A 72,089-nucleotide genomic window follows, 5' to 3' on the forward strand; every position below is an offset into this window, starting at 1 on the left:
AGCTTGTAGGAGTGCGTGTAGTTGATGTTGGAGTCATGAAGGAAACACTGAATCAAGGCGCTGTCGGTGCAGCTGAAATTTAAGCTGTTTGTATCTGTATTCTGTAGCACAATGTTCCAGCATGGCAGTGATGTTGCCTAGTTTAATTCAGACGCCTAGCATGGCAGTGATGTTGCCTAGTTTAATTCAGATGCCTAGCATGGCAGTGATGTTGCCTAGTTTAATTTAGAGGTGGAGCATGATAAGTCGAACTGTGATGTTGCCTAGTTTACCTGTAGTTGTAACTGTAATCTGGGATGCTGTGGATCTGCTGTTTTAGTTGCTTGCAGAAGACACTTTGAATATTATTATGATCCCTGTACTCTTGTAGCAATAAGGGGATTGGGGATTACCTTTCACGGTGGAGGGATTTGACACTTTGACCTGTACGATCTGGTCATTGGGCGGTCAGGATGCGTCTCCGCCCTGCGCCAAGGCAGACAGAGGCGCTGCTAGTGCAGGTCCCGTCCAGCCCGCTGCCGGGTACCGAAGGCTCGATCGCTCATCCGATGCGCTCTTCTGCTGCTCCTCGCCCACGGCCAGCCACAGCCGCCGCTATGCGCTGCGCTCACGATCATCTATTCCCTGCCTGCGTCGCTGCCCTCGCACGACCATCTATCTTTATCTTCTCACCGGTGTGGAGGAGGCCAGCTGGTTTCGTCCAACACATGTCTGTCTGACTGGCGAATTCTTTCTTGGCGTACAAGGAGATGAGTGCCGAACACAGCAGAAAAAACAACACCAATTTGAACCCGTAAGAGAGTTGCCTAATATGAGCCCGTATACGCCCGCGGACACCCCCGTTGGCAATGCCCATGTTTCGCTGTCTATAACCAAATCCATACAATGCATGCAACCACATAGATCAAATATCTCACTAATCTGAAAGAGGGAGACGCCAACACCCGTTATTTCCACCTCCGTGTGAACAATTCCATCCATCGCCTCAAGCACAACAATGGTTGGGTCACGGAACACACGCAAAAGGAAGAAATTATTCATCGGCACTTCAAGAGCATCGCCACAAGAGGCCCTCCACGCAATATCGATATCAACTGGAACATTTTACCGACCCTGACTGCGACCTTCGGAATTTGGATGAGAATATCACTGAAGAGGATGTGAAGGAGGCTATCTTTGCCATGCCTGGGGACAAGGCCCCGGGTCCTGATGGTTTCACCGGCGCCTTTTTCAAGTCATGTTGGAGCACAATAAAGGGGGGCATTATGATGGCCATTAGACACTTCTCTGATCTTCATGCCTCCCACTTTCACTGGTTAAACTCTGCGGATGTCGCCCTCATCCCAAAGAAAGGTGGTGCTGAGGATATTTCAGACTTATGCCCCATTAGCCTTATACATGCCATTGCGAAGATTATAGCTAAAGTCATGTCCAACCGATTAGCCCCCCACATGAATGATCTTGTTTCTCAAGCCCAAAGTGCCTTCATCAAAAGGAGATGCATTCATGACAACTTCATGTATCTGGCAAGACGTTTCCACCGCAACAGAACGCCCGCTCTGCTATTCAAGCTTGACATTAAAAAGGCCTTCAACTCAGTTAGATGCGATTACCTCCTTGAGCTGCTAAGCCACCTGGGATTCCCTCCACATTTGGGGTTGGGTCTCGACCCTTCTGTTCTCTGCGTCGTCGCGGGTTCTGCTCAACGGTGTTCCTGGTCGCCACATCCCGCTTGGCCAAGGGCTGAGACAGGGAGATCCAATGTCCCCTCTTCTCTTTGTGCTTGCCATCGACCCTCTTCACCATATACTTCGAAAGGCCACTGATCAAGGCAACCTACACCCGCTTGGCGGTAATGCCATGGCGATCCATGCCTCGCTTTATGCGGATGATGCTGCTGTGTTCCTTGCGCCCATTAAAGTTGATGTCAATTTTTTCACGGACTCCCTTGTGTGGTTTGGGGAGGTCACTGGTTTGATCACGAACTGCTCTAAAAGTTTGGCTGCTCCAATTCGGTGTGGAAACTTAGACCTTGATGATATGTTGCATTCCTTTCCGGCTAGCCGCTCATCATTCCCCATGAAATACCTCGGTTTGCCTCTATCGGTTAAAGGCCTGAAGCGCATCATCCACTTCCAGCCGCTCGAAGATAAGATCGCTACCCAGCTCACCCCTTGGCTTGGCAAACTAATGACTGCTCCGGGCAGAGCGGTACTGGTCAAGTCGGTCATCACGGCCATTGCCATTTATTACATGACAGCGCTAAATCTTCCAGTTCAGGTCATGAAAAAGATTGATTCCCTTCGACGAGCTTTCCTATGGGCTGGGTGTGATAAGGTCACTGGTGGCAATTGCAAGATCAATTGGGAGGAGGTGTGCAAGTCCAAGGCTCATGGTGGCCTAGGTATTTTGAATCTGGACAAATTTGCTACAGCTCTTAGAATCCGCTGGCTTTGGGCAGAGTGGGTGGATCCGGTTAAGCCTTGGGTTCATCTGGGAAACCCCTGTGATGAAAATGATAAAGATATCTTCACGGCCGCCACCAAGGTGTTCGTTGGGGATGGCATTCGTGCCTCCTTCTGGGAATCTGCATGGCTAGATGGGATCAGGCCCAAAGACATAGCACCACATATTTTTGAGATATCCAAGAAAAGGGGTTGTTCGGTCCACAAAGCTTTGCAGGACAACTTTTGGATCTCCAAAGTGAATACCGTTGAAATCACCAAGGTCAGTCATCTTACTGAGTTCGTCAACCTTTGGGGAAAGATTTCACATGTTCATCTCCGCTCGGACGTGCCAGATTCTATTTCCTGGAAGCTCTCTAAGGATGGTCTTTATTCGGCGGAGACGGCCTACAAAGCTCAATTCCTTGGTTTGGTTGACACAGCAATGCCCTTGATGGTGTGGAAGAACTGGGCTCCCCCAAAGTGCAAGTTCTTCGCCTGGCTTGTTATCAATAATAGGATTTGGACGGCAGACATGCTACATCGTCGGCGATGGCCAAACTGTCACCTTTGCCCCCTATGTAAGCAAGTTCAAGAGTCGGCGGCACACCTCCTATTCCAATGCCGCTACACCGTCAAAGTTTGGGTGATGATTAAAACTTGGCTTGGCCTTGTTGATGTGCATCCTGCAGATTGGGTGGCTGTAGGTTCCGTCAAGGATTGGTGGCAACTCAATGCCTGTAACATCTCGCAATCTCGAAGGGGGATCATCTCTTTAATGATGCTTATCTCGTGGGAAATTTGGAAGGAGAGAATGCTCGTGTTTTCCGCAACACCCCGGTGCCGGTGGGGGTGATTGTTGCTAAAATCAAAGAAGAGGCTTCCATGTGGTGCCTGGCAGGGGCAAAAATTTTGAGTAATGTAATGCCGCGAGAGTAATGCTTAGTAATTCGGCCTCCGGCCTTTGGCAAAAACCTCTATTTTCTTCTTGTTAATCAATGAAAAATGGCAAATATGTTGCCTTGTTTAAAAAAATTAATATCCAACGATAAATTTAGGGTATAGTTAATCAGTCAGGCTAAATCCAAACTAAAAGACATTGTTCACCGAATTATACTGCAAACAAAATAAACATAAAACGGTGCAGAGAGGGCAAGATCACCACTTCTTGGGGCCCTTGCCCTTGCGGTCACCTCTGAGGTGGTCCGTCTTCTTCATGTACGCATCCGCGGCGGGAGGATCGCCGTTCGAGCTGGTGGTGTCACTCTCCGATGCAGAGGAGATGTAGCCTGACAGTCGGCGGATGGCGCGGCTCTGCTCCCAAGCGTGGCGTGCCGACTTCGCCTTGGCGCTCTCCTTCTCCCTCGTGAGGCGCTCCAAAGCCTCGAGCCCGAGACAGAGCGCCTTTGCATTCTTGCACTAGAGGCGCCTCGCGTCGGTCTCCGCCGTGGTAAGCGAGTGCCACATCACCACGGAGGAGCGCCTCCTTCGGATCCACGGGCATAGAGTGTGCGTGCTGCCAGGGCAGTGCCGCAGCCGGAGGGGAAGGGGAGGGGAGCGCCCTGCTCCGGATCTAGAGCAGGGCAGAGCGAGACGGGCAAGCGCGGGCTGCATTGCTGCGTGGCGCGATCTGGTGGAGGTGACGGCAAACGCCACTGAGCTCGAGCTTTCGTCGGTGTCCGGCCGCAACCGCTCGATGGAGATGCAGAGCGCGAGTTGCTCGTCATTAGGCGCATCGTTGCCCGAGTCCTCCTCCTTCACGAGGCCGTCCCAGTCCATGGGATTGGTCTTGTTGTCGGACTCATCGCTGGACTTGGCCATGGCGGAGGACGCCGAGATATTCGGGTGAGTAATGGAGAAGACGAGAGGGGAGCGAAGAGGGCGAGTGGACTGAGATCGACTAGAGTTCGACCGAGAGAGTGGGGGTTTTGTGGGGACTGTGGTGGGGCGACACGGTCCATAGTGAGTCAGGCCTATGTGGCGGGCGTGCCTGGGCGCGTCCGGGCCTTCCCATATCCGTCCCAGACATTGTCCGGATATGGAGAGTGCCGGTGAGGCTGGGCATTTAGGCCGAATATGGGTAGCCTGGTTGGGCAGGGGCGGATCCACCATGGGGCATGGGTGTACAGATGTACACCCAAATTTTTGTGATGAAAATTCGTATATAGGAATATACATATTATTCTATATGGCAGTATAGGCCCAAATATGCTCAGTTCAGTCTTCAAGCGCAGCCCACTAGCCCGGTAGCAAACCAGCCACTTCTGTCCACGCACGCACGAGACGATAGAAACTCACGCAGCCGCCAGCCTGTTTCCTCGTCCCACTGAGCGCAGGTCCTGGGTTCTAACCCTAGCAGGCTAGCATGCTTCTTCTTTCCACGGGCCAGGCGGCGGCGCGAACCTCTGCCAATGGTGAGCCACGGCCAGGCGAGGGAGCCACCCATGGTTTGCGCGGGGATGCGTGCAGTATCGGGCAGTGCCCGCCGCCGCCGGTGGTGGGGAGGGGGGAGACGCGGATGGGATGCATCGCGGCGACGCCCCCCGCGATGGTCAACGACGAGGAGTGGAGCATACCAGTGTAGAAATGGGCTCCAACAATCCCAATCTGCAAGCCTAAGGTGATCCAATCCTTAAATTGCAATCGTTGATTTGTTAATTCGATTCATTGTGAAATCCCCAATTGAATGTGAAGCCGCTATTCGGATTCAGAGAGAAATAGCTGTAGATGACATTGAGGAGTAAGATTTTGTAGCCGGTTTTGTCGTGAAAATGAAATTGGCTTCTGTATTGGGTTGCAAAAAAATAAAAATTGAACACCCAATATTGAATTCCTGGATCTGCCACTGCGGTTGGGTGTCTCTTTTTGATCCGGACAGTGACCGAGCAGCTCGTCCGGGCCCTCGTTTAGGGCAGACATGGGTCCGGTTGTAACAGTTTCAATTTTCAAGTTTGTGCACCAAGATGGACCCACAACACAAGTTTAAGTAGTGGCGTTTGGTGCGCTAATTTGCAGAGAGTTCACATGTGGTATTTGGTTAGCCCAATTTGCAGATAGCTCACATGCATGTTTGGTGCGCTGCCTGTTGCTAATATTTGTGATAGCTGCAGCGTGTTGGACTCTTGTTTCGCTATGTACATATGATCTTATATGAACGAGTACCCGACATCCATGAGACGGAGTGCAGTGTAGCCCTCTCCCGCACCATATTATTATGATCCCTGTGCGTCGAACTAGTAGTAATTTTGTAGCAACAAGAGGATTGGGGATTTACCTTTGACGGGGGAAGGATTTGACACTTTGAGCCCAGACCCTGCTAGCTAGGATCTGATCATTGGGCGCTCAGGATGCATTGGCCATCCCACTGCTGGCTGCGCGTCTCCGCACTTGTGAGTTGTGACGGCCTGCGCCGGCCTCTGTCTGCCTTGCCACAGTGCAGCCGGCCTGCCGCTCCTCGCCTCGCTCGCTCGCCGAATCAATCAGCTGCATCAAGGACGAAGCAAAACATGAGCACAAGGGAAGGGACGATGTGCAGAAATGAAGCAAAATATATGCCGACTCACCCAAATGACAAGGCAAGTCGGCCGGTGGTAGAAGGAGAGCCGGCCGCCCGCCGCCATGGAGACATGCATCTAGTGCAGTCTGGACTGAGACTGCACTAGAAGCAGCCTGGCGGACGTGCGCCGCCTAGTGCAGCTCGAGCTGCCGGGCACCGCAGGTTCATCCGATGCGATGCGCTCTTGTGCCGGCCGCCGGCCGCGCTGCGCTCACGATCATTGATTCCCCGCGTGCGTCGCTGCCCTCGCTCGCACGACCATCTATCTTCCTTCCCACCGGTGGTGTGGTGTCGAGGAGGCCAGCTGCCGCGTAGGGCGAGAGCAGCGTGTTGCGCAGCGCACGGCACGTGTCCCCACGTGGCATTTCGTCCAACACCTGTCTGTGTATGTCTGGCGAATTCTTGGCGTACAAGGAGATGCGTGCCAACACACCGATAGGATTTCACAAAAGAAGAAGCACACAGCTAGCGGCACTTGTCACCTCCAGGGTGTGATCGATTTTGTACCAATTTGAACCCCGACTAGCAGGTGGTTGCAATTTTCGAGTTTGTGCACCAACATGGACCCACAACACAAGTTTAAGTACCCTAACGTAATTGACTAGATGGTCACAATTTACGAAGATGCTTAAAGATTCCGGAAAACACTTTTTTTTTGGAAATTCTGATTATTTTCACAAGTTCATATAGATGCTACTAGGTAGCTTAGGACGGAGATTTGGCTAACATGGTTCCATGCGCATCCTTTACGAATAGTAAATCCAAAAAATAGTAGAAAAATAAAAAAATCTGAAACTTTTTTTAATGTACATAGTTAACCGGTATACTTGAAGTACGAAGTTTCACGAAGAAATCACACTCGTGGTAATCTGGGCAAAAATGACAAAATCAAAGCTATACTAAAAAACAGAGATAATTACACGATAGTACCACACTTGGGGCGGTGGTGGCGAATTGGTACCATTTTTGGAAATTTTTACGTGTCAGTACCACGTTTGGGTCGAACCGTTGCAAATCAAGCTAACCTTTGTATTTCTACGTATTGACGCTGGAACTGACCACCCGGGCCCACGCGTCAGCTGCCGCGCTGGCGAATCGGCACCCGCCCGCTCGCTTGATACGTGCGGTCCGGCTCGAACCGGACCGGCCTGTGCTCTGTCTCTCCCTCTCCTTTCTTCTCTTCCTCTGTTCGTCGACGAACCCTAGCTCACTCGCACGTCTCTACGGCGATGGCGACAGCGACCTCGGGCGGTGGTGGCGGCGCCGGCAGCGACGGCGCAAACATTCCCCTCTTCGGCAGCGGCGCGGCAGGAGGAATCGAGGGGAGATCTCCAATCGAGGGCGGCGATGGCTACTCGAGCTCTGAGTATTCCAGCGACGACGACGAGTTCATGGAGCCCGCACTGTCCATGGAGCAGCGGGTACGGCTGGCACAACAATGGGTGGCGAACCCTAGCAATAGCCACGAGCTGACCCACGGGCTCGGCGTCCTGTAAGTTTCTGTTTCTGTCTTTTTTTCTTCTTCTCATTTATTTTTGCTAATTAGGGTTATAGTGTACTGATTAGGCAAATTGCATATGAATTGTAGTTTATATGAAGACATATGGAATGTTAGGATCCATTTTGACAATAATGATCTGTTAGAGAGGAAGTTAAGTTGTTCAGATGTGACATATTTGAATATGGTTGCATTGATGGAAACACAAGGCTTTAGTATTGATAATTCACTGCTGTTTTACATAGAGACCCCAGGAGAGCAGGATTTGGAATTGGTTGATAGTAATGTTAAACTACAGTTGATCAAGAGGCAGAATGAGGAGAGTTTGGTGCTTAATTTGCTATTTAGGGCTTGTCCACCAGCTGTCAGTTTAGCACAAAAGGGTTTTCTAGAGAAGCAAAAAAGATGCAATTGTTTATTCTGAGCCTGCGGTTTATGATCTGGCTGATCCTCTTGTGTATGCTGTTGATCAGCAAGGTGTAGCTTATGAAGGTCAGAGTAGCTGCTCTATTGCAGCTGTAGGCCCTGCTGTTTTAACACAAGAGAGCAGGAGTGTTCTAAATCCAAAGTTAAAAGAAGTTGTGGAAGAAGAACAAGATGGCTATGATGGCAGTTATGCATCTTCATCTGAAGGGCAATATGACAGTGACACTAACCCTTATTATATTGGGGATTTAAGGCCCAACTATAATGAGGAAATGAATGATGCTGAAGACATGGAGATGGAAGAGGGAAATAGACAGAGAGAGGAAGAAGTAGAAGAACAACATGAGGAAGAAACAGAGGATGAAGAATCAGAAGAAGAGACAGAGGAGGAAGAACAAATGCATTTTGAGGGTGACACAGAGGTAGATGAATTATTTGATTTGGAGGATGATGACTCTATTGTTCCAAAAGAGGAAGTAAAAATATCTGTGCCAGCAAAGAAGAAGCAGAAGCTGCAAGTAAGGAGGGGACCAACAACAAGGTCACATTCCAGTGTTTTAGAAGAAGTGCAACCTGATTGGAAACCATCATCAGATGAAGAAGATAATAGTTTACTGAAGGACAATGAAGATGATGGGTTTCAGCCACTAGCATTTGTGCTACCTCAAGGAAGTAAGAGCAGGGCAAAGAAGAGGCCACCTAAAGTATGGTACAATGAGGATTTGGAGGAACCACACCAACAACTACAACTGCAAATGTGTTTCATAGATCAACATCAATTCAGAGATGCTTTGTTGAGCTTGCACATCACTCAGTGCAAAGACTTCAAGTATCACAGGAACTCAGATAAGAGGATCATTGTGCATTTCAAGAATTCACAATGCAAGTTCTGCATTGTGGCGGCTGTTATAAAAGGGGAAAACACTTTTGCAATTAAGAAGATGAGATTACAACACACTTGCCCTAGTTCTACTGAAACAACCAGGGTAAGTGCCAAGTGGCTTGCAAAGCAATATGAGCCACTATTCAGATCTGACGTCACTACTAGCATACATACACTTATTGATGCCTGCATGGAAAAGTATGGTGTGGATGTGCCCAAGGCTATGGCATATAGGGCAAAAAACCTAGCTGTTGAGGCTATGTTGGGAGATCATAAGAAGCAATACCCAAGGCTGAGAGACTATGCTCAGACTGTCATGGATACAAACCCTGGGAGCAGAGTTGTAGTCAGCACTGTAACTCCAAGAGCCACTGAAAAAATCCCACATCCAGGACCCGATTCCATGCCATGTTTTACTGCATCAATGGAGCAAGGGAGGGATTTCTACAGGGGTGTAGACCATTCATTGGTTAGTTTATTTTAACTTGTACACTACTTTGATGTTGTTAGTTTCAATAGCTTGCACATATAAATGCATTTAACATGTTATGTTTACTTCCTGTTTTAGGTATTGATGGATGTTTTATCAAGCTAACCACTGGTGCACAAATCCTTGCTGCCACTGGTAGAGATGGCAATAACAACATATACCCACTGGCATTTGGCATTGTTGGACAAGAGGACAAAGCAAACTGGTGCTGGTTTCTACACCAACTGAAAATTTGTCTTGGAGGAGAAGTTGGACAGTATGGTCCATATACTATAATGTCTGACAGACAGAAGGTATGTCTATCCACCTTGCATTGCCTGCTAAATATGTGTTTACATGTGTATTAGACAGTAGCTTAGCTGTTTAAATTGTGTGCACCAGGGGCTACTGTTTGCAGTTGATAGAGTTTTTCCTAACAGTCATCAAAGATTCTGCTTAAGACACATATATGCAAACTTCCAAAATGCTGGCTTTAGGGGGGAAGACCTTAAGAAGTGCATGGATAATGCCAGTTATGCATATAATGAACACAAATTTAATATAGCAATGGATGATCTCAAAGCTGAGAGTGAGGAAGCTTGGCAGTGGCTTAGTGCAATACCCAAGAAAACCCGGGCTAGGCATGCATTTGACACAAATTGGAAGACTGACTTGGTTGTCAACAATTTGTCGGAGGTGTTTAACAAGTACATCCTAGATCATAGGAAAAAACCAATAAGAACTATGTGTGATGGCATAAAGGATAAGTAGATGGTTAGGTGGCACAGAAATAGAGAGAGTGGAAAGGAAGCTAGATGGGAGATCACACCACATTACAGTGAGAAGTTGGAGATTGAGAAGGAAAGGGCCAGGTACTGCAAACCCATTCAAGCAGGTGTTAACTTGTGGCAAGTAACTAGTGGGGAGCAAACACATGCTGTCAATTTGGAACTTGAAACCTGTGGTTGCAGAAAGTGGGACCTCAGTGGAGTCCCATGTAACCATGCCATCTCAGCAATTAACAAGGCAAAAAGGTTTCCAGAGGACTTTGTAAGCAAATTTTTCAAGAAACCATATTACTTGGCAGCATATGAACCAATGATATATCCTGTCCCTGGTGAGCATGACTGGACAAAGACCCCAGGTCCAGACATAGAACCTCCAGCATTTAAAGTCAAGAAAGGAAGAAAGAAAGAGAAGAGGATAAAGGGAAAATTTGAAGTTCCAAAGCCAAAGTCCACCTCAAGAATGGGGACAATAACTTGTAGGAATTGTGGATTACAAGGGCATAAATACACAAGCTGCCTTAAACAGTTGAAACCCGAGTTGGCCTTAAGAAAGAACAAACATATGGTAAGCCCTTTGAACTAGTTCTTCACTTTGATGTTTCTGTACATTACCTTTGTCCCTTGTACATTTCTTACTTGTAGTATTATTAAGTGTGTTTCCTTTGAATTGTTTCCCAAGCCTGCTGCAAGAAATTCACAAGGAAGAGGTGTTGCTCCTACAGCTCCTGCAGCAACACCTAGAGCTGCTTCAGCAACACCTAGAACTGCTTCAGCAACAACAACTAGAGCTCCTGCACCAACACCAACAGCTGGAAGAACTGGAAGTGCTGCTGGTAGAGGTGGTGGAAGTGGTGCTGGCAGAGGTGCTGGAAGAAGGGCTAGTGGTGGAAGAGGATCTGGAAGAGCATCTTCTAGTGCTCAATCTTCTGCTGGGAGAGGTGCTCATTGTTCAAGGCCTTTCTCTGCCCCAAGGCAGTATGGTGCCTCAACTTCTAGTGCTCCTCCTCCACCAACTGATGGCACACACACTAGATGGATGGCCTGGTTCAATGCTAGTAGAGGTGGCAGAAGGTGATGCAAACTTCTTCTGATGCTACAATGTGCACCTACTACAATGTGGAATGCTATATTTTGGTTTGATGTCACTCCAGTAACTACTGCTGATGCTTTATTTTGGTTTGATGCCACTACAGCAACTTGTGCTGATGATACATTGTGCTTTATTTTGCTTTGATGATAGATCAGCAACTTGTATTCATGGTACAATGTGTATTATTTAGAGTTTGATGCCACTACAATGTGTTTTATTTTCACTACTAGGAAAAGGGCTATAGATGATATGGCCACTAATGGCGCACCAGACATGTGGTGCGCCACTACTATATAGTAATAGCGCACCATGAGTTGGTGCGCCATTAGTGTGGTAGACACTAATGGCGCACCAGAACCACGGTGCGCCATTAGTAACAATTTTTTTCCAAAAATACTAATGGCGTACCAGGGAAGAGTACGCCATTACTAGTTTAACTAGTAATGGCGCACCTCCAACACAGTGCGCCACTACTTTTTTTTTTGCAAAACTACTAATGGCGCACCTCAAGCTGGTGCGCCATTAGTAACCAGGGTTACTAATGGCGCATTTGTGGGTGGTGCGCCATTAGTAACCTCGGACCAGCTAGATATTTTGGACAACCACACCTACACACTCACTTTCCCCACTTCATTCTCTCCACCTCCTCCTCCAAGCTTGTGTCGGCTACCTCCTCCTCCTCACCTCATTTGCACCATAGATTCATCAAAATTAAGTGGTTAAATTACCTTTTTTTGATAGGTAAGTAAGGGGAAAGCTATGTTTATGTTGTAGATCTACTTTTTTTCTCCCTCGCTCCAACAACGTGCACATGCACTTTTTATTGCCTTGCTAGATCTATGTATGTTTGTGGTGTTGCATATGTTTGTGGTGTTGCATATGTTTGTGGTGTTGCATATATGTTTGTGTTTGCAGGTACCGGTATTTGAAATGCGATAGTTGCCAATATTTTGCCGGAATGTTGATTCATTTCCGTTTCGGCGAGAACTTTGGCACTATGCATTCTTTTTGGTCCTATTTTTAGGGAAAGTCATGCCAAATTTTTTCTTGGTTCTAAAATATTGTTTTGCTCTACCCAGCAGGTGACCATGGTCCGCACGATGACCGAAGGCATCGTGAATAGGTTTTTGAGCTCCGCGAAGGTTGAGATGCTTCAAAAGAACGAGACGGAGATAAGATGTCCGTGTCTAAGATGCAAGCTGAAGAGCCTTATTGCGGACCCGGATTCCGGGCAGGTGCGGGACCACCTGCTCTTGCGTGGTTTCATGGATGGCTATCGGTGGCAAGGTGATGAAGATGACTATGAAGTCGTCCATGGGGGCCGGGCAAGAAATGAGGAAGGGCAGCAAGACAACCACCACGACGAGGGCGGCCGAGAAGACGAAGAATCTCCAGGACATGATCACGACGGTGATGCTGTACACAGTCATCATGTAGAAGATGCCGGACATGATGATGAGGAAGATCAAGACGAATGGCATGATCATGAAGATGAAGATGCTGGAGCAGACGATGATGGAGGCTGGGTGCAGGACCCTCATATTCAAGAGTTGCTTCTCAAGCAGACGGATAACGCAAGAGCTGCCGCCCGAGAGAAAGCCAAGCTGGATCAACTGGAGATAGACGCGGTTACTCCATTGTATGAAGGATGCAGGCCCGAGGATACCCGCCTGAAAGTAACGCTCATGGCTCTGGAGATGAAGGTAAAACACAAAATGACCGACGCATGCTTCGACGAGAACATGTCATTCTGGCATGAACGTCTTCCCAAGGGGAACAAGTGCCCGACCAGTTTCGAGGAGGCAAAGAAAATCGTGTGTCCTCTGGATTTACCGCACGTGAAATACCATGTGTGCATGAACAATTTCATCATTTATCGGGACGAGCACGCGGAGTCTACCATATGTCCGGTGTGCGGCGTCACTCGATACAAGAAGAGGAAGAAAGCTCCTCGAAAAGTGGTGTGATACTTTCCGATCACTCCTCGTCTGCACGCGGATAGGGAGGGGAAGAAGCGAGAAGATGACAGAAATGATCCAGAGATAAATAAAAAAGACAAGATGCTGAGTCACCCTAAGGATGCTAGCCAGTGGCTAGCGTTGAATTTCGAAGACCCAGAATTTGGGAATGATCCAAGGAACATCGTGCTGAGCGCGAGCACTGATGGAGTCAATCCGTTTGGCAGCCAGAGAAGTACACATAGCACCTGGCCTGTGTTTGTGTGGATGTACAACCTTCCCCCTGGTTGTGCATGAAGAGGAAGTACATTCACATGAGTATGCTAATTGAAGGGCCGAAACAACCAGGGAACGACATCAATCTGTATCTGGGGCTGCTGAAAGAGGAGCTAGACACGCTGTGGAAAACGCCAGCCAATACGTGGGACGCCGCAGAGAAAGAATATTTCCCTATGAGAGCTGCACTGCTCACGACGGTGCACGACTATCTCGGTTACGGATATCTCGCGGGGCAGGTGGTCCACGGATTTTCTGGATGCGTCAGGTGCATGGATGGCACAACGTATCGCCAGCTAGATAGAGATCCCGGGTCTTCGAAAACCGTGTTCATGAGACATCGAAGGTGGCTTTGCGACGATGACCCATGGAGAAAATGCAAGGATCTGTTCGATGGTGAAACCGAACCCCGAAGACGCCCGCGTACGAGGAGCGGCGAGGAAATAGACGAGCTGTTGAAAACTTGGAAAGATTGCCTGTCGGTGTCAAAACCGGCGGATCTCGGGTAGGGGGTCCCGAACTGTGCGTCTAGGCGGATGGTAACAGGAGACGAGGGACACAATGTTTTACCCAGGTTCGGGCCCTCTTGATGGAGGTAAAACCCTACGTCCTGCTTGATTAATATTGATGATATGGGTAGTACAAGAGTAGATCTACCACGAGATCAAGGAGGCTAAACCCTAGAAGCTAGCCTATGGTATGATTGTTGTATGTTGAGATTCTTGTCCTACAGACTAAAACCCTCCGGTTTATATAGACACCGGAGAGGGTTAGGGTTACACAAAGTCGGTTACAAACTTACAATGGTAGGAGATCTGAATATCCGCATCGCCAAGCTTGCCTTCCACGCCAAGGAAAGTCCCATCCGGACACGGGACGAAGTCTTCAATCTTGTATCTTCATAGTCCAGGAGTCCGGCTGAAGGTATATTCCGGCCATCCGGACACCCCCTAATCCAGGACTCCCTCAGTAGCCCCTGAACCAGGCTTCAATGACGACGAGTCCGGCGCGCAGATTGTCTTCGGCATTGCAAGGCAGGTTCCTCCTCCAAATTCTTCATAAAAGTTTGTAAACACTAAGAGTAGTGTCCGGCTCTGCAAAATAAGTTTCCACATATTGCCATAGAGAGAATAAAATTAACACAAATCTAATCTGCTGACGTATTCCATAGCGTGACATCATACTACGGCCAAGCCTTTATTCGAATCATTTTCACTTCTCCACCTCAGCGCGTTTTGCGAGGCGGTTTCCTTGGCACGTCTTGTCAAAGCAGAGATTGTGTCCCCTTTATTTATGGGATTCTCATCAATATGGACGTGGGTAACCCAATCGTGCCCGTTTAGCATGTTTTGTCGATTAAAGGCGAGTCCCAAACGGTCACGGGGAGGGCTCTTGGTATTCAACCTCTTATAAAGAGACCAAGGCCTTACTCCTTTTTTCCAATCTCAAACGAGTTCGCCCGTTGCCTCGAGTTCCAACACCCTAGGCCCCAGATTCCAGGCGCTTTGGACCTTCGACAATGTCCGGTTCCGACCTTCAAGGACGATGGATGCCCTCCTCCGTCACGGAGGAGGACGTGCTAAAGTTGAGAGAGGCTAAGTTCTTGACCGGCGAAATTCCGCATAGGTTGCCTGCTCAAGGGCGAGCGGTTCCCAGTCCCCAGCCCGGTGAGAGCGTGGTGTTCATATCTCACTTCCTTCAGGGGTTAGGCTTCCCAATGGACCCCTTTGTGAGGGGGCTACTGTTCTATTATGGGCTGGAATTTCACGACTTAGCTCCGGAGTCCATCCTCCATATTTCCTCATTCATCGTCGTGTGTGAAGCATTCCTCCGTGTTACCCCTCACTTCGGATTATGGCTCAAGACCTTTAAAGTGGAGCCGAAGATGATCGAGGGACGGCACGCAGAGTGCGGAGGTGCTGTTATAAGTAAGATTGCTGATGCTCCATGGCCCGAGGGCTCTTTTCAAGAGGAGCTCGGCTTATGGCAACGGGAGTGGTTCTATATCGCCGCTCCCAAGGGCACCAAATGGGTAGCGCCGCCTGCCTTTCGCTCGGGTCCCCCACAACAGCTAGGGTCATGGGTCAATAAAGGCCTAGACTGGGGGCCATCCCAGGACGTGCCTTTGTTGCAGGGCCGCATCAGGGATCTCTTGGAAAGAGACCTCAGCATGGTCAAAGTGACACAAGTCATGCTGATCCGCCGAACCCTGACCGGCTGAAAGTGCAACTATCCCTAGGTGGTTTTGGTAATTCATAACAACACATAGCTCATTGAGCTAATGCTATTCCAAGATGATTATTTCAGGAAAGCTCAATGATTGGCATGGCATGGATGGTGAAAGTGGAACCCTCAAAATGCTAAGGACAAAGTATTGGCTCAAGACTCCTCATTTTACATTTTAGTGATCCAAGATCACATTGAGTCCATAGGAAAAGCCAATACTATCAAGGAGGGATGAGGTGTTGCTTAATGAGCTTTTTGCTTCATGTGCTTAATGATATGCTCCAAAATCCTCAGCTACTTTCCCATATCCACAAATGACCTAAACCCTAAGCCAAACTCGGACCTACCGATTCTTTCTATCCGGCGCCACCGAGTTTCACTTGTCATAGCCACTGCCAAACCCTAAGCAAATTGGTTCTACCGATAGGGATCTCGGTCTCATCGAGATGGGATTGCAATTTCTCTGTTTCCCTTTCGTAACTTTTCGGTCTCACCGAAAGAGCGGATCGGTCCCACCGAGATTGCAATGTAAACTCTCTGTTTCCCTTTTGTAACATTTCGGTCTCACCGAAAGAGCAAATCGGTCCCACCAAGTTTACCTGACCAACTCTCTGGTTAGCTAATTACCAAAATCGGTCTCACCGAGTTTGTGTAATCGGTCTCACCGAGATTACGTTATGCCCTAACCCTAACCATATCGGTCCTACCGAGTTGCATGTCAGTCCCACCGAAAATCTCTAACGGTCACTAGGTTTACTATTTCGGTCCGACCGAGCTTGTTGATTTGGTCCCGCCGAGATTGGTAAATTGTGTGTAACGGTTGGATTTTGTGTGGAGGCTATATATACCCCTCCACCTCCTCTTCACTCATGGGAGAGAGCCATCAGAACACATCTACACTTCCAACTCATATGTTGTGAGAGAGAACCACCTACTCATGTGTTGAGACCAAGATATTCCATTCCTACCATATGAATCTTGATCTCTAGCCTTCCCCAAGTTGCTTTCCACTCAAATCTTCTTTCCACCAAATCCAAATCCTGTGAGAGAGAGTTGAGTGTTGGGGAGACTATCATTTGAAGCACAAGAGCAAGGAGTTCATCATCAACACACCATTTGTTACTTCTTGGAGAGTGGTGTCTCCTAGATTGGCTAGGTGTCACTTGGGAGCCTCCGACAAGATTGTGGAGTTGAACCAAGGAGTTTGTAAGGGCAAGGAGATCGCCTACTTCGTGAAGATCTACCGCTAGTGAGGCTAGTCCTTCGTGGGCGATGGCCATGGTGGGATAGACAAGGTTGCTTCTTCGTGGACCCTTCGTGGGTGGAGCCCTCCGTGGACTCGCGCAACCGTTACCCTTCGTGGGTTGAAGTCTCCATCAACGTGGATGTAGGATAGCACCACCTATCTGAACCACGGAAAAAACATCCGTGTCTCCAATTGCGTTTGAATTCTCCAAACCCTTCCCTTTACATTCTTGCAAGTTGCATGCTTTACTTTCCGCTGCCTATATACTCTTTGCATGCTTGCTTGAATTGTGTGATGATTGCTTGACTTGTCCTAAAGTAGCTAAAATCTGCCAAGAACTAAAATTGGGAAAAGGTTAAGTTTTTATTTGGTCAAGTAGTCTAATTAATCACCCCCCTCTAGACATACTTCCGATCCTACAAGTGGTATCAGAGCTTTGGTCTCCATTTGCTTTGATTTCCATAGCTTTTGGTGGTCATAGCCTTGGTTTCACAACCTAGGAGAGTATGGCGTCTAGCGAGGGAAATTATCACCGTAGAGGTCCTTACTTTGATGGTACTAATTTTGCTAGTTGGAAGCATAAAATGAAAATGCATATTCTCGGACATAACCCCGCCGTTTGGGCTATTGTGTGTGTTGGTTTGCAAGGTGACTTCTTCGATGGGAAAGAACAAAACCGTGAAGCTACCGCGGATGAGTTGAAGATGCTGCAATACAACGCTCAAGCTTGTGATATTCTCTTCAATGGATTGTGCCCCGAAGAATTCAACAAAATCAGCCGTCTTGAGAATGCAAAGGAAATTTGGGATACTTTGATTGATATGCACGAAGATACCGACTTCGTCAAGGAATCCAAATTGGATGTGCTTCATAGTCAACTTGACAAGTTCAAAATGAAGGATGGTGAAGGCGTCGCTGAAATGTACTCTAGGCTTGCTCTCATCACAAACGAGATTGCTGGCTTAAGGAGTGAAGAGATGACCGATAGATTCATCATCAAGAAGATTCTAAGAGCCTTGGATGGAAAATATGATACCGTGTGCACATTGATCCAAATGATGCCAAATTACAAAGATCTCAAGCCAACGGAGGTCATTGGAAGAATTGTTGCTCATGAGATGTCACTCAAAGATAAAGAGGAACTTCACAACAAATCAAGTGGTGCCTACAAAGCCTCATGTGAAGCCCCCACATCATCAAGTGAGAAACAAAACTTCAACGAAGAATTGAGCTTAATGGTGAAAAAACTTCAACAAGTTCTATAAGAGTAGAAGCAAAGATAGAAGCTCCAAGTCAAGGTCCTATAATGACAAAAGATCTTCTAGTCGAGAGCGAAACTGCTACAATTGTGGAAGACCCGGACACTATTCCAATGAGTGTACGGCTCCCTACAAAAGAAGAGAAGATTCTCCAAAAAGAAGAAGCAAAAGAGAAGAATCACCACCAAGAGAGAGAAGGAGTAGAGATGATCGTTATGAAAGAAGACACTCACGGAGAAGCAAGGATTCGGAAAGAAAGGAAAAATCATCAAGGAGCTACACAAAACGAAGACATCAAGCTCATGTTGGTGAATGGGTATCCGGCTCCGACTCTGACAACCACTCCGAGAGAAGTTATCACTCCGATTCCGAATATACTCAAGATGAAGATGTTGCCGGTCTAGCACTTGTGTCAACCAACTCCTACGACATATTTGATTCACCAATGAAGGAATTGGAATATGCTTCATGGCCAAAGGTCCTAAGGTAACACACCCCGAGTATGTTGATTTTAATAGTGATGAAGATGACTTGTTAGGTGATGATGATTTACTTGTTGACAACTCTAGTGATGAATACTATGATGAAACGTCAATAAATCATGCTAATCAAGATAAAACGAATGACAATGATAAGGAGAAAATTGAGGCTCTAACTAAAGAACTAAACACTCTTAAGTTAGCTCATGAAACTCTTCGAAGATCATCGAGAACTTTTAAGAGCTCATGAGAAGTTACGCTTTGAAAAGCTCAATCTTGAGCAAGAGCATGAGTTTTTAAAGGCAATCAATGATGATCTCCGCAACAAAAGTTCTTCTTACATTGCCAAGCGTTTACTCTTATCCACTTACATGCCTCAAGTCAAGTCTAGTAACAAGAACAAGAAAGATTCTTCCTCTAGTAGTAACAATGATCATGTTAAATCCAATATTGTTGCTTCTAGTAGTTCTCTTGATTCCACTAATGATTCTCTTAGCCAAGTTACACTTGAGCAAGAAAATAGCTTGTTGAAGGGAATTATAGAGAAAGGAGTGTACAAAAGCCTTGCCGGGAGTAAGCAATTCGAAGAAATTGTACGCAAGCAAGGAAGGCACCGGAAGAATCAAGGTGTTGGTTTTGAACGGAAGTTCAATGCCAATGGAGTTGAGTGGGAAGAAGATCAATACCCCAAGACAAAGTTTGTTCCTCAACAAGAGAAGTATGATCCTACTTCTTTCAAGGGGACACAAGCTCAAGATGATCTTCCACCACAAGACTACAAGCAAAAAGGCAAGGACAAGCTTCAAGAGGAAATTGATGCATTTGAAGAAGCTCCTAAGACCTTAGTCAAGTGGATTCCCAAGACTACTTCAAGTTCCACTTCATCAAGTACGACTACAACTCCAAGGATTCCCATCAAGATGGTGTGGATCCAAAAGAAGAAGAACTAGAGAGTTCTTGAGGGTGACTCCGCCAACATACTTCACTCTTATCATTTTGGCAAGAACAAGTGCAATCAACTTCCACATCTTGCACTAGTTCAAGGAGTCACAAACCCTCTTGTGGTAAGTCAAGGGACAAGGTAACCTAAAAGTTTTCATGGACATCATCTTGTGTGTGCATCACTCTATGTCTATGGGTATCCTTGTTTGTTCCTTGTGGGACTAACCCATGTAGGTATTGAAAGTGCAATTCACTCAAAAGGATAGCTCCAAGTGATCTACATCAACATTAAGCATCCACATCTTCAACATCTACATGAAGTCATCATCGACAAAACCCAAGGTTAGTTCATCCCTCTTAGGGGGGATATCACATCTAGGGGGAGCTTTACTCTAAGACTTGAGCTAAAGCAACTCTAATGATGTGAACACAACAATGCTTTATGTAAAAGTGGTAACCCCACTTGAGCTTAAACGATGAGTATGACCTATGATCAAGTGTTCTCATTTGACTCCTAAGTCAATATACTCATATATAGATGACCTAGTCATCGCCAATTGCTTGATAGATGCTAGAATTGGTTGTGCATGCTTTGTCACATATTTAAATTGCCATTTTATTGTGTGAGCATGTTGGTTGCATATTTCACTCATTCGAGGACATCCACTTGTTGTTTTGATTGATTGGTTTGTTTTCTCTTGCCTAGTGGATGGACAAGAATGCCTAAGAACCTCCTCTAGCTATCTATGCTTTTCTCGTCTCAAACTCTATTCATGCTACATCACAAAATTGATCAAGTCAGATTTGAACCACTCTGTGTGAGGAGCACTCGGAGTCCCCGATTCGTCATAGACTTAAACTTCCAAAACCTCTTTGTGATTCTCGGTCTGACCGATACCCTACTTTCGGTCCTACCGAGATCATTAAGTTGATCTATGTTTTTGATCTCGGTGCAACCGATTTGAACCATTCGGTCACACCGAGTTGCAATAACTGTATAAAGTTTTGCATCTCGGTGCCACCGAGTTGTTCCACTCGGTCACACCGACAGGGTCGGGCTATATATAGACACGGGCAAAAATTTGGAAATTTCTCCGAACCCCTTCGCCCGCGCGATAGCTCGCTCTGCCAACGTGGTCTCCGGATCGTCTCCTCGCCGCCAGCCGCCTCCAGTCGCTGGTCTCCGTCGCCGTCAATGGAATTCAACCCCGCCGTTGCCGCCGTAGCGAGTCTTCGCCGAACTAGGGTATGGACTCGATCTTTGTGCTATTCCCCAATCTGATTCCTCGCACATTGTGATCATATTGATTCTAGCCACGTTTGAAACACTCCAATCCAGTCAAAGCGATTCGTAGAGTAGGTTTGATTCGAAAATTTTAGGGTTAGGTTTCTGCCGAAACCATCTCGGACCCACCGAGTTGAAAAACTCGGTCCCACCGATTTGGCTCATGCCATTGCACAAGTGAGACTCGGTCTGACCGGGAATTACTAATCGGTGTGACCGATTTTGGAACTTTGTGAAACCCTAGCAGTCTCGGTGCCACCGAACTATGACTCGGTCTGACCGAGTTCACTAGTTTAGGTTCCAAAACTGCTTCGGTATCACCGAGTTTAAAAATTGGTAGATCCGAAATGATTTCTGTGGGAAACTAAAACTAAGATTTTGAATCATTCTTTTGCAAAAATCTCTGCATTTTGTGATGCTCATCCACTCTACCTCATCTATAAACTGTTCACAGGGTCAGCAGTCAGCTTGTTCATCATGTCAGATCAGAGTGATAGCCAGAACCTGTCAGAACAACAAGTGCACATGAGTGAGGGCACTAGTCCCTCCAGTTCTTCAGATGAAGGCAGCAGGAGCACTCCCAGTAACTTGCCAAAAGCTGCCACCAGACAAAGGAAGAAAAGAACCTCAGAATCAGAGGATGAGGACTATGTGGCTGAAGAGGAAGCTACTTCCAAAAGAGTTGTGCTCAAGAAGGAGTATGGCTCAGCTGCAGCCATCAAACCAGGAATGCACAAAAAGGCACCTGCTAGGAGAGTTCCAACCTCCAAGCCTAGGAAGGCTGTTCCTGAAGAAACTATAAAGTTCACCATGGAATCTGAAGAGGAAGAAATTGGCCAGGACAAGAAAAAGAAGAGAGCCAGAACTACCACTGCCAGAGTTGTTGGCAAGCCTTCTATGAGGAGAGACTCTTCTGATGATGAAGAAGAAGAGGTTGCTGCACCAGCACCTAAGATGCCAAAGCCGATGGGTGATGCTATAAGATCAGGGGCTACTGCATCCAAGCCCAAGGAAGCACCCAAGGCTGCATCAAAGGCCAAGACAGCTCCAAAGAGGAACACAAGGAGCATACCAGCTGCTGAGAAGAACAAGGCCCCAGTGCCTGACACTGCAGAAGAAGAGGAAGGACAAGTTCTCAGAAAGTTAAAGCCCAAGATCCCAGACCACAATGATGCTCATCCTGTGGCTGAGGACATGAAGATCAGAAGACACTTAGGGCTGAGAAAGTGGAGAGCAGAAGATCCATATGCTACCAGGAGGAGAACTGCTGTTGACTACAGGTTCCACACAAAGGAACAGTAGGACATTTATGAGACAGTCTTGTTGGATAAGAAGCCCATTGTTTGTGATATGAGATGGGTTGACTGGGAGTACATCAAGGACAATGAAGAGCACTATCCTGGAGTGCAAGACAGCTTCAAGGCATGTGGAGTAGCTGACTTTGTGGGGCAGAAGCTCACAAAGTGGAATGAAGAGCTGATCATGCAGTTCTACTCCACAGCACACTTTTATCCAGATGGAAGGATTGTGTGGATGTCAGAAGGGACAAGGTATCAATCAACAGTTGCTGAGTGGGCACAGCTCATCAATGCCCCAGAGGAGCATGAGGATGACCTAGATATATATGCCAAGAAGAAGATGGACCAAAACTCTATGTCCAACATGTACAAGGAGATCCCAAACAAGGCACTTGATACTTTCAAGTTTGGATCAGTACATTATCTTCTGTCAGGGTTGCCAACCATCAATTGGATTCTGAGGCACACTCTGTTGCCCAAGTCAGGTGATCACAAGATGATCAGAGGCCATGCAATCAACTTGCTTCATATCTTTGTTGTGCCACAAAAATTCAAAGTCATGAGCCTCATGGTAGAAACAATCAAGAGGACTGCAGCAGATCAGAAGAGGAGCTGTGGTTATGCCCCTCAGATCCAAGAGCTGATCAACTCCAAGATGGGCACATGCATATACCTTTTGGACAAGGAACATTTGCCCATCCATCTAGATTTTGAAGATAATCAAGTTGTGATGAACAAGGATGAACCATCTTCAGCTCATGCTCAAGCACAGAAGGAGAAGGCAAGGAAGGAGAAAGCTGCCAAGATGCCAACTCAAGAGGAGGCATCTGAGTATTTCTTGAAAACCAAGAAAGAGCAGCTTAGTTACTTGATTGCATCCACACTCAGGATTAAGAAAGGACTGGCCACCCTCACTCAGAATCAGGAGAGCTTAGAGAGGATCGTAGAACAAAAGTTCTATGACATGGATGTCAAAGTAACAGAGATCCAGTCTGCAGTGGAGCAACTTCAAGATGACATGCAGGAGAGGAAAGGGAAGACTACCACTGATGCATTTGTCAAAGTGCCACGAGCTCAGAGGTCGACTGCAGTGCCAGTTCCTGACACCAGAGCCACCACCTCAGCTCCAGCCACAGCACCAGCCCAACCTGCTCCAGCATCTACTTCAACTCCAGCTCCAACCACGTCTACAGAAGCCTTCGTCCTTGGAGTGATCCAGACTCCACCACCACCAGAAGATCAAGCCTGAGTGTCGATCTAGCACTATGCATTTTCTAGGAACTTTTTGGTAACTTGTTGCCAAAGGGGGAGAAAAATGTATAGATCATAGGCTTCGAGAGAGAGTGTTGCTTTTATTCTCTCTTGCTTTATTTGGTGGTTTTTCAAACTTTGTTTGCTTTTGGTTGAGATACTTTGATATGCTTGTGAGACATTGATGATCATGTGCTTGATCATAAGCTACACTTATGCATGCTTGATATATCTTATCTATCTTATGTGATCATTCACTTTTCTTGGTGATGAGTGCATGTATTTCATTCTTATCATTTTGAGCGCTCCACCAAGATGTATGTGACATGGAAGAGTAACCCATGATTCTAACTCTTTGTGCATTTGCAGTCCAAAGCAAATTTTAAACATGCACAAATTTAGGGGGAGCTCTTACTTATCACATACTTCTCAAAGCGACGATATATTTCACTCTTATTATCATTTGTCGAAGCTTTGATCTATATGTTGTCATCAATTACCAAAAAGGGGGAGATTGAAAGTGCAACTATCCCTAGGTGGTTTTGGTAATTCATAACAACATATAGCTCATTGAGCTAATGCTATTCCAAGATGATTATTTCAGGAAAGCTCAATGATTGGCATGGCATGGATGGTGAAAGTGGAACCCTCAAAATGCTAAGGACAAATGATTGGCTCAAGACTCCTCATTTTACATTTTAGTGATCCAAGATCACATTGAGTCCATAGGAAAAGCCAATACTATCAAGGAGGGATGAGGTGTTGCTTAATGAGCTTTTTGCTTCATGTGCTTAATGATATGCTCCAAAATCCTCAGCTACTTTCCCATATCCACAAATGACCTAAACCCTAAGCCAAACTCGGACCTATCGATTCTTTCTATCCGGCGCCACCGAGTTTCACTTGTCATAGCCACTGCCAAACCCTAAGCAAACACTACAAGAAATATGTCAACTTATGACCTTTTGTCAGTGACCCTCGAAGAATTGGTCATAAATTTATGACCATTTTAGACCAATTGGTCAAAATGTGTTCAGGGGGCTCCAAACCCTAAACCATTGCGACCATTTTGGTCCGAAAGGTCGTAATTTCCTTACACGAAATGGTCACAAAGCAAACAGTGCTAGTCCACTGCCTTATTTCTAGTTGTTAATGACCAATATAGATGGTCATAGCCTTGTAGATTGTGGTTGGTTGTGATGACTAGGCGCCATCTCATCAGTTTTGCCTATGTGTCATGTCCATGTGGCAGTTTTTGCCCTAGGTTGTGAAGCAACCTATATTTCTATCATTCCCAAAATTCCCAAAAAAATCTCATAAATTCTTTGGGGCATATATTCATCAAATATGTAAAAATCCTTCCTTGCCTAGTTCAAAACTAATTCAACAATATTCATTTTCCTATTCTGTTCACAACAACACTTTATGAAGGAAGTGCTATTTATATATTCTTGATTGCCCTCAGAATTTTTGGGCACTCTTTCCTATCCAAATCATTACCGCATGACAAAATTCAGCTCCATTTCCCTAGCAAATCTTCCTCGGCAATTTTCCAAAGTTTTTGTCCACCTAGAAGCATTGTGAAGGAAGTACCTTTTTTATATCTCTAAATGACATGAAATTTATACAGTTCCTTCATATGCCCAAATTATCACCCTCCTCCAAATTGCAGCTCAGTCAAATCATCTATGTGAGCCCAGGTTCAATTTATATTTTATGGCCAAATTGGCACGTTGCAAAGCAAGTGTTATATAGACCCCTCCTATTACCCTCAAACTTTTCGGGAACTCTTCCATACCCAAATCATTGCCACATGATAATGTTCAGCTCAATTTTCCTAGTAAATCTTTCTCAGGAAATTTCCAAAGTTTCTACCTCGAGAGAAGCTTTGTGAAGTAAGTACTAGCTAGGCTTACCCAAATGATCTGAAAATTTACTAGCGCATGACCATACCTATGTAACTTACCTACACCAATTTTTAGCTCATTGCATTCATCCAATCTCTCTCACTAGTCTTCCCAAGTTTTTGTCCATAGAAGAGCATTGTGAAGGAAGTACTACTTTGGCATGTCAAAATGATATCAATTTTCTAAAATGCTTTCCTATGCCCAAATAACCATCCTCCACCAAATTTCAGCTCAATCCATTCATTATATTGAGCCCAGCTTCAACATTCATATTTTTGTCCAGTGTGGTACTTTGCAAAGCAAGTACCACCTAGGAGCCTCCTTTTGAGCTAAAAATTTGTGAATACATTCTCCTTAGTAGATGATCATCCTCGGCCAAAACTCACGCCCATTGGCCATGTGCATTTCCCGTACCGCTAATCAAACACTTGGCTGCTTATTCATGTTTGAGTATCGATCGGTCTCCTCGTGAGAATCTTATGTTGTAATTTTCTTCCTAGCACCTACCTGGGGAGTGCCCAACCCACTAGACATGCCTATGCCGCCCAGAACACATGGCAATGCCAGGGTCACGCGGCGGGCATGCGAGTTTACGCGCTCTAGAGTTGGGGCCCTCGGCCACAGCCCAAACCTCGACGTATCGCCACCAAACCATGTATTTATGATTAAATAGGTACTTATGTACCTAGAAATGATTTTTGGAAAAAATAAATAGCAAACTATGAGACAGCTGCAGTTCAAATTTGACCCGCTTCCTGCTGAATCGGCGGAAATTTGTCTTTTTCACGAGAGGTGGATCAAAACTTTTTACACCCAACCATTTTGTCAATTGTGAATTAAATATGGCCTAGTATTTTAAAAAAAATGATTTGTTCTAATTTTGCAACAATTATTTGGGAGGTCCTTCACAAAAAAACCTCCTTTTGGGCACTCGAAAAATGGAAAATGGTTTTTTCGTCCAAAGAAAATGAAAACTTCCTTAGGCAACATTGTTTACCATTCCAATATGCACCCTTGTGCACAATATGAGATCATTTGAATAAACTATGCCATGAATGTGGCCATAAGATTGATCATTTGGCTTGAAAGCCATTGATCTCCACACGTGATAGCTCGTTTCTGAGAACACTTTTTAAAAATAATTGCCGTATTACAAGTTTGTCATTTTTCCTAGGAACATGGCCACATATAATGACACAATGTGAAGGTTTCCCAATTTTTTGAATTTTTTATGCCCGTTTCAAAATGCGGTCAAAACGGCGGGAATGACCGTTCCTAGCTAGTGGTTGAATCTTGGAATTTTATTGGTGTTTCTCTGATTAAATAGGTACTTATGTACCTAGAAATGATTTTTGTAAAAAATAAATAGCAAACTATGATGCAGCTGCAGTTCAAATTTGACCCGCTTCCTCTTGAGTCGACGGAAATTTGTCTTTTTCACGAGAGGAGGATCAAAAATTTTTACACCCAACCATTTTGTCAATTGTGCATTAAATATGGCCTAATATTTTAGAAAAATGATTTGGTCCAATTTTGCAACAATTATTTGGGAGGTCCTTCACAAAAAACCCCTTTTGGGCACTCGAAAAATTGAAAATGGTTTTTCCGTCCAAGGAAAATGAAAACTTCCTTACGCAATATTGTTTGTCATTCCAATATGCACCCTTGTGCACAATATGAGATCATTTGAACAAACTATGCCATGAGTGCGGCCATAAGATTGATCATTTGGCTTGAAAGCCATTGATCTCCACACGTGATAGCTCGTTTCTGAGAACACTTTTTTAAAATAATTGACGTATTACAAGTTTGTTATTTTTCCTAGGAACTTGGCCACATATAATGACACAATGCGAAGGTTTCCCAATTTTTCGATTTTTTTTTGAATTTTTTATGCCCGTTTCAAAATGCGGTCAAAATGACGAGAATGACCGTTCCTAGCTAGTGGTTGAATCTTGGAATTTTTTAGGTTTTTCTATGATTAAATAGGTACTTATGTACCTAGAAATGATTTTTGTAAAAAATAAATAGCAAACTATGATGCAGCTGCAGTTCAAATTTGACCCGCTTCCTACTGAATCGACGGAAATTTGTCTTTTTCACGAGAGGAGGATCAAAACTTTTTTCACCCAACCATTTTGTCAATTGTGCATTAAATATGGCCTAATATTTTAGAAAAATGATTTGGTCCAATTTTGCAACAATTATTTGGGAGGTCCTTCACAAAAAAACCCCTTTTGGGCACTCGAAAAATTGAAAATGGTTTTTCCGTCCAAGGAAAATGAAAACTTCCTTAGGCAATATTGTTTGTCATTCCAATATGCACCCTTGTGCACAATATGAGATCATTTGAACAAACTATGCCATGAGTGTGGCCATAAGATTGATCATTTGGCTTGAAAGCCATTGCTCTCCACACGTGATAGCTCGTTTCTGAGAACACTTTTTTAAAATAATTGCCGTATTACAATTTTGTTATTTTTCCTAGGAACTTGGCCACATATAATGACACAATGCGAAGGTTTCCCAGTTTTTTGATTTTATTTTAATTTTTTATGCCCGTTTCAAAATGCGGTCAAAACGACGAGAATGACCGTTCCTAGCTAGTGGTTGAATCTTGGATTTTTGTTGTTGTTTATCTGATTAAATAGATACTTATGTACCTAGAAATGAGTTTTGGAAAAAATAAAGAGCAAACTATAAGGCAGCTACAGTTCAAATTTGACCCGCTTCCACCTGAATCGACGGAAATTTGTCTTTTTCACCAGAGGAGGATCAAAACTTTTTACACCCAACCATTTGGTCAATTGTGCATTAAATATGGCCTAATATTTTAGAAAAATGATTTGGTCCAATTTTGCAACAATTATTTGGTAGGTTCTTCACAAAAAAACCCTTTTGGACACTCGAAAAATTGAAAATGGTTTTTCCGTCCAAGGAAAATGAAAACTTCCTTAGGCAATATTGTTTGTCATTCCAATATGCACCCTTGTGCACAATATGATATCATTTGAACAAACTATGCCATGAGTGTGGCCATAAGATTGATCATTTGGCTTGAAAGCCATTGATCTCCACACGTGATAGCTCGTTTCTGAGAACACTTTTTTAAAATAATTGCCGTATTACAAGTTTGTTATTTTTCCTAGGAACTTGGCCACATATAATGACACAATGCGAAGGTTTCCCAATTTTTTGATTTTTTTTTGAATTTTTTATGCCCGTTTCAAAATGCGGTCAAAACGACGAGAATGACCGTTCCTAGCTAGTGGTTGAATCTTGGAATTTTTTTGGTGTTTCTCTGATTAAGTAGATACTTATGTTCCTAGAAATGAGTTTTGGAAAAAATAAAGAGCAAACTATAAGGCAGCTACAGTTCAAATTTGACCCGCTTCCACCTGAATCGACGGAAATTTGTCTTTTTCACCAGAGGAGGATCAAAACTTTTTACACCCAACCATTTGGTCAATTGTGCGTTAAATATGGACTAATATTTTAGAAAAATGATTTGGTCCAATTTTGCAACAATTATTTGGTAGGTTCTTCACAAAAAAACCCTTTTGGACACTCGAAAAATTGAAAATGGTTTTTCCGTCCAAGGAAAATGAAAACTTCCTTAGGCAATATTGTTTGTCATTCCAATATGCACCCTTGTGCACAATATGAGATCATTTGAACAAACTATGCCATGAATGTGGCCATAAGATTGATCATTTGGCTTGAAAGCCATTGATCTCCACACGTGATAGCTCATTTCTGAGAACACTTTTTTAAAATAATTGCCGTATTACAAGTTTGTTATTTTTCCTGGAAACTTGGCCACATATAATGACACAATGTGAAGGTTTCCCAATTTTTTGATTTTTTTGAATTTTTTATGCCCGTTTCAAAATGCGGTCAAAACGGCGGGAATGACCGTTCCTAGCTAGTGGTTGAATCTTGGAATTTTTTTGTTGTTTCTATGATTAATTAGATACTTATTTACGTAGAAATGATTTTTGGAAAAAATAAAGAGCAAACTATGAGACAGCTACAGTTCAAATTTGACCCGTTTCCAGCTGAATCGACGACAATTTGTCTTTTTCACCAGAGGTGGATCAAAACTTTTTTCACCCAACCATTTTGTCAATTGTGCATTATATATGTCCTAGTATTTTATAAAATTGATTTGGTCCAATTTTGCAACAATTATTTGGTAGGTCCTTCACAAAAAAACCTCATTTGGGGCACTCGAAAAATGGAAAATGATTTTTTGTGCAAAGAATATAAAAAAGCCCTTTGTCGATACTGTTTACTATTCCAAGATGTAAACTTTTGCAGAGTATAAAGAACTCATTTTGAACAAATATAAAGAATATAAAGAATATCATGTGAACAAATATTTGGTAGGTCTTTTACAAAAAAGAACTCATTTTGAGCACTAAAAATGGAAAATGATTTTTTCGTGACCTATTTAAAAGGTCATAAAGTCTTCAAATTGTTTGTTGCGTTCTGATTGGTCTATAGGCATATCACGCGGATCATGCATCCGACACCGTCAGATGCTCCGGGATCCAACGGCAGACCTCATCCCCTCACCCTCTCACCCACGTAGCCCTCTCACCCCCTCACCCACGCAGCCCACACTCCCCACCGTTCCAACCCTAGCCCCCACGCCCCCACTCTCCCGCACCTGCACCTGCTCGCCAAACCCTAGCCGCCGCCGCCCCCGCACCATGGCCGTCGACGGGGAGGAGCCCGAATCCCCATGCCTCCCAAGCGCCCGAAACTCTAGCCCGCGGCGCAGCCATGGCGACCGAGCTCTGGATCCCATCGACTCCCCCCCATCGCACCCCTCCTCTGCTCACAGCTGCCGCCACCTCCTCCCTCGATCCAGTCCTCTCTCCAGCCTCCTTTCCCTGATCCAGTTCTCTCCCCGCCGCTCCCACCCACCGCCGACCTCGCAGCCCTCCTCACCACCGCCGCCGACCTCGTCCCTCCCCCCTCACCATCTTTCCCTACCCTATGCCCTAGATCGAGTCGAGAAGGTCGGCCGACGCGCTAGGGTTCCGTTTGGTCAGCTCCGCGCCGGCTCTCCGGTTGGCCGCCCGCTCGACGATGGATCTCCCGCCGCTCTCCCACCAGGCGCTCTTCGCGGCCCTCCGATCCGCGGACGCCGAGGCCGTGCGCCGCCTCCTGGCCGACGCCGAGGAGTCCGCGCTCTACGTCCCAGCGGACGCCGAGGCCATGCGCCTCCTCCTCCCGCTCTACGACCTCGAGGCCGCCAAGCTCCGCTCCCGCCTCGACCTCGATGCCTTCCACGTCGCCGCCAAGCAAGGGCACACCGGTGAGCCCCTCTTCTCGCTCGATTAGTAGCTTCCGCTGGGTTTTTTAGAACGAGCCAAGTCCAGTGTGTTGCAGCAAGTTTAACCGATTCTCATTGGGCTCAATTGCAGGGTTTGATGCTCCGAGGAACAGCATGGAGTTTGCCATGGAGGCGCCCCACAGCTACGGCGTCTTCCAAGAGGATGTCCCGGTGAGTAGTACAATCCCCTTCCCTGTTATTTCTCTCTATCTGTCAGACTAATTCACTGCATCATTTTCTTCCCTGGCCCGTGTATGCATGCGTCTAGTAAATTATTTTGTTTCCAGAAAAAGGACCTGGAATTCCTTTTTTCTCCTTTCATTCCAGTCACATACTACTGTCCAATTTTCAGTTAGGTGGGTAGATCTTTCTTGACAGATGATATGCATTGTCCATCCGTCCTTGGCAGCTCTGCTGCTAGGTGTACTCGTACCTGACTGTTGTTGCCTGAGAAGACAGCACGAAACACCTATTAATAATGCTGTCAAACAAACAGTAGACCACCATCTACTGCTGCTGGGCACAATCACGTTGCCCCTTAATTACGTGGCCATTCTCTGCATCATTGCTTACCATCCTTTGCCTACCAATAAGTAGGAGGCCATGTTGAGTTGCTGGCATTGTTCTTCAAACTAGATTAGCACTGCTGCTTTCCTCTGCCCCTCTTCTCCCTCGACGGTGTTCTCATCTGCCACAGCAGCTTACTGACACGGTCATTGGTTCTGTCTTTGTTTTGTTGGCAGCAGGGGAAGAAGGAGGAGGAGGAGTTCAGCACGGGGCCCCTCTCCATTCTCATGCTCAGCGTCAAGAACAACGCCCTGGTTGGTTTGGTTTGGTCGACTTCTTGCCTCTGTTGATTGAGATCTCAGCTTAGCGAGGGCATATTTTCTGTAGTAGTAGTCGACCTGCTTAGCGAGCTCAGCTCACCCCGCTCGTCGTCGACCTGCCCGACGGTGGCTATGGTGGGACCCTCGAGATCGTCGTCTTCCTGACCGGGACCCTTGGTTAGTGACATCATTTGTTTTCCACGACATTCAGACTTTGCTATAGTTTACTGAAACTGTTGTGGTCTGAAGAACAGTTTACTGAAATTGTTCCAAGTCTGAAAAACAGTTGTCTGAATCTGTTGAAATCTGAAACTGTTAGTGTGAGGTGTCTGAAACTGTTCTAATCTTGTAGATAACCCGTGAACAAATTTACTTGTGTTGAATAACCTGTGAACAAATTTAGGACTTTGGAGTTGTCTAAAACTGTTGTAGTCTTGTAGAAAAGTAAAAGTAGTTGGATGGAAATAGATTTCTCAGTCTGTGTAATAGATGGTCTGAAGCTAGTTGCAGATTTCTTTCCATGATTCAGATAAGTCAGTAAGTCCATTTCATAACATCTGCTGCTAGTAGAAATTATGGAAGCTAAAAAGCCAAATCAAGTTCAGTCATCTCATTTCACCTTTGCAAAGAAGATACTAATTTTCTAAACTGTGAATTTGATGTTAACGTCTTATATGTGCGTCTTATATGTCCATTTCATAACATGGTGCGTCTTATATGTGTGTTTGATGTTAACGTCGCTTGTGGTTTTGCAGGGTTCTGAGGCTGCAGCCTGGGCACCATCAGGGTATGTTGTTTCCCTGTCCTGTTTCTTCAGTGCTCAATAGTTGCTTGTGCGACTGCTACTAGTCTTTTATGTAATGCTAAACTAAAATGGGTCTAGTTATACTAATCATTCCATGAAAGTTCAGTCTGATTTGCTGGTACTCTAATAGAATCATTGTTTGCTCATGCTCAGAATCATTGTTTGCTCATGCTCAGAATCATTGTTTTACATATGTTACTTGTGATGTTCTGCCGGCTGAGATGTGCATGATCTGGGTGATGAAGAAAATTGTTCGGATTCCCACTGATTTTCATGATTATTACAACCAGATACTTCTGACGGATCATGCCATCTCTTGGACTACATATGTACTCCCTCCATAAACTAATATAAGAGTGTTTAGAATACTAAACTAGTGATCTAAACACTCTTATATTAGTTTACAGAGGGAGTACTCCTTTATTATTGAGCAAAAACTTTCCTTTGATTTTTTGCAAACCTCTTAGCAGTAATTTTCGTAACCTCTTTTTTGTGTTCTGCTGGCTGATGAGATGTGCATTACCTGGGTGATGAATAAAATCGACGGGTCACGCCATCTCCTGAAGTACATTTGCACATTTTTACTGCTTTAGACTGACTGTACATGCATTCCTTCATTGGTTATGAACCTTATTGCTCATTGTGTTCTGTTGGGTTGAACTGCATGATTCCGGGTGATGAAGAAAATCGTTCGGATTCCCACTGATATTTCATGATTAGTGTAACCAGCTACTTCTGATCCATAGCTTGTACTGCAACTAATGTGTCATGCGTTTTGTGGCAGCAACAGCAGCTAGCAGGAGCAATTCTCTTGCTGGTTTGCATTGAAGATATTGTATTCTGTTGCTATATCATTGTTTAATAAAACCACAGCATGATGCTCACATGAGATATCCACATGTTTCTGTGCTATTTTGCTACAAGCTGTGTGTTGATTTGATAACAGGAGTTTCCTTGTCCTGGTCCTATACTGCATTTTGACTCCTATGTTTATGTGCGCGTGTGTCTAATTGATGTTGTTTCAACTTTGAACTACTTCTGCATATACTGCAATTGAGATTTAAATTTGTGGTTGTTCCTCTTTTACAGATGCTCAAGTGTGAAGCCGGGAAGTGTGAAGCCGTGAAGTATGAAGCAAGTGTGAAGCCGTGAAGTGTGAAGCCGTCAAGTTCTACTTAGTGAAGAGTAGCATATTGTAGCATATATGTGTTGTAAAGATTGTAATAGATTTATTTAGTGGTATATTTGATGATTCTTTTTGATTATTTATATGATCTGAAAACTTGTGAAATGGAAACTTGACCAATGGGCCCACTTATGAAAATAATCTATCAATTTTGTACATTTCTGACACGTGGGACCAATTTGAGAGATGATCATGACAAGTGGGACCCATCTGACTAGTGGGGCCAGCTTGAATATATAATGGCTGAAAATAGAAAAGCAATAAATAATAAAAGGCCACGGGCCAACAATAAAAAAGGCTACAACGTTGGGCTTGGCCCATGAAGCTGACCAGAATTAACAAGGAAAAAAAAATAAAAGGCCGAATTGTTGGGCTAGGCCCATGTAGAAAACTGAATTGGACTGGGCTGAATCTTGTGCCACATCAGCTTGCCACGCTGGATGCCTACGTGGCCTGGAGAGGTTGCTAGTGACCAAAATGCCACAGTGGACATATTTTGGTCATAAACGTTTGCGACCATTCCAGAAGAAAGGTCGCTATAGTCAGTTTACGATGCCCAGCTTTTGACCTTATGTTTTTGGTCACAAAAAGGTCATAAATGGAAATTTGTGACCATTCAGTGACCAATAGTGGTGGTCATAAGTTGACATATTTCTTGTAGTGAAATCGGTTCTACCGATAGGGATCTCGATCTCACCGAGATGGGATTGCAATTTCTCTGTTTCCCTTTCGTAACTTTTCGGTCTCACCGAAACAGCGGATCGGTCCCACCGAGATTGCAATGTAAACTATCTGTTTCCCTTTTGTAACATTTCGGTCTCACCGAAAGAGCAAATCGGTCCCACCGAGTTTACCTGACAAACTCTCTGGTTAGCTAATTACCAAAATCGGTCTCACCGAGTTTGTGTAATAGGTCTCACTGAGATTACGTTATGCCCTAACCCTAACCATATCGGTCCTACCGAGTTGCATGTCAGTCCCACCGAAAATCTCTAACGGTCACTAGGTTTACTATTTCGGTCCGACCGAGCTTGTTGATTCGGTCCCACCGAGATTGGTAAATTGTGTGTAACGGTTGGATTTTGTGTGGAGGCTATATATACCCCTCCACCTCCTCTTCACTCGTGGGAGAGAGCCATCAGAACACATCTACACTTCCAACTCATATGTTCTGAGAGAGAACCACCTACTCATGTGTTGAGACCAAGATATTCCATTCCTACCATATGAATCTTGATCTCTAGCCTTCCCCAAGTTGCTTTCCACTCAAATCTTCTTTCCACCAAATCCAAATCCTGTGAGAGAGAGTTGAGTGTTGGGGAGACTATCATTTGAAGCACAAGAGCAAGGAGTTCATCATCAACACACCATTTGTTACTTCTTGGAGAGTGGTGTCTCCTAGATTGGCTAGGTGTCACTTGGGAGCCTCCGACAAGATTGTGGAGTTGAACCAAGGAGTTTGTAAGGGCAAGGAGATCGCCTACTTCATGAAGATCTACCGCTAGTGAGGCAAGTCCTTCGTGGGCGATGGCCATGGTGGGATAGACAAGGTTGCTTCTTCGTGGACCCTTCGTGGGTGGAGCCCTCCGTGGACTCGCGCAACCGTTACCCTTCGTGGGTTGAAGTCTCCATCAACGTGGATGTAGGATAGCACCACCTATCTGAACCACGGGAAAAACATCCGTGTCTCCAATTGCGTTTGAATTCTCCAAACCCTTCCCTTTACATTCTTGCAAGTTGCATGCTTTACTTTCCGCTGCCTATATACTCTTTGCATGCTTGCTTGAATTGTGTGATGATTGCTTGACTTGTCCTAAAGTAGCTAAAATCTGCCAAGAACTAAAATTGGGAAAAGGTTAAGTTTTTATTTGGTCAAGTAATCTAATTACCCCCTCTAGACATAGTTCTGATCCTACACCGGCAAACGTCACTCCCTTCGCCTGTGGGAGTTTAATCCGGAGGGACCACGAGCTCTCCAGCATTTTATGGGCGCAACGCCCATGGAGATGTATAAACTGTTCTTCGGATCACAATCAATGTGTCCGGTTTTGACCGAGGACGCAGGCCTGAGCTGCAATCGCCCGGATACTCAAGTAAGCAGCCTTTTGCCCGGACTCGTTATCCACATATTTGTCATAAACTTGCCCCTAAAAGAGCTGTCCCTTTAAACATGAGTGGATAGCGAAAGCAAAGCTGATAAGGTGTCCGGCTCCCCTCCCTGAGACCAGGCCGGATTCCGTCTTAGCCAGGATGTTGAAGATTGTGCCTTTGAAGGAAAGTGAGGGAGGGGACAAGGAAGCTACAGTCTCCTCGAAGGAGGCTGTTTGGAGGGAAGGAACCAAAAATTCCTCTCCTCCGGGGATGAAAAGGACTGCCTCTAAAAACCTTGAGGCTGCGGCCTCCAAGCGGGGGAAAAAAATCCTCGTCAGAGGGTCCTACGCCGGGGAATACCTCGGCCGAACTATGCACTCAAGGGGTCCAGCCCTCCAGCGAGCCGTAAGTAGAGAAAGATTATATTTTTTGAGAGAAAGATCCTTGCTTTAAACCTGAGAAGATTAATCGAAATTTTACCTTGTAGTTCGGACCTCAGCCCTTCTCAGCAGAGCTCATCTTTGGGGGACCTTCTTCAGGAGATGATGGAGAGCGGGACGCCTCCCCTTGCCGTACCACCTAGTGAGGCGGGCGACACTGAGGTGTTGTGCGGAGGGTTTCTTCGAATCCGGCAGGGGCGGAAGACTATGAGGCCCCCCAAGGTTCTCCATGTCCGGCCTTTGAAAGAGGCCATAGGACAGGTCCGGCACCGTCTGGTGTTCGACCGGAGGAGCTAAAGAATCTGCAGGGGCGAGCTTCTATCTCGGAGGAGCACCGTGCATAGATGGGCACGGTGATTGAAAGGATTTCATCCATGGAAAGCGGATTGTACGAGGCTGTCAGAAGCTTACTGACGGGTTTTGAGGTACGTTAGATAATGTACACTTTTGTCAGTTGCGCATAAATAAGATGCGCCCTGTGTAGATAGTAGCCCCTGAGACTCTGTGCGTTGTCAGAAGTGACAACGTGCAGAGGATCATAATCCCAGGTCTAAAATGTCGCCTTTAAATGTAGGTGGCGAGGTGTCCGGAATCTAGCCGAACTGATGATTTTGCCGAACTAAAGAGACAACTTGACGTGGCAGATGCCGACATCGCGCTTGTCAACAAACAGCTTGATGAGGCTCAAGGTATGTAATTCCTTGGGCGGCACCTGGTAAGAGGAGCTTTATGCCGATATCTTACAATGTGTGTGCTTGACGCAGATGGTGCGGCCGCCGTGGAGAGTCTTCGGGCGGAACTTGCCCGAGCCAAGGAACAAGCCAGAGAAAGGGATGCAGCTGCCGAGAAGGCCCTTGAAGAGCTGCGAGCCGAACAGGCTGCTCACTGCTGAAGCGAGAAGGAGATGGCCGAGATGGCCGTGAAGTTAAAGAGCGTTGCTGACCGTTGCAAGCTTCTTGAAAAAGAAGACCCGGCGAGGCAGACGGACTTAGAGAAGGCCGTTGCTGATGCCAAGGACGCTCGCTCTGCGATGAGAGCTGCGAAGGAGGAGCTGCGTCAGGCCGGACAGATTGTGGCTGGAAAGCCCTTTATGCCACGGAGGAAGTTTTGCGATCCGAAGTTTGCTCCGTTGGACCGGATGTGGAGTGTGGAGGACACCTATCTGGATTTGGCAGCGAGTGCTGCTGATGCGACCGAACACTTTCGAGATCAAGAAGATCGCGAAGTGGAAAAACTTTTCTGGTCGCAGTTCCACAATCCAGAGCGTCCACTGGCGGTGGACGATCGTCTGGCTCAATGGGCCGAACTGAATAGGTTGTCCGGACTCGCCATGAAGTGCGTCATGGGTCACTTGTGGCCAGGGAGATCGGAGCCGAAGAGTTATTTCAGCTTGGTGCAGCAATTCCTTGATGCGGTGCCACGTATCAATGCAATGAAGAGGTCAACATGCATAGAGGGCGCATGGATGGCTCTTGCCCGTGTCAAGACATACTGCGCGGAGATGGAGACCACCGTTGTTGCATCCCGAGATTCGGACAAAAGCCGAGTACCCTCCGAGCACTATTTTCAGGAAGTCATTGAAGGCGCTCGTGTAATAGAGACGCAGTGCTCGAAGGATGCTATGTTCTGATAGCATATTTAATTATAAAGTAGTATTTTGATGAATTGTAGTGGCCTTTTATACTTGTGCCTTCAAGTATGTTGAACACCTCCTGTGCGGCCGTTTTAAGATATATATATATATATATATATATATATATATATATATATATAATCTGAAAGATGGCAGTCGTTGGTTTCAGCCCCCATGCACATATTGCGGGGGTGCTCGCAGAAGGCGCATTTTCACACTTAATCCAACGTCTTGGTCCTACAAAGGAGATGATGGCGCAACGAGCTAGGCAACCAAACTATAACGCTTTAACACTTTCACTTAGCCATAGGAGCTTGACAGTGGGACTCTTTAGATAGCCCTTGGTGGCGACTGCGCTCGCCCGAATTCGGGGCGCGTATGTGCCTGGCCGGGAAACGGCCCTTCGTTAATGCGGAGGAATCCTATAGATTCCGGAGAGTCATCGAGTGGTTGACCAGTCTCACGCTATATCATGACAGTCGGTTTTCGGCTTTCTCTAGTGAGGTGCTCGCCTGGCCGAACCGGGGCACAATCGCAGTAGTTCTCCTGGTGCCGCCTTAGCCGATAGAGCGGAACATAAGGCGGCTGAACACAGGAGCCGGGCAACCCAACATTTGACCAAAATCATGATTCGGAGCTGATGCATATAAGGACGAACTCACGATGCCGAACACTCCCTAAGGTATTCGGTCTTTATGAGAGCGGGCGAAGTAACGCTCTTAGGTATAAGCCCCTAGTGTCCAGGTACGCGCAGGAATTCTGACGTGGCCACATGCCAAGACGCCAGCCTCCTCCTTGGTTATAGAACCAGGGGATGTGTATCAACAAGAGACAGTAAAAAAGGTTTACGCAGGGTCTTAATCTGAAAAGAATCCTTGGAACGGGTCCCTACTGCACGTCTGCGCCTGTGTCTCCGTTGTGCCATATCCTGGACGGGCGCAGCATGATGTTCATCTGTAAAAGAGAGGAACTAAGTTGAAAAAAGGGCGTGCCGATCAAAAGTTATATTAAATAAAAAAAGTATAAAGTAAAATATGTAAAATTGAGATTTATTGTCTCTTATTTTATATGTGCGGAGCCCCTAGGGCAGGGGTATATGGCCACTGAGCATTTATCAATGATACTTTTGTGCCGGACTCGTCTATCCGTGTCTGTGGTCTTAATGACCTGTTCGGATGTTCTGGCTGGTGAAGCCATTGTATTGTGGGGCTGTTAAAGCGGCCTCATAATCCTCCGCTCGGGGGAGGCGTACTCAATGCTTCCCCTTCAAGGATATGATGCCTCGTGGACCGGGCATCTTAAGCGTAAGAGATGCATAATGCGGTATTGCGTTAAAGCGGGCGAAAGCTTCGCGTCCCAGCGGTGCTTGATAGCGACTTGAGAATGGGACGATGTGGAAAGTCAGCTTTTCACGGCGGAAGTTATCGGTAGAGCCGAATATTACTTTGAGCCGGAGAAAACCCATGCAATGGGTGTCCGGACCAGGCGTTACCCCTTGAAAGGAGGTTTTGATGTGGCGAATTCTTGTTGGGTCTATCCCCATGTGACGGATTGCGTCCTGATATATCAGGTTTAGTCCACTGCCGCCGTCCATGAGGACATTTGAAAACTGGATTCCGCCAATTATTGGATCGAGTACCAAGGCAGTCCAGCCTGCGTTCCTGATACTTCTAGAATAATCCAGATGATCGAAGATGATTGGTTTTGACAACCAGTGGCGGGACCCCTTTGGGATAGGTTGTGTGGCGCGTACCTTTATGGGCGCCGCACGTTTTGTTATGTGAAGTAAGTTTACTGTTTTTACTTCTTGTGGGAAATTCTTTTGTTTCCTGGTGCTCTGCTTTTGGGGTTCGTCCTCGTCTTCGCTTGGTGTGTTGAGCCCCTTGTGTTCGGCGTTGAGTCTGCCGGATTGTTTGAAAACCCAACAATCTCTGTGGGTATGGTTAGCAGGCTTTCCGGGAGTACTGTGTATTTGACATATCCTATCCAGGATTTTGTTTAGGTTGGATAAATCATCTCTGTTATCCTGGAGGGGCGGCTTTTTATGATTCTGCCATGAGCTTTTGAATCCGGCGTTGACTGCCGTACTCTTCGGACTGTTTTCCTTAGTCCGGCGACGATCCTTGTTGCGTCGCGGTTTTCCGTTTCCATCCCTAGTTTCAGATGTACTTGGGTCGCTGGTGCTACTTCTTGCCAACCAGCTATCCTCTCCTGCGCAAAAGCGGGTCATGAGGCTTGTTAATGCGGCCATTGTTCTTGGCTTTTCTTGGCCGAGGTGTCTGGCGAGCCACTCATCTCGGACATTATGCCGGAAAGCTGCTAGGGCTTCGGCGTCCGGACAGTCGACTATCTGATTCTTCTTAGTAAGAAATCTATTCCAGAACTGCCAAGCTGACTCTCCGGGCTGTTGTGTGATGTGACCGAGATCGTCTGCATCCGGAGGGCGGACATAAGTCCCTTGAGAATTTGCTCGGAAAGCGTCCTCGAGCTCCTCCCAACTTCCAATTGTGTTTTCAGGAAGGCTTTTAAGCCAATGTCAGGCTGGTCCTTTAAGCTTGAGGGGTAAATATTTGATGGCGTGGAGGTCATCTCCTCTAGCCATATGTATGTGGAGGATGTAATCCTCGATCCAGACTCCAGGGTCTGTTGTTCCATCATATGCCTCTATGTTTACGGGTTTGAATACCGCTGGAAATTCATAATCCAGGACCTCATCGATGAAACATAGGGGGTGTGCGGCGCCCCTGTATTTGGGTGTGCCGGATTCTGATAATGGCTTTATTGCATTGCTTACGAGAGCTTGCTTTCTTGGCCCGTAAATGGACCTGGCTGGGCCATCTTTTTGATGTGAATCCGTAAGTGGGTCGCGTGCCGGCTTAAGTGTGGCGCCGCTTGCCGCTTTATGTTGGCCATGGGGTCGTCTATCCGACCATGTGGCTTTCTTACTTTTTGAGTGCGAGGGCTCTAAGGCTCTTCGTCGAATTCAGGCAGTAGCTTTCGCTTCGGATAGCTTTTAGCGCGGCGGTTGTCACCGTATTTGTCTGCGGTATCGATTACTTTACTCCATCTGATCCTGAGAGCATCTTCCGCAGTTTTTAGCTTCCGCTTCTACTTTTTCAGGCTGCGTGCGGTTGCAACGAGCCAGTTGTGGAGGTTCTTCTTCTCCGTGGGCTTATCCGGCGTAAGGTCGTCCGAAATGCCATTTTCGCCGGGGGAAGGATGTTCGGTTTCTTTATCCGGGCTGCCCTGTTCGGATGTTTGCTCTAAGGCATGCTCGTCGTCTACCGGCTCATCCTGTTCTATGGCTGGGTGTGTATCGAGGCTGGGCTTGGGTTGGCGTTTACGCCGACGCTTTGATTGTTTTTCGAGGGATCGATCCTTCGTTCCATCCCCGTGTTCCTCGTTGTTGCTACCTTTAGGGGTATCCACCATGTACACATCATGAGATGAGGTGGCTGTCCAATGCCCTATAGGCGTTGGTTCATCAGCGTCTCCCGCATCATTGTCCATGTCGTCGATGTCTTCGTAGTCGAAGTTGAGCACGTCGTTTAAATTATCAACGGTGGCTACCAAATGGGTGGTGGGTGGGTTTTGAATTTCTTCATCATCCGTATCCCATCCTTGCTGACCGTAGTCCGTCCAGGGCTCTCCTGATAGAGAGAGAGAGACTTTAGTGACTTCAGGATGTCGCCGAAGGGCGAGTGCTGAAAGATGTCCACGACGGTGAACTCCATGATCGGCGCCTAATCGGATTCGATTGGCAGGTGCGCAGAGGGCTCGGAGTCCGGAGAAGAATCCGGCTCCTCAGAGTCACGGGCCATGCAGAGTGCGGGGCTGGTGTTCGGCTCGATCGCCTTTGAGATCGCAGCCCCCGAGGTGGTGTCCAACCACTCATCCTCGATCGGCGCGACAGGCTCCGAATTAAGGGTCAGAACCAATGCGCGTGCGGCCTCCAGGACACTGTTCGGCGGCAGAGTCAGATTATGCCCATTGAGACAGTGCGGCGCGCTTGGCTGTGGCTCGAACCCGTCGAAGATCAAGTCCCCGCGGATGTCAGCCGTGTAGTTTAAACTTCGGAATCTGACCTGATGGCCAGGGGCGTAGCTTTCGATCTGCTCCAGATGGCCAAGCGAATTGGCCCGCAGTGCGAAGCCGCCGAAGACGAAGATCTGTCCGGGGAGAAAAGTCTCACCCTGGACTGCATCGTTGTTGATGATCAAAGGAGCCATCGGGCCTAAAAGCGACGACACAGAGGAACTCTCAATGAAAGCACCAATGTCGGTGTCAAAGCCGGCGGATCTCAGGTAGGGGTCCCCGAACTGTGCGTCTAGGCGGATGGTAACAGGAGACGAGGGACACAATGTTTTACCCAGGTTCGGGCCCTCTTGATGGAGGTAAAACCCTACGTCCTGCTTGATTAATATTGATGATATGGGTAGTACAAGAGTAGATCTACCACGAGATCAAGGAGGCTAAACCCTAGAAGCTAGCCTATGGTATGATTGTTGTATGTTGAGATTCTTGTCCTACAGACTAAAACCCTCCGGTTTATATAGACACCGGAGAGGGTTAGGGTTACACAAAGTCGGTTACAATGGTAGGAGATCTGAATATCCGCATCGCCAAGCTTGCCTTCCACGCCAAGGAAAGTCCCATCCGGACACGGGACGAAGTCTTCAATCTTGTATCTTCATAGTCCAGGAGTCCGGCTGAAGGTATAGTCCGGCCATCCGGACACCCCCTAATCCAAGACTCCCTCATTGCCCACTGCCGGGAAAGAAGCAAAAGGCGCCAGAGCCGGGAAAGAAGCGAAAGGCGCTAGAGCCACTGCTGAAGGTATGGAAAACGAGGTCTGTTTTCTGGGACTTGCTGTACTGGAAGATCCACCGTGTGCCTCACAGCCTTGATGTAATGCATATCATGAAGAACATGTGCGAGAGTCTGCTTGGTACCCTACTCAACATGCCAGAGAGGACCAAAGATGGCCCGAAAGCAAGGGCAGACTTGAAATCAATGGGCATCAGGGAGGAGCTTCACGCTAATGATGATGATGATGAGGCAAAGCAGGACACAGAAAAGTCATCGCAAAGGCAAAAAGGCCAAGAAGACTAGAAATGACTACCCTCCCGCATGCTTCACTCTAAGTCAGGAGGAGATCGAGCAGTTTTTCACCTGCCTCGTAGGAGTAAAACTTCCTTACGATTACGCGGGGAAGATAAGAAGATACCTAGACCCAGCGAAGCAGAAGTTCAGCGGGATGAAGTCTCACGACTGTCATGTGCTAATGACGCAGATACTTCCAGTTGCAATCCGTGGGATCATGGACGCACACGTCCGTGAAACACTATTTGGCCTATGCAACTTTTTCGACGTCATCTCTCGGAAGTCGGTTGGCGTGAGGCAACTCAGAAGGCTACAGGAAGAGATCGTGGTGATACTATGCGAGCTTGAGATGTACTTCCCGCCCGCATTCTTTGACGTTATGGTGCATCTGCTGGTCCATATCGTGGAGGATATCATCCAACTCGGGCCGACGTTCCTGCACAGCATGATTCCGTTCGAAAGGATGAATGGTGTCATCAAAGGATACGTTCGCAACATGTCACTTCCAGAGGGAAGCATAGCCAGGGGCTTTCTGACCGAAGAGTGCATCTCCTATTGCACGAATTATCTAGGCATCGAGAACCCCGTTGGTCTGCCCGTCAACAGGCACCTCGGCAGGCTCGCTGGATGGGGTCACCATGAGGGTCGCCGCGAAATGCATGTCGACTTCGAGGGTCGACTCGCCGACTTTGAAAGAGCAAACCTAGTCGCGGTACAACACATAGACGTGGTCGACCCTTGGGTGGTAGAGCACAAAACCTTTATTGAGAAGATGTACAATGACCGAGGCCAACAGAGGACGGACGGAGATATAATCAAAGAGCACAACTCATGTTTCACGCGTTGGTTCAAGCAGAAGCTTCTGTCGTACCCTTTACATGAGGATTCTTCCGCGGAAGAACAACTCATATTCACCTTGTCAAAGGGCGCCGAGCACAACCTGATGACCTATGAGGCGTACGATATCAACGGCTACACATTCTACACCGAGGACAAGGACATGAAGAGCGATGGTTATCAGAACTCCGGGGTAACGATGGAATCCTACACCGGTAACAACAAGGACAGATACTACAGAAGGATCGAGGAGATCTGGGAGCTGAGCTATGCTGGAGAGAAGGTCCCGATGTTCCTTGTCAGATGGGCCAAGAACGTCCTAAAAGAAGACCGGTATTTCACCACCATGGTTATACCCGAAGCCAAATCCAAGACCACAGGCGCAAACGTCATCGCGAAAAATTAGCCATGGGTACTGGCTTCCCAAGTGGACCAATGCTTCTTCATTACCGACCCGTCAAAGCCCAGTCGTGTTGTCGTGAGGAGAGGCAAAAGGAAATCATCGGAATGGATGGAGTCGCCAATGAGCAAGACTTCGACAAGTACGATGACCCGAAGATGGAACATGACGACGACGATGAAGTAGCAGCATACACCACAAGAAGAAGTAGGACCACCCTATCTAAAGGACGTCCGTTCCACAGAAGAACTCCATTTGCGAAAAAGAAGGGCAAGAAGATTGTGAACAGATAGCTAGCTAAGATCGATTGTATTTAAATCGTACTCTTCATTTCTCGATTGTATTTCATGGGCACCTTTTGATATCATGAATATTTTTAAATTTCATGGGCACGTTTTGAATTCATGAATATTTTTTAAAATTTGATGATATTTTTTCATATTCAATATGAGAAAATATTGAATATTCATGAGGACACTCGATCTCGATCCTCCCCACCCTCCCCTGCTCCACCGCCGCCGCCGACCCACCGCACCCTCCCCCGCTCTACCGCCGCTGCCGACCCCCCGCACCCTCCCCGGCCCGCTCCACCGCCGCCGAGCACCCCCCGCACCCTCCCCTGCTAGCTCCACCCACTACTAGGGAAAATCTTATACACAGAATCTTAGCAGCAGCGCGGTCTAAAAACAGGCGCTACTGCTAATTAGCAGTAGCGAGCTTCTGAAAAGAGCGCTACTAATGACTAAGTAGAAGTAGCGCTCTAGGTGAAAAGAGGGCTACTACTATAATTGCCACGGTGTTGCCTCCAGGCTAGATATAGTAGTAGCGCCCTTCCCGTGGATGCGCTACTGCTAAAGAACTTAGTAGCAGTGATTTTCTTCAAAACTCGCTGCTGCTAAGTATCACCGCAACTAATTAAGTTTAGTCCCATACTGCTAAGCGAACAAGGTGTTCACCACCTTAAATATGTTACTTCTCAACCTATCTCGAGCACTTGGTCTTCATTGAACTATATGTGTATGATTTGTGGTTGCAATATGAATCCTCGCCTGTACCTATACAGGTACAGTGAAGATTCATGTTGACTATTTAGATTATACACAAAAAGATCAATGATGACCAATGTATATTTATGATGTTTTTACATTGCTTAGACTTATAGCGTTTTTTCAGGACAAAGTGTTAATGATATTGGGATAAACAAAAGAAATAACTGCTTCCATTAGTAGTAGCGGTTTTCTCTAAAACGCGCTATAGATAAGTTAGCTATAGCGCGTTTCGATATGAGCGCTACTGCTAGTTCGAGTTAACCACCCCCGAATCAAAATTTCGCTAAGTCCTCCTTTCCCCCCCACCCCGGCCGGTTCCCCTACTCCTGTCGCCGCCGCCCGAGCCCGAGCGCGCCTGCCCTCACCGCCGCGGCCGCCGCCCGCCCTCAACCTCACCACCGCCGCTCTTGACCACACTGTCGCCGCTCTCGACCTCACCGCCGCCGCCCTCGACCGAGCCCGCCGCCCTCGACCGAGCCCGCCGCCCTCGACCGAGCCCGCCGCCCTCGACCGAGCCCACCGCCCAGGACTGCTGCCTCCCGATCCCGAGCCCGCCCTTACCGCCCCTCCGTCGCCGAGCACCTCCCCGCCAACGTCTCTCCCTATGTAAGCCCCCCACCCCTCCCCACCCCTTCTCTCTTTGCTTAGTTAGTAGATGATTTTAGGGTTCATAGATAATGATTTTTAGAAGTAGTGATGGTAAACTAGTTGTATAACTAGCAGTAGTAGATGTTAATTAGTAGTAGATGTAGTAGTTAGATGTTAATTAGTAGTAGTAGATGTGCTAGTTTATTTCTATTTATAGTAAGTTTATATTTAGTAAGCACGAGTTGAATTAATAGAACTAGTTTAGTTTTAGTTGAACTAGTTAAGTTTTAGTTGAACTAATATAGTAAGTAAATTAATAACTAGTTGAACTACTTCATTTTTAGAAAGAACTAGTTTTTTTCTTTTTATACTAAGTTTATATTTTGTAAGAACTAGTTGAATTAATAGAACTAGTTGAACATGCCATATTTGTTGTTATTTTTTAGTTTAAGCAATTATTTCATGTTTCGGTTACACCTCCGAGTGGCCTATGTTTTGCCGGAGTGTTGATTAATTTCCATTCCGGCAAATTTCAGGCGCTCGATATGTCCTTTTTTAGCAAAGGTCATGCCGGATTTTTCCGTGAATTCTGGCATGACTTGTGCTAGAATATGTACAAGTTTAATCTTTGAATTATGAACGTAGGAAATGTCATACTCGGATGACGACAGTCTCCCGGGGGAGTGCAGCTGGTGCCACGATGATCGAGGTATGTGCGACAGGTTCGTTGAGCTGAAGATCGGCGCTTCAGCATTAAGCTCAAAGAGACCTTCGATGTTGAAACGGTACGCAACAACGAGAAGTGTTTTTTCCGTAATTAAGCATGACTTCAACTATTTCAATGTCTATTTTTCATCTTTTACAATTCGACTAGCTTATCCCATGCCATGCAAGACGCTATGTCTTAGAGAGGATGGGTTTTAAAGACCATGAAAATTATGAAACAAAGAAAATACACCTAAGGACCCATCATGATATCGATTTTGAAGTAAATCTATACAATTCTCAGAGCGTAACCCATTTTGGTTGCCAAAATTGGGAAGCACTTTGCTAAATGTATGGTTTTTATGAGGGTATGATTGTCACCATGGATCTTGGTAATCCTGACATCGAGCAAGACAATATGGACATTTGGGTCCTTGTTGATATGCTTCCGATTCTACCGCAATGTGAGTTTCTCAAACATAGTTATTAACTAATTTATATTGTTTATTTCAAAATAGTTGACAGCTTATTTCCATTGACAGCTTATTTTGAATCTTCAAAGAATGTGCAGAAGATGGTAGACAAAACCCACTACACTGATGGCTCCGAATTAACTTATAAGGAGAAAAATCATCTAATTGCTTATTGTACTTTTCTTGAGAATTACAATACCTATTATTGAACTCCTCCAAATTATGGTGAATACGTGCCACTAGTGTACGTGTTGAACCACGGTAACTTCTATGGAGATACCCTGGTAAGATATTTTACTATTAAGACATCCGTGCATCTTTTGCATACTTCTAAAACTAGTACATCATTGCTAACTACGAAGTTATTACTTTGTTTTTCAACAGGAAATGCCGATGGATTGTGTGCCTCATCTGATGTATCAGAATGGTCGCCTTGCAGTTATGAACATACATCCAGGTGAATCTAAGGAGCTCACCTGTGCATATCGGATTTCTAAAAGCGGTGAACACTTGCTAATCAAAGAATGGAAAAAATGTTTGGACATTCGCAAGGAGGTTCTTGGAAGTAACATTAAGCGAAAGGCAAGAATTGGAGACAGGATAATCTCCATTCTCCATAATGGAGAGTCAGGGGCTATCTTGTTTTTTGCTATTTTACCTTAGAGAATATAGTAGGTCCTATGAGGTACAATATGTTTATTATGTGATACAATGTGTTAGAGTTGATGATGTGAGGAGTACTTGTGATTACGACTAGTGACCAATTTGCTATGTGATGTCTCATTGATGAAAATGATGATCTTGAGGAGGTGTTATATGACAATGATGTATTATGGTGATAAGTTGTTAATGATATGATGATGATATTTATTATATCATTGGGTGAAAGAACCGGGGATTAGTTTCAAGTGGATGTCCATCCACTTGATACTAGTCCACACGGTTCTTTCACCCCGTGATGTAATAACTCATTATGATGTAAAAACAATTTCTAAATTCCTGTTGTATGAAAACTTGTGTAAAGGTGTACGAATACAACATGAAATAAAAAAGAAATAAAATACGAAATAATAGTAGCAGCGCGGGCAGGGAGAAGCGCTACTACTAATTAACAGTAGCGCCCTCCTGGAACTCGCTACTACTAAGTCGATTTAGCAGTAGCGTGGGTGGAGGCACGCTACTGCTATTCGTTAGCTGTCGCGCCTTATCAGTAGCGAATAACCCCGCGCTACTGATAGGTCTAAAACCCGCGCTGCTGCTAGGGTTTTCCCTAGTAGTGACCGCCGCCGACGACCCACCGCACCCTCCCCCGCTCCACCGCCGCCGCCAACCCCCCGCACCCTCCCCACCCCGCTCCACCTCCGCCGAGCACCCCCCGCACCCTCCCCCGCTCCACCGCTGCCGCCGACCCACCGCACCCTCCCCCGCTCCACCGCCGCCGCTGACCCCCCGCACCCTCCCCGGCCCGCTCCACCGCCGCCGAGCACCGCCGCCGAGCACCCCCATTTGATGATATTTTCAAATAACAAATTTGATGATATTTTTTCATATTCATAAAAAAATTATTACTGTTTTTATAAAAAAATTATTACTGTTTTTATAAAAATTATATTAAAAAATAAACAAAAAAAATTAATAAAAAACATACTAATGGCGCACCACTCGGGTAGTGCGCCATTGCTATCTAAAAAAAGATTTCTAATGGCGCACCGCTAGGGGGTGCGCCACTGCTATAAAAAACATTCTAATGGCGCACCGCTCGGGGGTGCGCCATTAGTAAGCTTCCCCCTAGCTCTAACTCGCCCGACCCCTTCGTCCCCCCTCTCGCCAGATCCACTTCCCCCCTGCGCGTTGCCCCGAACCACGACGCCGCCGCCCCCGCGCCCCCCACCACCGCAGCTCTGCCATCGCCGATGCCTCTGCGACCTCGCCGTCGCCGACAGCCTCCCCGCGTCGGCCCCTGCCCTTCGCCGCCTCTACCTCAGTCCGGGCACGGGGTGCAGGACGACGACTACCGCCGACCCATGAAGCACGTGGCCGCCGACCTCCCCATGACCAACCGAGGCACCCAGGAGGACCACCGCCGTCTTCCTCTTCGACTACGAGGACCCAGACGAGCTTGGACGCCCTCGAGCCATCCCTTCGCCGCCGCCGCCGCCGACCCCTCCGGCGACCGGCCGCGCCCGCCCAGGTACCTCTCCTCCTTCCTCCTTCCTCCCTCTCCACCCTTCCTCCCCAGTTCACTGTAAATTCGTACCTGAACGAATGAATGTGTCTGATGCTCAGTCAAGTTTCTGTACATTGGTCATCACACTCTGCACTGTCGTTTTACCTGAATTTTGACGATGATGAGTCGATTAGTTACTTGACACTGTGGCTACATCGAGTGACTGTGCTTGTCTGAGTGACTGCCAGGAGGGAACCGTTCTTGTCAATGATTTGGTGACAAGAAACAGTAGGGCATTGTTGGATAAGGAATCAATTGGCTCTGTGATGTGAACTGTAAAATTTATACCTGATGTTCACTCAAGTTTTGTGCATTAACCATCAGACTGTGCACTACTGTTCTACCTGAATTTTTGCACCTTTGTGAACTGCAAATTTGTTATGTTCAACCAAGTTAACTACCTAAAAATGTGAATGAGTGGTGACTCTGCTGTTCTACCTAAAAATGTTGTTTTGCTTGAATGCTTGAATGCTGGAGCTTGTAGGTTAAATCAACACCTGTTTGGCTAGTTGTGCAGATAGAATGCTAACTAAGTTGGGATCAAACTACTCAGAAATGTTTTGTACCCTTTAGAGCATTTATGTTTCTCCTATTTATGTTTTTGGGCAGGCAGTATGCTTCTATCAGGCTATATAAGTACCTAACGCTCATTTTATTAACCACTCCAAGTACCTGACAGAAGCTCAGTCTCGGCATTTTCCTAGGCATGTCTTCAACAAATAGAGTTGACAATGTTGTTTCATCAACAAATATAGAACTGAAAGACCTGAGAAGGCTGCTGTTGAGGTTGGTTATTCAGAAATACAGTAAAATGAAAGATTTCTTGTAGAAATATTCAGAAGGTAGAATAAAGAGGTAATGCAAAGTATTTGTAAGGAAGAAAATATACTATTGCACCAAATGGTGCCCAAAAGTTATCAATTCTATCATTCTAAAAGCACAAAAGATGCATCTAAAAAAGAACAAAAAATGATGTGTAGTTTTAGAACACCGCATTAGATCGAGGTAACAATTAAATATATGAATCACAAACAACACTCTGTGTGAAAGCTTAATTGATTGTACAGAATTAGCTCACACAGAAAGCAAGATGGCAACAACAGAGTACAACTGTATAGCGTGCAACAACCCAAAGGAGTTAGCAAATAAATGCCCTAAAGGGTACAAAACATTTCTGAGTAGTTTGATCTAGGTAACCTATTCATTTTTGTGGACTTAGTGAACATGATAAGACAAGCCAGATGCTCTATTTTTAATTAACAGTAATCCATGATCAGCAACAATTTCTTTCACTAATTTTTAGTTAACAGCAATCCATGATTTTTTTCCAGCTAAAACTATTGATGATTTTTTATTGGGTGACCTATTAGATCTGGAATGGAAGCTCACATAAGTTGAGCTGATTTTTGTCCATATGAAAGCAGAGGACTATATGGTCTGTGGCCTTTTCATCCATATGAAAGTAGAGGCACATTGTGGTGCTAGTTTGCTGGGTTTTGTCTCTGACCATCGTGTCGTGATGATTTTGCAGGTACCCCGAGAGGCCCTTGAGTTTGCCGGAATGTCGATTAACTTCCGTTCCGGCAAATTCGGGCACTCCATATGTCCTATTTTCAGCAAAGGTCATGCTGAAATTTTCTGTGAATTTTAGCATGACTTTGCTAAAAATCGGACATATGGGGTACTTTCTACTAATGCATGGGCCGGGGTATCTTAGTACTTAATTAAGTAGGATCAACTGCCTCTTGTGTTATGCATGGGCCTCAGGTCGACAAACCCTAAATGATAAAACCTTGGCTTTTAGGGTGCCCCGGTGTCGATAAGAACCTAAATGATGAAAGCTTAGGCTTTTAGGGTGCCTCGGCGTCGACAAACCCTAAATGATAAAAGCTTAGCTTTTAGGATGCCTCGGTGTCGACAAAACCTAAATGATGAGACCATGATCTTGTTCCTTGACAACAACCAACTTTTTGACCAAACTTTTTTCCTATTTAGAGTGAAACATGGCCCACAACGATGAGGCCGGTGGTTCGGGCGGCAAGAAATTCTGGGAGCTGTCCCAGGAGATGGACGAACAACCTCACCGCTATGAGGACGCCGCGCAAGACACCGATCCTGACTACACAACCCCTAGTGGCGTTGGGGATGACACCACTGATGGTGCCGCCGAGGATGCCACACTGATGGTGCCGCCGAGGATGCCACCACTGATGATGCCAGCGCACGCACAGATGGCAGCCAACCGAAGAGGCAACGGAAGGACCGGCGCCCGAACGTGCTCCGCACTGTCACGGAGGAATTTACTTAAGTGAACTCCGACGGGCATCCAACGGTGCCCAAAGAATTAGTCAAGGGGTACTCACTTCAGCTCGGGTGCATTCTCCGGAGCAGCGTCTCGATCAACACCGAGAACCTAAGGCATAAGGACCGAGGGAATTTGCGCAACCTCCTTGAGGGAGTCCTGGATTAGGGGGTGTCCGGATAGCCGAACTATACCTTCGGCCGGACTCTTGGACTATGAAGACACAAGATTGAAGACTTCGTCCCGTGTCCGGAAGGGATTTTCCTTGGCGTGGAAGGCAAGCTTGGCGATACGGATATATAGATCTCCTATCATTGTAACCGACTCTGTGTAACCCTAGCCCTCTCCGGTGTCTATATAAACCGGAGGGTTTTAGGCCGTAAAAAACAACAATCATACCATAGGCTAGCTTCTAGGGTTTAGCCTCCTTGATCTCGTGGTAGATCTACTCTTTGTACTACCCATATCATCAATATTAATCAAGCAAGAGTAGGGTTTTACCTCCATCGAGAGGGCCCGAACTTGGGTAAAAACATCGTGTCCCTTGTCTCTAGTTACCATCCGCCTAGACGCATAGTTCGGGACTCCCTACCCAAGATCCGCCGGTTTTGACACCGACATTGGTGCTTTCATTGAGAGTTCCTCTGTGCCGTCGCCATCAGGAAGGATGCCTCGTCCCGTCTTTAAAGACGGCACCGTTGCTAAGGGAGCTCTGGCTGTCGGCCAAACTCTCCGGCTAGGTGGTTTTCTTATGACCACATGTTCGGCCGCTGCGCCGACGATGACCTCTCGGGTCATCAAAAGTAGTCTTCACGTCAACTCGGAACTCGCCGAGCAGTTAGATCCAACGGACCTCTCTTCCCTAAATGAGCTCTTGGATCGCATCGCCGCCCTGAGAGTCGCCTAAACCCGATCTGAGAGAGATTAACTCTCCCCAGGTCACCCATCACGTTGCAGTGGTAGAGGGACAGTGCGGCGACCCTTCATCTATCTTAAGGACTAGCTATGTTCGGATTCCCGATCCCTCCAAGCCGGATATCCGTGGAGGGGAGGACGTCACTCAAGATCTGAACTTAAAGTCAGGTAACGGGCTAGATTCATTGGACAACATCCAAAAATCCAAACTTCCGAGTCCGGAAACTCCTCGGCCCCGGAGTCTCAGATTGGGTGAGGTTTTGGATTTAATTCCACCCACCCACCCGAACATAAGTGATTTATCCCAAGTTAGGCAAGAGCCCGAAGAAACAGTGCATCATTACTGGGCCAGATTCCTCCTGGTTATGAACAGGATAAAGGACTACCGCGAGGAAGACACAATCTCGTTCTTCTGCAATAATTGCACGGACAAGGGAATCCTCAACGCCATAAGTCGCCGTGATATTACACGCTTCACTGACTTGGCGTCCATAGTACGAAAATACTATGCGATGGAAAGCGCCTGGAAAACCAAAATAAAATTTTGGGACAATCCGGCCTTGAATACAAACCCAGTCCGAAAGAAAAGGGTGCATCATAGCCAGACACCCGGGTTAAACACCAAAAAACAGAAACCCTCTACAGGGCATGGAACCGTACTGGAAGGATGGCTTAATGGACCCTGTAAAATTCACAGTACAGAGGGTGCCACACCAACTCACAGCCTTAGAGCATGTTGGATACTCCGGCAGATGGCTAAAATAGGTGAAGATCTTCTAATTCCAGAAGCCACAGAAAGCCACCCCAGGGACACCAGTACGGTATTAATAGTCTTCGAGACTTTCGCATCAAATAATATGCGAAAAAGAACACTCCGCAGCCTTGCCGAAGTCTACCAAGTAGCAACAATAAACCCATGGAGTGACATGGCTATTACTTTTAATGCTAGTGATGAACCTAAATTCAGAACAACCCGAGCACCAGCCGCATTGGTCCTTACTCCAATAGTGGACGGCTTTCGCCTTAACAAGGTACTCATGGATGGCGGCAGCGGATTGCATCTTATTTATGAGGAAACCCTTCAAAAAATGGAAATAGACTGGAACCGCATTGAGCAAAGCAGCACAACCTTTAGAGGAATAATCCCCAGTCGGGAAGCGCGCTGTACAGGAAAAATCACACTAGATGTGGTGTTCGGCACGCCGGATAATTACAGGTCCGAAGAGGTCACGTTCCAAGTGCCCCCGTTCAGTAGCGGATACCATGCTCTGCTAGGGCGGGAAGCATTTACAATCTTCCAGGCAATACCCCATTACAGGTACATGAAGCTCAAGATACCTGGGCCTAACGGAATCATCACTCTCGCTAGTGATCCGGACACAGCGCTCCGCGCCGAAAACAAGACAGCCGCACTGGCCCTCGAGGCACTATCCGAAGCCCCAGCGGCTGAGGAACTGACTGCGCTGCGCTCCACGGTGGATAGGGACGATGTGATACTCGACAAAAGATCCAAGTCCACCTCCTTTAAACTGGTGGACGACATAGTCAAATTCCAGGTCCATCCAACGGACCCCAATAAAATAGCTTCCATCGGGGCACAGTTAAACCCTGATGTAGATGCCGCACTACGAGAGTTCCTACGTGAGAACTGGGACATTTTCGCCTGGCACCCTTTAGACATGCCAGGAATCCCACGCAGGCTGGCCGAACACAGTTTAAACATCCTAAAAGGATTTAAGCCAGTCAAACAGGCTCTTTGCGTTTTTCCGAACCTAAGAGACAGGCCATGGGAGAGGAACTAGCCAAGCTATTGGAGGCCGGATTCATCAGAGATATAAAACATCCGGACTGGCTAGCAAACCTGGTGATGGTACCAAAGAAGGACAAATCCTGGCGCCTATGCGTTGATTTTAAAGACCTTAACAAGGCTTGCCCAAAGGATCCCTTCCCCCTCCCCCGCATCGATCAAATTATCGACGCTACCGCAGGACATGATTCGTTGTATTTCCTCGACGCATACTCCGGCTACCATCAAATGAAGATGGCAGAGTCAGACCAAGCCACAACGGCATTCATCACGCCATACGGCCCATCCTGCTTCAACACAATGCCCTTTGGGCTAAAAAACGCCGGCGCAACATATCAGCGCATGATTCAGACATGTTTGGCAAACCAGATCGGCAAAACAGTGGAGGCATACGTAGATGACGTGGTCGTTAAAACAAGACATGTCGAATCTCTAGTAGACGACTTGAGGCTCACATTCGATAACCTCCGAACATACGACATCAAGCTCAACCCGGAAAAATGCGTTTTCGGCGTACCAGCCGGAAATCTCTTGGGCTTCATTGTATCCGGTAGATGAATCGAAGCAAATCCATCCATGATCCGAGCTCTGTCGCAATTGGATATCCCAAAGGACCTCAAAAAAATACAAAAATTAACCGGATGTGTGGCGGCTCTAAGCCGCTTTATCTCCCGCTTGGGAGAAAAGGCACTACCCCTTTACCGCCTCCTTCGGCGCACCGAACACTTCGAGTGGACGGCTGCAGCCACGGCCGGACTCGACGAAATAAAAGCCATATTGGCAACAAACCCAGTCCTGGCCGCGCCAAACATTGGCGAACCAATGCTACTATACATTGCAGCAACCCATCAGGTTGTAAGCGTAGTGCTCGTCGTCGAATGAGAAACGGACGGACACAAATTCCCCTTTCAAAAGCCGGTCTATTATGTGTCCACTATCCTTACTCTGTGCAAGTCACGGTACCCGCATTATCAAAAAATTGCGTACGCGGTATTCATGGCATCCCGGAAGCTGTGACACTACTTTAAAGAGTGTTCAATAACAGTAGCCTCGGAAGTGCCACTTAACGATATTATAAACAACCGCGACGTGATGGGCCGGATTGCAAAATGGGCCATTGAGCTCCTCCCGTTTGAAATAACTTACAAGCCACGGCGAGCTATTAAGTCGCAGGTTTTGGCCGACTTCGTCGCCGAATGGACGGAAGCCGAACTCCCTAAAGAGTACGGCACATATTCAAACTGGATTATGCACTTCGACGGCTCCAAAATGTTGGACAGTCTAGGGGCTGGCATCGTTTTGACGTCCCCCACAGGAGACACAGTTCAATACATACTCCAGATAATGTATACGGACTCCAACAACGCAGCCGAATATGAGGCCCTTCTACATGGCCTCAGGATGGCAGTATCCATGGGCATTCAATACCTAGAGGTGCGCGGGGATTCAAACCTCGCGATATCTCAAATAAATGGAGACTTTGATGCCAAGGATCCAAAAATGGCAGCTTACCGTAGCACCGTCCTAAAAATTTCAGCTCGGTTCGAGGGGCTCGAATTTCATCATATAGCCCGGGAAAATAATCAGGCGGCAGATGTCCTGGCACGCATCGGTGCAAAACGCGATGCAGTCCCCCCAACATCTTCTTGGAAAGGCTTTTTAAGCCATCCGTGGTATGGGAAGGGGAACCCGGCAATAACAGCCCAGACCCAACCGCACTGCCCGACACCGAACACTCTGACATAATCGGCGGCTCTGCCAACGAAATAACATCTTCAGCCCACGTAATAATGGCCGTCATCGCACCGTGGATAGAACCATTCCTAGCCTACCTTACTAGGCAGGAACTCCCCGAGGACCAAAATGAGGCACGCTGCATAGTGCGGCGATCTAAGGCCTATAAAGTCCATGAGGGAGAGCTTTATAAGAAAAGCACTACCGGAGTCCTTCAAAGGTGCATCTCCGAAGAGGAAGGGCGGAACCTTCTGGCCGAAATTCATGCCGGACTCGACGGTCATCACGCTGCAGCTCGGTCCCTTGTAAGCAAGGCCTTCCGTACAGGCTTTTATTGGCCGACGGCCCGGGCAGACGCTCAGGACTTAGTCCAACGATGCGTCGGTTGCCAGCTCTTTGCAAACCAAAGCCATATGCCACCCACCGCCCTCCAAACTATCCCCATCACTTGGCCCTTCGCGGTCTGGGGGCTTGACATGGTTGGACCCCTTAAAGGCGGAACCCACAAGAAAAAATACTTACTGGTCATGGTGGATAAGTTCACCAAATGGATCGAAGCCAAGCCTGTTAAGACGGCCGAATCCGGACCGGTGACAGACTTTATATCCGGGGTTGTACACCGTTACGGCGTCCCCCACAACATCATCACTGATAACGGCACGAACTTCACGGCCGACGAGGTAAAACTGTGGTGGAAAAACATGGGCATCAAGCTTGATTATGCTTCCGTCTATCACCCACAAACTAATGGCCAGGTCGAACGAGCAAATGGTCTTATCATGAGCGGCATCAAACCCAGATTAGTGCGGTCCCTCAAGGAATCTAATACGCACTGGGTAGAGGAGCTCGACTCCGTACTCTGGGGGCTGCGGACCACGCCGAATCGCACCACTGGATACACACCATTCTTTATGGTGTACGGCGCAGAGGCAGTTTTGCCCTGCGACATAATTCATGACTCACCTCGTGTGCGCATGTATGAAGAAAGAGAATCCGAGCTCGATCGGCAGCACAGTCTGGACGCCTTGGAGGAGGAGCGTGACGTGGCAAAAGCCCGTTCCGCATTCTATCAACAGCAAGCTCGAAGATACCAAAGCAGAGAAGTACGGGCCAAAAATTACAATGTTGGCGAATTAGTTCTACGCCTGCCGGATAAGAAAAAGGACAAACTCAAGCCCAAATGGGAAGGTCCCTTCATCATTGACCAAGTCCTGACTGGTGGAGCGTACTGCCTACGAGATGCATCGGATAACCGACTCGAGCCGAACCTATGGAACGCAGCCCGTCTCCGAAGATTCTATGCCTAGCGCCGGACTCTGTGTTCGTCTCCTTCCTCAGTCCATTTTTTATAAATTGTCTGTCTTACATTTCTCTTCTCTCATTTTCCTATAATCTCTAAAGGCTCATCCGTGCCTTGTTCGCACACAACTGACGCGCTATCCACGCTCATTGGACCTGGGGGCTTCTTTAACAGAAGCTTATTTATACGGGCTTAATGCCCAACACATGTGTCACACTTCCGCATGTACCCTTTATTCACCATTTTATGCATCGATATGACTTAAGTTTTGGCCAAGCTGGGTTGCCTGGCTCCTGTGCTTACCCCTACGTTCCCGATTGTTCGGCTAGGTGGTAAAGGGAGCACCTCTGCGATTGTTACTGCCGGGTCAGCTAGATGTGTACCTCAGACTGGGTGAAGCCAAAAGCTAGCGTTCTTAAGGTAATATTCGGTCGGTGAACTAAAGATGATTTTTACTTATTCATTTATTCGCCCCCAGGCGTTTTTCCTGCGTCTCTTTTCGCAGAACGGACATGCACTTTAGGGCATGCCTCCCAGGGAAAGGAACCCCTAACGGAAATATTCTCCCTGGAAGATGTTTCTTACTAACCATGTAATATAACATAACTAGTTGGGCACTTGTCTGTTCAAGCACCAATGACCCCTACGTCTGGTCTCCATGCATACCCCGGTTCTTATATAACCGCGAGGGTATTCGGACACACTCCATACCGTCAGGTCCCGAGGTTGAAGAGAAAAGGTCGGCCATGAAAAACGATCTACAATCCGGCTAGAAGGCATCATACATGTCAATTAAAATTACAAAGTCAATTCGACTGATTGTATTCTTCTTCAATACCATCTAATAGGCTATCTAGTTTACAGTCCTGCTGGGAATATTTTACGGCCAATTCTACTTGGCCGTACACTAAGCTCACAGGGATCTCCTTCCCATCGGGCCCCACAGGTCAGACCTCGGCCATGTGGTTTGAGTCAGCCTTCATGTACCGCGTCTTCACCATGGCCCAGGCCTCCCTAGCGCCTTGACGGCAGGCCGATATCTTCCACAATCGGAAGCGCCGCCGCGCTCCCTTCAGCTTGTCCGCAAGCTCTCCAAGGCCTTCGGGCATGGAGATGGATGGCCACAAGGCCTGAACGACGCCTTGCATCACCTGCCGAACTCGTTCGTGCAGTTGGGATAGCTCGGGAAGAAGGTCACCCGTAGAACCGGGCATTTCCTCTGCAGGACGACCTGTTAGCATACCTACAGACATAACTCTGTTAGTCGACTTCCTCACCGAACTCTTTTCTCAAAGTTCATTTAAGCACTTACTAAATATGCCGCGTCGAAGCCGTTGATTCTCCTTAATGGAGTCCGACAGCTGGGCACGAACATCCTTCAGTTCAACGCCCAGCTTGGTGTTGGCATCTTGGAGATCGTTCTTCTCCCGCCTCACCTTTGTCAGCACACTCTCACCAGCCTTTAGCTGGCGTAGGAGTTGTTGCGTATCCGGATTTAATCCGGCGCCATCTGCAATTTCATTTGTCAGATATGCACCCACGCCGCACTTCACAAAATACCTATCTTTCAAAGCGTATATTACCAGAGGGGGTCTCCTTGGGCTCCCCTGCCGCGGCTAGTGCGGCCTCAAGTTGGGCTTTGCACTCTTCTAGCTCCTGGGACAGTTGGGTATCTTTTCTGCAAGAACCTGCATTATAAATGATCCTTAAATCAGTTATTCTAACTGTTTCAAGTCTCGGGGCTACTGATATATATAACCATTAAATTTTCTCACCCGTATGTCTTTTACATATTGCTCCGTGGCTCTGGCTAGACCATTTTGAGCGGCACGGAGGTACACATCTCCCGAATTGAAGGCATCCAATGCCTTTTGGGAGAAACAAGCGTCGCGAAGAATTGTCCGGCGACGCCGGTGGTTCATGGCACTCTCCACATCGGAATTGGTGGCAGACAGCCTATCCACATCCTCTGTCAGAGGAGTGTCCGGTGCGCGCCTCGTGTTCGCCTCCGCTTCCGGACCAGGCTTTGGAGCCTGGCTGGTTGAGGCGCGATTGGCAACCTCTCCGGATATAGTCCGGCGGGGTCTCTTTGTCCTGAAGAGAGCATGAGTGTTAATATGCCTTGAAGGAATAACACCTGGGAATAAGATGGCGCGCTATACCTTTGCGCCGACATCTCAGTCCGGACCGCACTTCTTTTCAGCCCGCGGGGCCTTGCAGCCCCTCGTTGGATAGTCGCCGCAGGCTCGGCCTCCCGTCCAAGGACCTCCCCTGCAAAACACGGTTGTTATACGAAAATCGAAAAGCACGTGAGGATGAATCCTTTTTCAAGGTGCTGGGACCTCGGTCTCAGTTACCTGTGAGGCTGGGAGTAGCCCTAGGTAATCGGCCGTAATGGCCACCAAGGCGTTGTCCTTGCTCAATTGATGAAACACCCCATCAATCAGCTCCGCAGATAAGTCCGGATCCTCTTGGGAGGCCGGGTCGAGGGACCGTCCCAGATCCTCGAGTTGTGGAGGAGGGCTGTTTATTTCTTTAACATCCTGGCACAATTCCTGCGTTGAAGTCGTTAGACTGAATATTTAACGATGGGAATATAAAACGGATGGACAAGTAAGAGTGTCCACTTACCCAACTTGGAGGATTGTACATAGAAAATCCACCCTATGGGTTGACGCAGAGAAATTCCTCCTCTTCTCCCTTGTACAAAGCGGACAAGATCTGTATTAGAGCGACAGCCGATTCCGGCCCCTTACGGCCGTGGCGGGTGGTGTCGTCCTCCCCGTTGAAGTCCCACATGGGGTGGCCTCTATACTGAAGCGGCTGCACCCCCCGCATAATGCATGCGGCCATGACTCTGATCATGGCCAGTCCGGAATGAGCTAACAACCTTATTCGGCCCATTAGGTAAAGGATGTCCTTGTCGCTTTCCTTCTGAGGGCTCCGTGGACGCCAGCTTAGGCGCTTCTTCAGGGGTGGATTGTCGAACTCAGGAAGGCCGATCCGGACAGGATCCGGCAGTGGGACGTCCTCTATATAAAACCATTCCGAAGCCCAGTCCTCGGGCGCCTTCTTTGGGGTTCCGGATAGATATCCGATCCCGGCGATGCGCCACACTTCGGCTCCGCCCACTTGATATATTGACCCTTTTTGAGAACGGGGCACAAGGCAGAATAGCTTCTTCCACAGCGCGAAATGAGCCTCACAGCCCAAAACAGCTCACAAAGGGCTATGAAGCCCGTGATATGCAGTATGGAGGCAGGCGTGAGGTTGTGCAGCTGGAGGCCATAGAACTCCACGAGCCCCCGGAGAAACGGATGAATTGGAAATCCGAGCCCTCTTATTAAATAAGGGACAAGGCATACTCGCTCTCCTTTGGAGGGATTGGGTGCGCTCTCCACTTGCTCTCCGCCATTATAGGTGGCAAGTCCGGCTCGAACTAGGACAATATAGGCCGGGGGGAGAAATCCCTTGGTCTGGAGCGTCACTAGCTCACTGTGCGGGATGGAGCATCTCTCCCAATCTCCAGGCTGAGGGCTGGAAGGGCAAGAGGAGGAGCTGCGACGGCCGGCCATGATGGAATGGACCTTTGTCGGATACGCTCCGATGAATGCTCGCGGAAGGGAGATGGTGTGGTTTGGATCTAAATCCTCGTCCCTTTAAATAGGCGGCTCATTTACGCGGCTAGAGGTGTAAATGTAAAAACACCCTGACTTTTCGTATTCGTTTGACACATGGAAGATGGCCATTATTGGGCGTAGAAGCCAAGGAGCACTACATTCACAAAAAACCAGACATTATTCGACAGGTACACAGAATTTGGAGGAGAACCCGCCTTGCAATGCCGAAGACAATCTGCGCGCCGGACTTGTCGTCATTGAAGCCTGGTTCGGGGGCTACTGAGGGAGTCCTGGATTAGGGGGTGTCCGGATAGCCGAACTATACCTTCGGCTGGACTCTTGGACTATGAAGACATAAGATTGAAGACTTCGTCCCGTGTCCGGAAGGGATTTTCCTTGGCGTGGAAGGCAAGCTTGGCGATACGGATATATAGATCTCCTATCATTGTAACCGACTCTGTGCAACCCTAGCCCTCTCCGGTGTCTATATAAACCGGAGGGTTTTAGTCCATAAAAAACAACAATCATACCATAGGCTAGTTTCTAGGGTTTAGCCTCCTTGATCTCGTGGTAGATCTACTCTTGTACTACCCATATCATCAATATTAATCAAGCAGGAGTAGGGTTTTACCTTCAGCGAGAGGGCCCGAACCTGGGTAAAAACATCGTGTCCCTTGTCTCCTGTTACCATCCGCCTAGACGCACAGTTCGGGACCCCCTACCCGAGATCCGCCGGTTTTGACACCGACACTCCTCTTCACAAAGCTGCACGAATGATACAAGTTCCCGGCTGAATTTGAAAACACACACCTCTCAGGGAATAAAGTGAACAGTGTCGCCCTCACGACGATGAGCACGGCCTTGTCTACTTGGAGAAGCGCGGTGAAGAGAATGATTGACAAAGGTGATAGTTATGAGAAGATCACGGCGAAAAATCCTTCGATCAGCGAAGATGACTACAAGGAGTTCAAGATCAAGTGCGATAGCAGCGCAACCTCCGAATCAAGTCAGTGGGGGAAAGAAATGCGGGAGTTGAACTTAGGGGAACACAAACTCGGTCCCGGCGGTTACAGAGTGGCGGAGCCTATATGGGACAAGGAGGACACGGAGCATGCCGAGCAAGGCCTACCGCCCCGCTTCGAGAAATACCGTGACAAGCAGACCAGGAACTATGTCAGGGCCCGGTACAAGGAGTACCCGGTAAGAAAGGAGCTTACCATGGATCCGAAGACCAGGGCGCTTCAGCTTGTTCTGGCGAAGGAGACTGAAAGCAGTAGCGCGGGGTCGTCTCAGAGCACCCCTTGGGACAGCACTCTAAATAGGGCATAATGAAAAACAAGGATAAGCTCAGTAAGCCGTCGTCAGCTGGTCGTGTGGCCGACAAAGGCTTGTCCACAAAATGGTCGTCATACTATAACGCTGGTGGGTGAAAGGAGAGAAAGACCAGCTCGGAAAGCCAGTCGCGCGAGGTTCAAGAACTCAAGGCACAAGTGGCACAGATTCCGGAGATTGTCCAAGAGCAAGTGCAACAACAACTGGGATCGACGCTCACCGGCATTATGCCTACCTTGATTCATGGGCTGACGACGTGGATCGCGGGCGGCCAACAGGGGCCGCCCCCGATTCCCAGCTTCACGGCCAGCAACTCGCACAATGCGTAGGCGGCGCCATTGGTGTCTCCGGCGGAGGCGGTATTGGTGTCTCCGACGCCGGCACGGGCATTGGAGCTTAATGCACCCGGGTGTACGCCGGCCGGCACCTCGGAAGCAAGCGGCCCCTCCGTCAGTTGCACGCCCGCCGTTGGCGGTGCCTCGACATTAGCCGAACTCGACGCCATCATCACGGTAACTAATTAAGCCTCTCGGCCGAGGACTTCATCTCCTTGCCTTTGACTGGGCATCCCTGACACCCTACATGTTTTCGCAGGGCGCTGCCGACGTTCCATGCACTCTCCTGCACTTCGTGAACGACGAGTTGGTCGATGTCGCCAAGGGAAAAATCGTTCAACCGGGCAACCCTGTGTTCCACGGTAATCCGATCCCACCCACCGTGTATAGGATTCAACTGGTTCGGGTGCTGCCAGGCTGCGACGAGTTGTTACCCCCGATTCGACCCGCCGGGGCCGACGAAGATGATCTGATGACCCTTAGCGCCTGCCTAAGCTGGCCCCTGCTTTGGCCGAAGAGCCAGATTCGTTTGGGGGCAGGGGACACCACCCCAAAGACAACACCACCAGTCGTGCCGGCGCTAAGCCATGGCAAGACCGCCGCAACGCTACCGGACATGCCGGACATCCCTATGGCAGAGGATCCGAACATGCATATGGCACAGGATCCGGACGACGACGACAACGACGACAGTACATTTACCAACGTCGATAAGTAGTTTGCCGAACATGGGTACGATGAGGAATTCTTGGGGCATCCTTCTGAAGAACCCAACCCTACAAAAGACGATCGCGATCTAGCTGGTACCATGGAGAAACCCAATTGCAACAGGCGTCGTCTGGCGTTCAGTTCTCAGGAGACGCCTCCAGCTGCTGACTTCACCGAGCCTCAGATAGCCGAGGTGCGAAATATTATTAGCCCCAACACACTCAAGAATGCGGTCTGTGAGCAGAACTCGGTCCCATTACAACAGAAGAAGAAGGGACGGAAAAGAAAGAGTAACAAGGGTGCGAGCCAGCCGGCACCGAGTACGATCCATGTTTAGGACGGTCCACCTTCACCTAAGGATATCTCGAGGAGGGTGCATGTGGCGGGTGGGCCGATGCTACCGACTAATATGCTCAATGCTTCAACCGGTGCTATGCGGAGTCTGCATGACAATGTTCTTTCTTTGGAGAAGCAGCGTCTCAGAGAGAATGACGTGGCATACCCGGTTTTCGTGGCCAAGGTGCCAGAGGGTAAGGGCTTTGTGGATAACTCCATCGGGGGTACGATCGTCCTGCGGTTTGATGACATCTTCGCTATGTTTAACCTTCATCCGCTGCACTACACCTTCGTTCGGCTATTTTCGCTGAGTATGGAGATGCGGATCATTAGAGACAAGACCCCGGACATCGTGATAGTCGACCCCTTCTACATGCGTGCCAAGATCTTGGGCAGCGCTGGGGACCGGCAAGTCGCGAGTTCTTACCTCGAAGGCGTCATTCTGGCAAACCCAGAAAAGGATAACTTCCTCGTGCCTTACTTTCCCGAGTAAGTCGTCCCCTCAACCGCCCCGTAACATATGATTTCTTAGATTTCGATCGTTTTTTCTAACATTCCGTGTTTTGTGCAGTGACACACATTGCACACTCATCCTCTTAAGCCCGAAATATTCCATGGCCACGTATTTCGACTCGGACCGTCAGTCGAAGAAAGACTACACAAATATCAAGAAAGTTCTTGATGATGTTCTCCCCGGCTACGCCAAATCTGGAGGCACCTTCACCAGGCCAGTTCGTAAGTACGGCAAGCACGTGTTTGCCCACAATACGACGTTATGCTGCGTCAAGCAGTCGCCTGGCGGTCAGAAGGATGCCTACTACGCCCTCCATCACATGCGGGCGATCGTACGGGACCATAATCACCTTCTGCTACCAAATAATCTCAAAGATTGGGCCGCGAGCTTGTCGGCAATCCAGGACGCGGACATCAGACAAGAATTCTTTCGCAACCAGTCGGAGTTTGCGGAAATCATCCATCAAGATGTCCTTCATACCTCGAGGCAGTTCAACCTCAGAAATCAACCGTCCAACAGTGAGATAGACACAATGCTACAAATGCAGGCTGACAACGCCCGCGATTTCATGACCATCACGAGAGACGGCGGCTTCATCCACGCTCCGGTCCCTTGAGTCGAGTCGAAAGTAGTGATGCTATGTGTAGTTCTGAAACATCGATTGGCTCATGTTGTAATTAAACTTTAATGAACTTGTATGTCTCTTTGGTTTGGACAGTGGTTCAACTTAGATGTAATCGATGCTATTAATGTGTTGCTTTTCTCTTCCGATCCTTTTGTTGCATACTTATATATTGCTTATGTATTGTCTGTGAATTGCTACTAACGTTTTGCTTGGCTAGTGCATAGAGATGTCGTCGTATGTCGTGTACAAGGGTAAGGTTCCCGGAGTCTACGACGACTGGGAGGAGTGTCAGAGACAGGTTCACCGTTTCAGCGGTAACAGTTACAAAGGATACACCACTAGTGCGTAGGCGGAAGTTAGATACGCGCGCTATCTAGCAGGAGAGAGGAGGGAGCGTTGGAGGAACTGGATGAAGACCAGTTTCATCGCGATTATGCTCATCGTGATGACCGTAGCTCTCTTCTATGTGATGGTAGTTTAGATGATCGATATCGACTTGTAATGTGAAGACAAACTCGCTCTCGCGGTTTCGAGACTTGTAATGTTCTAACTTTGTTCGGTATTTTAAATTCAGAGACTAATATGATGAATTGTATTTGGAGACTAATCTTCTATTGTATTTGATGAATCTGCTGTCGCTGTGTGGTGCTAGCTATATTCTGTCCAATAATATATTTTGTAACTTGTGAAAATATCAGAAAAGAAAAAAATCCCTAATATTCATACTAGTGGCGCACCACCACATAGTGCGCCATTAGTAAGCCAGAGCACACTAATGGCGCATCATCCACCAGTGCGCCATTAGTATGCCAAAGCACATGGGTAAATATGGCCCCCTGGGAGGCATACTAATGGCGCACCGTGGGCTATACTAATAGCGCACTGCATGGTGCGCCATTAGTATACCAGATACTAATGGCGCACCACAGGTGCGCCATTAGTAAAAAATACTAATGTCGTGCTACTAGTGGCGCACATGTAGTGCGCCATTAGTAGGCAAAACAGGTGCGCCACTAGTAGGCCTTTTCCTAGTAGTGTTTGTGTTTGATGCCACTAAAGCAACTTGTGATGATGCCAATGGATATCTTGATGGTTCTATTGGGGATAACTTGATGGTTCATGGATTGATGCCACTTGGGTGGATAACTTGATGGTTTATGTTCATACTTTAATGACATTGTTTTGCTATTTGGTCATATGGATGGATGAACCAACCTAAACCTAAGCATTAGTGTTTATGGTGGCTATGGGTCGACGGAGCCACCCAAACCTAACCATTAGGGTTTAGGGTGCCTAGGGGTCGACGGAGCCACCTAAACCTAACCTTTAGGGTTTACGGTGTCTCGGGGTCGACGAAGCCACCCAAACCTAACCATTAGGGTTTACGGTGCCTAGGGGTCGACGTAGCCACCCAAACCTGACCTTTAGGGTTTACGGTGTCTCGGGGTCGACGGAGCCACCCAAACCTAACCATTAGGGTTTACGGTGCCTAGGGGTCGACGGAGCCACCTAAACCTAACCATTAGGGTTTACGGTGTCTCGGGGTCGACGGAGCCACCTAAACCTAACCTTTAGGGTTTACGGTGCCTCGAAGTCGACGAAGCCACCTAAACCTAACCATTAGGGTTTACGGTGCCTAGGGGTCGACGGAGCCACCCAAACCTAACCTTTAGGGTTTACGGTGGCTCAGGGTCGACGGAGCCACCCAAACCTAACCATTAGGGTTTACGGTGCCTAGGGGTCGACGGAGCCACCCAAACCTAACCTTTAGGGTTTACGGTGTCTCGGGGTCGACGGAGCCACCCAAACCTAACCATTAGGGTTTACGGTGCCTAGGGGTCGATGGAGCCACCTAAACCTAACCTTTAGTGTTTACGGTGTCTCGGGGTCGACGGAGCCACCTAAACCTAACATTTAGGGTTTACGGTGCCTCGGAGTCGACGGAGCCACCTAAACCTAACCATTAGGGTTTACGGTGCCTAGGGGTCAACGGAGCCAGCCAAACCTAACCATTAGGGTTTACGGTGCCTAGGGGTCGACGGAGCCACCTAAACCTAACCTTTAGGGTTTGCGGTGTCTCGGGATCGACGGAGCCACCTAAACCTAACCATTAGGGTTTACGGTGCCTAGGGGTCGACGGAGCCACCCAAACCTAACCTTTAGGGTTTACGGTGTCTCAGGGTCGACGGAGCCACCCAAACCTAACCATTAGGATTTACGGTGATCTCGGGGTCGACGGAGCCACCTAAACCTAACCATTAGGGTTTACGGTGCCTAGAGGTCGATGGAGCCACCCAAACCTAACCATTAGGGTTTATGGTTCTAACATAACCATCAAATAGCCTTCCAATGCTAACACAATCATCTAATATAAAACGTAGTTCATGAGAAATCATAATCTGAAGTCTAGCAAACATAACACACAATAGATACTAGAGTTCAACATATTATAGGGTACACAACCATTGTTCACAATACATAGTGGACTTTAGATGCATAGTTCATCCTTTTCTCACAAAAGGATGAAAAGCATATTTACTACATAAATACACAACCATAGTTCATCTTAGAGAAGTTCACATTTAGTAGAGCCATACACTACACAACCATCATGCCCAAAAGGTCAGCATTTCCCACTAGTCTCATATTCATTTTCTTCACTTCTCTAAGATGACCTGGATCCCCTTGATCTTCTCCTTTAGCTTCTCCTCTGCCTTCATCAGCTCAGCAAACTGAAGCTCTAGCTACACCATCTCTTCACCATGCTTTTCCTTTCCCTTAAGAAAATCTGCAACCTGAAACTTCAACTCTAGCTTATCTTGGGTGAGCTTCTCCTCAGACTTTGTGAGCTCTGCATTCTTCAACTCCAAGTTCATCTTAGCTTCACTAAGCAATTGCTTGTCTATAATATGCTTCAACTTCAGGTTCTGGATGACTGTAGCTTGAGCTCTTTTCAGGTTCAGTAGCACTTCATAATTCTGCTTAAGCTTCTCAGACTCTACATCTCTCTTTGCCATATGTGCCTTCATATCAGCCACCAGTTCACTTCTGCATTCATGCTGATATGTAATGGCAGACTGCAGATGTCTGAAATCCACCACCCTCTCCTCCTGGAAGCTCATAAGCTCATGCACATCTTGGACTAGCTTGTCATAGTTGGCCTCCAACTTGTTCTTCTCTTCTGTCAGATGGTGGATAGTGAAAGAACTTTCAAGATTATCATTCACCCTAGCACTCCTGCTATCTTCAACCATTGCCCACAGCTTCAACAATGCATTTTGCATTGTTGGAGGCCACTGATGATCAACCCATTCAACAAACCCACAATTCTGCCCTTCCTGCAAAAAGAGCAAAAAGATAAATAATAAACAAGTTAGTTCATACCACAGGTAAATAACTAGCGCACTAAGCTACATTAGTTCCTACCACTGTTTTTCATTTCTAAGTTGGTAATAATAGCAGCACTAAGCTACACTGGTAATTGAGATGTACGTACCCACTAAATAACAACATGAGAAATTACAACACCACTCAGCTACCGATTTGAACTAGATTTTGCTAATCAGCTACAAAACAAGAGCAATCTCAAACTGCAAACTTGCTGAACTACCAAAGCATATGCAGTACATATGCTCCATTCAACTAAATATTTCTAGCATTTAGATACATAACAGCAGGTGCATCCCAACATAAAAGTAACAGTGCACTCAATATTTAGTTCCAAACAGGAGCAAAAGTGTAACAACAACATAATTAACAGTGCACTGTCATTAACTACATAAAAAATGCCACAACAGCAACATAAAACATGTAGAAGTCCCAAACTGAATATTTCACATGATACCAAGAACAATGCCACTGCTAAATAACAGTACCACTCTCATTAAACTACTGCTACTGTTGTTGCAAAAGTGAATATGCCCTAATAATCAGGCCTTGTAGTCATGTTCAATATGCCACTGTCAAACCAACAATAAAATGACACTATCAACCTAAATATAATATCCAACTATCACCCTACAATTCATACCGGCTCTGCACATGCTAAGAACCTTCTCCCTGTGTCTGTTCCTTCAAATGCGACAAGCCTCTCAGATGTCTTCCCGTGCTTCTCACATGGCGACATCGTTTCCAGCTCAAGCCCCTGGTAATCTGGATCTTCAATGCTAAAAGGGACCTGCCGAACCTCATACAAACAAAATGCCCAAATCAAAACCCAGCAAAATCAACCAAATCAAGAAGCCCCAAATCTAAAACCCTAACCCTAAACCTAGCTCAAGGGAAATCACCTGGTTAAGCCCGTCCGTGGATGAGGTCGAGTGCATGTACGGCAGGCTGGACGTCTCCTCACTGCTTTCGTCTTCGAAAACCATGGCGGGCGGTGGCGGTCCGGTCCGGCAACACTACGGGTGGCGACGAGGACGGCGAGAGAGGAGCGAGGAGGAAGGCACGAGCAAGGAGGGAGAGACAGAGCACGGGCCGGTCCGGTTTGAGCCGGACCACACATATCGAGCGAGCGGGCGGGTGCCGATTCGCCAGCATGGCAGCTGACGGGCGGGCCCGGGCGGTCAGTTCCAGCGTCAATACGTAGAAATACGAAGATTAGCTCGATTTGCAACGGTTCGACCCAAACGTGGTACTGACACATAAAAAATTCCAAAAGTGGTACCAATTCGCCACCACCGCCCCAAATGTGGTACTATCATGTAATTATCTCTAAAAAACATTATTTGATGAATAGTATGGTCCCAATTATATTTTCTCCACAAAGAATACCATGGATGTCAATACATCATGAAACTTCAACCCTGAGTAGAATGGTCGACTAAGTTCCAAATCCTGAAATTTCAGTTTTTTAAAATTTCTAGTATTTTTTTCCAATTCTACTATTCATGTGGGTGCACGTGGAACCATGTTTACCTTTGTATTTTGGCTACTGCATGTAATACTCCCTTCGGTCCTTTTTATTCGACATATAACAATTGTTTGAAGTTAAATTTCATAAAGTTTGACCATATTTATAGGAAAAGATATCAACATATAAGAATTGTTTGAAGTCAAGCTTCATAATGTTAGACCACATTTATATAAAAAGATATCAAAATCTACCATGCTAAAATTATACAATATGAAAATGTATGTCTTGGCGCATCTACTGATATTGATTTCACATTGTGAGTATTGGTATTTTTTTCTATAAAGTTGGTCAAACTCTACGAGGCTTGATTTCAGACAAATCTTATATGCGAACTAAAAAGAACTGGAGGGAGTATATGATACATGTTCATCGGAGCCCAACAGCTTCAGCACACGCAAAAAACAACACGAGTGACCGACAATCCGACCACACCTAGAGTATCTCCAACGCTCATCACCAAATCGGACACTGTCTATCCGTGGACTGGTGGGGACTAGTACATTCCCTCTTTCAAAAAGGAGGATTACCCCTAGGGATGCCACCCGCAGGGTTTCGGTACGGGTGGAGCCACCCCATACCCTTACCTGTCCCATTTAAGTTTACCCACCACCCCTACCCATACCCGCTAGTGGGTATAAATTTTTCCCATACCCGTCATCCGACAGGGTAAATGGGTACCAGCGGGTAAAAATACCCATGTTTGCATGACATCAATTTAAGCAACACATAATCATAAACAACAATATACAATCATAATTTATAAACAACAACATAGAATAACATCTATACATACTTATAAATAACAACACATCATAAACACACCACATTGTATAAACATCAACACTTTCTTGTAAACAACAACACATCAAAACATCAACACATAGTTATAAACACTAGTACATAGTTATACATTCTAAGTTCACAAACTCACGACAAAGGATAGAGGTAATTTTTCCGTACTTGTTAGATTTTTATAAGGGTACATGGGTATGCGGTTATGGATTATATGATCTCATACCCGTACCCACTCTACCCGATGGGTTTGAGATTTCCCTATTTACATACCCATGGTAACTTTTTGACCCATACTCTTACCCTAATAGGGCTTTTACCCGCAGGGTACGTGGGTAATGGGTACCCATTGCCATCCCTGATTATCCCCGGCCTTTGCATCTAGGCGATGCATGCAACCATTTTATTAATTATTCACAAAGACCTTACAAAGTAATACATCAGTTTGTCCGAAGCCACCATCTTAGCAACAACTGTCACTATTCATAACCACTTGATGAAGGGGTGCCGACAGTCCGAGCATAATACCAAACAGACATCACATCAAAGCCTAACATCTAAAGCCGGGGACACCAACCGAGCCAGATACTGGGTTTGGGGTACAAACCAGTCCGACACACTCTCATGTGTCGTCGCCGCCGTCTTCCACCAATCCATCTTTAGAGCAGAAACTAACACACTAACCTTGCCAGGCCTCTTTGCCATTGACGTCACCATGACGCCAGACAAGATCCTCCTCCTGCGCGAGTGCATCTCTGCGCATCAGACACCGAGTCTCCACTGCACCACGCCGCCGAGATCCGTCGCCATCAATGAGTAAGATGAAGCACCGCTCCACCAAAGAAGCCATGCACTGGTCCCTCGAACCCGTGCACACCTCCAAGAATGACGCCCCCAAAGGGGAAACGACACCAGAGCGACGCCGTCATCCGATCTATTGATTTAGGGTTTCCCTCGGAGGTAGCGGATAGAGGTATGGAGCTTCTCCGCGGCAATGCCTTCAAGAAGGTGACGACATAAAAAGTTTCCACCATTGCCGGTCTTGGCAACAAGCCGGGAACGAGGTTTTCACTCAGATCTGCTCGACGAACCTCCGTCTCGCATCGTGCGCACGGACCACCATCGATCTCCGCTGTCATGGAGCAAGCAAGCCACTCTGGCCAGATCAAATCTGACAGGAGGGCCAACCGCGCCCGCAGTAGACCAGCCCACCAAAACCCTCCACGCCGCCACCGATCCGAGGTGCCGTAGCGCCGCAGTCAGATGCAGCAGCTCCACCACAAGTCATCCACCGCCGCTTGCCGCCGGGAGCGAGCCACCGCCGCGGAGGCTCAGATTGGCGGTGTACTTTTGCTCGCCCGGGTGCCCCGCGCCACCCTCGCGCGTGAGAAGGAGAGGCTCCTCCGCCACCGCTGTTAGCCGCCCGGGCTTAGCCCGGCGATTTCCTCCAGCGGCGGCGGAGGGGAGGGATGGGATGGAGATAGCCCGGCGGCTAAGGTTGGGGCCCCTCGGCCGCCCGCGCAGGGGGCGGCGGAGGGGAAGGATGGGATCTAGAGATGCGAGTCGGAGATAGCGGATGGGAGGCGGAGGCAGAGGTAGCGGATGGGATCTGAAAAGCTGCCCGGTTCTTTTCGCAGTTGATGTTGGGATTGAAGCCCAGGAACTGCCCCTTGTTGATGTGGGGACCAGTACATGGACAATGATACGGGAGCCGCCCATTCAACCTTTGTCCTGTAAAACTTCCACCTTTTTATTTAAGTCCGCGAGCTCAAAGTAACATCATATCATTGAAAATGTACAAATACTACAGTAGTTTTAATTTTAATATTACAATCCAACAATAATGTTTTCAAATTAAAGTA

At 47.1% G+C, this 72,089-nt stretch overlaps 2 protein-coding genes, 1 long non-coding RNA gene and 2 pseudogenes across 3 annotated transcripts in view; 3 read left to right on the top strand and 2 right to left on the bottom strand.

Annotated features, from left to right (window-relative positions):
- LOC125531397 (uncharacterized) overlaps window positions 1-361 on the top strand; it is a 5,593-nt gene extending 5,232 nt beyond the window's left edge. The window contains exon 8 of the mRNA XM_048695819.2: window positions 1-361. This exon is cut by the window's left edge and continues 52 nt beyond it. The gene's annotated coding sequence lies outside the window, so the exon portion shown is untranslated.
- Window positions 1-6,324, bottom strand: part of LOC147967864 (uncharacterized) — a 12,777-nt gene extending 6,453 nt beyond the window's left edge. The window contains exons 1-2 of the long non-coding RNA XR_015603204.1: window positions 6,008-6,324; window positions 5,719-5,927 (exon numbers count right to left, since the gene is read on the bottom strand). This is a non-coding gene — a long non-coding RNA (uncharacterized LOC147967864). The remainder of the gene's footprint in view (window positions 1-5,718; window positions 5,928-6,007) is intronic.
- A 26,163-nt stretch (window positions 6,325-32,487) lies between these two features.
- Window positions 32,488-32,562, top strand: LOC125511778 (small nucleolar RNA R12; annotated as a pseudogene).
- A 363-nt stretch (window positions 32,563-32,925) lies between these two features.
- Window positions 32,926-33,001, top strand: LOC125511787 (small nucleolar RNA R12; annotated as a pseudogene).
- A 34,173-nt stretch (window positions 33,002-67,174) lies between these two features.
- LOC147967865 (uncharacterized) lies at window positions 67,175-68,890 on the bottom strand. Its single transcript, XM_087522573.1, has 4 exons — window positions 68,807-68,890; window positions 68,548-68,694; window positions 67,313-67,855; window positions 67,175-67,249 (listed from the first exon to the last, which is right to left on the bottom strand). Exons 1-4 carry the CDS (start codon window positions 68,888-68,890, stop codon window positions 67,175-67,177), a joined length of 849 nt encoding a protein of 282 aa, XP_087378699.1.
- Between the last annotated feature and the right edge of the window lie 3,199 nt (window positions 68,891-72,089).

This window comes from Triticum urartu, chromosome 5A (genome assembly GCF_056163025.1).
Source record: "Triticum urartu cultivar PI428250 chromosome 5A, HENAU_Tu73, whole genome shotgun sequence".
NCBI lineage: Eukaryota > Viridiplantae > Streptophyta > Magnoliopsida > Poales > Poaceae > Triticum > Triticum urartu.

Coding starts and splice junctions, on each gene's coding strand:
- LOC147967865 (XM_087522573.1), bottom strand. CDS start 68,890: ATGGTTTTCGAAGACGAAAGCAGTGAGGAGACGTCCAGCCTGCCGTAC. Junction 68,695..68,806: donor CCACGGACGGGCTTAACCAG/GTGATTTCCCTT, acceptor GAGGTTCGGCAG/GTCCCTTTTAGCATTGAAGA. Junction 67,250..67,312: donor AGCTAGAGTTGAAGTTTCAG/GTTGCAGATTTT, acceptor CTAGAGCTTCAG/TTTGCTGAGCTGATGAAGGC.